General features: G+C 36.5%; 3 protein-coding genes across 5 annotated transcripts; 1 reads left to right on the top strand and 2 right to left on the bottom strand.

Annotated features, from left to right (window-relative positions):
- Window positions 1-21,219: 21,219 nt before the first annotated feature.
- Window positions 21,220-39,375, top strand: LOC127101189 (eIF-2-alpha kinase GCN2). Of its 3 annotated transcripts, none has more exons than XM_051038534.1 (29): window positions 21,221-21,580; window positions 21,699-21,767; window positions 21,905-21,964; window positions 22,479-22,584; window positions 22,727-22,831; window positions 23,087-23,473; window positions 24,280-24,411; window positions 24,495-24,581; window positions 24,687-24,773; window positions 24,850-24,955; window positions 26,396-26,507; window positions 29,292-29,346; window positions 29,632-29,801; window positions 30,162-30,346; window positions 31,177-31,325; window positions 31,417-31,666; window positions 32,677-32,956; window positions 33,058-33,151; window positions 34,999-35,079; window positions 35,566-35,622; window positions 35,980-36,111; window positions 36,192-36,275; window positions 36,415-36,523; window positions 36,610-36,746; window positions 37,602-37,709; window positions 38,161-38,237; window positions 38,444-38,573; window positions 38,655-38,777; window positions 38,943-39,375. In XM_051038534.1, exons 1-29 carry the CDS (start codon window positions 21,444-21,446, stop codon window positions 39,051-39,053), a joined length of 3,720 nt encoding a protein of 1,239 aa, XP_050894491.1. In that variant the 5' UTR covers window positions 21,221-21,443; the 3' UTR covers window positions 39,054-39,375. The 3 variants fall into 3 exon arrangements, 2 of the variants coding, with proteins under 2 accessions (XP_050894491.1, XP_050894490.1); XM_051038533.1 differs by having other exon boundaries at window positions 23,084-23,473; XR_007794585.1 differs by lacking the exons at window positions 38,161-38,237; window positions 38,444-38,573; window positions 38,655-38,777; window positions 38,943-39,375 and adding an exon at window positions 37,020-37,507 and having other exon boundaries at window positions 21,220-21,580; window positions 23,084-23,473.
- Window positions 39,376-61,791: 22,416 nt separating this feature from the next.
- LOC127104416 (uncharacterized) lies at window positions 61,792-63,159 on the bottom strand. The gene has a single exon (XM_051041600.1). The coding sequence runs from the start codon at window positions 63,157-63,159 to the stop codon at window positions 61,792-61,794; it is 1,368 nt and encodes a 455-aa protein (XP_050897557.1).
- A 1,923-nt stretch (window positions 63,160-65,082) lies between these two features.
- Window positions 65,083-66,288, bottom strand: LOC127104415 (uncharacterized). The gene has a single exon (XM_051041599.1). The coding sequence runs from the start codon at window positions 66,286-66,288 to the stop codon at window positions 65,083-65,085; it is 1,206 nt and encodes a 401-aa protein (XP_050897556.1).
- Window positions 66,289-72,089: the final 5,801 nt, after the last annotated feature.

Below are 72,089 nucleotides of genomic sequence, written 5' to 3'. Positions count from 1 at the left end.
AATTAACATTATAAAATCAATATCTAAAATCAATATCTAAAATTAATATCTAAAATTAATATCTAAAACTAATATCTAAAATTAATATCTAAAATCAATTGTAATCAACCTAATTAAAAATAATATTCTAAAATCAAAACTAATTAATCAAAATTTAAAAGAATTAGTCCAACATGCATCTAATTAAATGAAATTAGTGTAAAACATGAATGGCCAAGCTAGCCCAAGAAAAAATAAAAAAACGGAGGGATCAACCTAACTTGGGCCCAAACGCGGCCCCGATCCAGATTGCACCAACGTTATTGAAAATCATACGCAGGGAAGAGGACGGAAAATGAACGACCATTCGATGATGTCTCCCTTTCACAACCAGAACAAAAAATGTGAAATCGTGCGCTACTCCGTTCCAGGAATCAACACGAGCGATAACCATACAACAATCATCCATACACACTCGACTCAATGATTAAACCACATGACCAAACTCGGACTTGGATCGACGACAGTGGAACGGATCTCCAATTCACGACGAGCGTAAATCGGAGTTTTAAGTTGTCGTATCTCATCCATATTAAGCATAAAGTTGTTTGAGCGTATACCTCTGAGAATTTCGACGTGACGGCAACCGCGAGATAATTTTCAGGTTCGCTTCGATTCACGATATCCTTCCAGTTCTTGCTTATGCTCGTCGTTGTTTGCTGAAGCTTGGATTCATCATCGTTTGCTGCTATGTGTTTATGTTAAATTTTTTTTTTTGATAAGCACTTGTATTAAAACGCACAAGGGGTGCAACCCAATACAAAGGGAAAAGTTACAATCCAATAAAACTAGCAGGATTAGCAAACCATAAATCTCTATTAATATCTATACTCCCCTTGGACAAAATAGAAATCCAATCCCACCCAATTGATTTAATAATCAATAAAATCTCTACCACATTCCAAATGGAATGTTTAAATACCAAATTATTTCTAGCATTCCAAATGCTCCAACAAACCAAAGACCAAATAAAAGCGAAAAAAGACGACTTCACTCTTCCATCCAAAGAATTAGATAAAAATAACAGCACATCTTCTCCGGTAACAATAGTATCAATATCCGAAAATCCCAATAGATCATCAAAATCCACTCCAAACCATGAGAACACTTCCTTCCAAATGGTTTTAACTTTACAACACTTAAGAAAAAGGTGACCAACAAATTCCTCTTCTAACTCACATAAGGGACAAAAAGAACCCTCCACACCTAAAATCACGCCTCTATGCCAAAGTTCTTTTCTCGTCGGTAAGGCTCCCAAGATCCATCTCCACCCAAACAACTTGACTTTACACGGAATAATAGCTTTCCATAATCTTTTAAGTTCACAACGTCTAAAATCACTACCAATATGGTTAACCACATTCAATGAGTACAAACGTTTAAAAGCATTCCTAACCGAAAAGCCCTCCACATCTCTCCACCAAATTAATTTATCAACCTCATTCATACACGGTTTTACATCCTTTAGGATCTCTGTTAACTCCTTCCAATCCTCCAATAATTCACCTACTAATAAGGTAGAATCAACACCCACCTTCCAACTCCAACCCTCATTCTCCCATAAACCACAATTAATCACAAGAGCATTAGGAAATGAACAAACCTCAAATAAACGAGGAAAAAGAAGTTTAAGGGAGATATTTCCCAACCAACAATGCTTCCAAGCAAGAAAAGAATTGCCTCTTCCCAATTTATAAGAAATTGAATCACAAAACCAATCATGATCGCCAAAAGGAGTTCCACAAACTAACTGAATATCTCTCCACCATAAAGAGTAATTAGACAAAACCGACTTCGAGACCACATCACAAAGAGATTGAAATCCACTACCATATCTAAATTGAAGTAAATTAAACCATATCGCATGCTTATCATTAAGAAAACGCCAACCCCATTTACTCATCAAAGACAAATTAAACCACTCCACATTCTTAACACCTAAACCTCCTTCCTCCGTTCTAAGACAAATTTTATCCCAACTAACCCAACACATTTTTCTACTTCCACCACCATCCCCCCATAAGAAATTCCTTTGAATTTTGATAATATCCTCCAAAACACACTTAAGAGCCTTAAAGAAAGAAAGTAAAAAGATAGGCAGATTGTTTATCACCGAATTGAGTAAAGTAACCTTACCTCCAAGAGATAGATGTTTCCCTCGCCAACCACTCAATCTCTTCTTCATCTTTGCAAGCATCATAGACCAAAAAAGTCTACGTCTATGGTTACCTCCAATAGGAATACCGAGAAAAGTAAAAGGTATCTTTTCCAAATTACAAGCCAAAAAAGAAGACGTCGATTCCAAAATAAAATCCTCCACATGCACACCATACAACTTACTTTTCTTTAAATTAATACACAACCCCGACACCAATTCAAAACCCCTCAATAAAGTTTTAATACACCATAAGTTTTCCTTAGATCCATCACACACTAAAACCGTATCATCTGCAAATTGGAGCATCTCAAAATGAATATCCTCCGAAACCGCAAAACCTTCGAACAATCCCAACGAAACCGCTTTCCTCATCATTCCCGCAAGACCTTCTCCCACCAAAAGAAATAGAAAAGGAGAAAGAGGGTCTCCTTGACGCAACCCTCTAGATGTTTTAAATTCCAAAGTTGGACTACCATTAACTAAAATTGAAACCGAACTAGAAAAAACCGTACCTTCCAACCACTTCATCCATAACTCACCAAAACCCATTTTTCTAAGCATAAATTTAAGAAAACCCCATGAAACACAATCATAGGCTTTCTCAAAGTCAACCTTCAACACAATACATTTCCTACGCTTCCTTTTCGCAAAATCTAATATCTCATTAAGCACCACCACCCCATCAAATAATTGTCTCCCTTCAATGAAAGCCGTTTGAAAAGGCGACACAAGTTTACCAATCACCAATCTCAACCTAGCCGCAAGAATTTTTGATATTAACCGATATAAGCAACCCACTAAACAAATAGGACGATACTCATCAATGCTTATCGGACAATCAACTTTAGGAATAAGAGCAGGAAATGATGCCGTCGCGGAACGAGGAAGAACACCACGCACATAAAACTCTTGAACAAAATTAACCACATCATCCTTCACAAAATTCCAACACTTTTTCAAAAATCCAAGCGGAAAACCGTCCGGACCCGGACTCTTATCACAATCACTTAACCACACAATCTCTTTAATTTCATCCACTTGGAATGGAGCTTCCAACAAATCTCTATCTTCCACACTAAGAACATTAAAATCAAGCCCATCCAAAGTCGGTCTATCCTCCATCGGTTCCGTAAAACGGCTTTTAAAATGATTAAAGATCTCACTTTTGATATCCTCCACACCTTCCAACCGACCTCTTGACGTAACCAAAGAAACAATATTATTTCTCCTAAATCTCCCTTTCATGACGGAATGAAAGAACTTGGAATTAGAATCCCCAAGACGAATCCAATTACACCTAGCTTTTTGGCGCAAAAAGTTATCGCGTAAAAGCATAGTATTCCACACCTCTTTCGTAGCCACCTCTCTATTACTCCTCAAAGAATCAACAATGCCATCCTCCACTAAATCCGCTACCACCAAATCCAACGAGTTGAGAGCACCCACCGCTTTTTCCACATTCAAGTCAAGCATCCCGAAAACTTCTTTATTCCAACTCTTCAATTTTGATTTCACCGCCAACAATTTTTCTTTCAAAATATAGCTCGCCTTCCCACTCCTACTAGTATTAATCCAAATATCACTCACCAAAGGAATGAAATCATCATGCTTACACCACCCTTTAAAAAACTTAAACGGTTTCGGGCCCCAATCCACAATATTGCAATTTAACCAAATAGGACAATGGTCTGAGATAGACCTATCCCCCGCCACAATCCCTCCCACACCCCACAAGTCAAATAATTTCTCAGAAATGAGAAATCTATCCAACCTACCAAGCACTCCCATCCAAATTGTACCAAGTAAACCTCTTATTAATCATTGGAACATCCACAAGATCCATCGAACTAATAAAATCCTCAAAGTCCTCCGCCTCTTTTATATTAAAATAATTCGATATACCCTTCCTCTCCGCTTTTACCCGGACAGTATTAAAATCACCACCAACACACCACAACCCTTCTAGAAATTTTGATTTAAACTCAACAAGCCTCTCCCAAAATTCCCTCTTCTTCTCAATAAAACAGGAAGAATACACATTCACCAAAAAAAGATTAATACCAGACCACAACACATGAATACCAAGAAACCCTTCCCCAACAAAACTAGCCACCAGAGCAAAAGAATTTTTCTTCCACAATGTTAAGATACCTCCAGATCTACCCACTGCCCATTTAGAACTCCAATCCGCTAAAGAATCATTCCAAAAAGAATCCAAAGGGATAACATCAATAGCATTAATCTTGGTTTCTTGAATAAAACACACATCTGCCTTAGAATCACAAACTAATTTTCTCAAAGAATGCAATTTAGCTTTGCATCCACACCCACGAATATTATACGACGCAATAATCATTTAAAATGATTTGATTTTGCATCCACCATATTAACCACGCATTTATCAGCTAACTCCCTCACTTTAATAGCTTCAATTTGCAACCTTTCAGATCCTCCTCCCGTCAACCCCAAACATTTTGCTCTAAGCCAAATATTATGCGCCATTCCACTATTCACCTCTTCAACATCTACCTGTTCCACACTATCACTTTCCTCCACCGATTCAAAAGAAGAAAGATACTGTCCATCCCCCTCGTTCTTTCCGTGTGCAATTTTAATACTATTCAACTTCAATCTAGAAATAGGAAACTCAGATAGAGTCTCTGACCCGTCGCTATAACTGCCTCTGTTACCACTTCTTAGTACAGAAAAACCTTCCAAACTCTGCCCACCAACCAATAATTTCAACCCCCTTACCGTTCCAGACAGTGTCGCCTCACTGTCCAACATATGACCACCATACCGAGAAGAATCCACACACTGAACCACTTTTTCACAGCTCCCCAAAGCAAACCTCCCACCTGCTACCACATCAACCGAATACGATACAGACTCGCCAATCTCATTTTCTTCCGTATCACCCACAATACCTTTATCTCCAACAACCAAACTACTACTCCCTATAGAAACCCGCACACAAGAACCAACTGTCTCCGAAGAAAACGAAACATTTTGCTCAGTTTCTTTGATTATCGAATCCGCATTAACATTCGAACAGTTCCCAAAACTACTACATACCTTCGACCCCGAAACTAGCGACTTCCCTCCAACCTGTGAAACCATGTGAATATGACGTCGACCATCACCTCCAACAGAATTTATAGCAGTCCCTGACCGTACGCTAGCACTATCATTCGAACAGTTCCCATCACCTCCACTCTTCTTCACAACCGAATCCAACGCTGTTCCTCCATCCCGAGACACAGTTCGACTCTGCAATCGAACTTCACCAGAAAACGCACCAGTCACTGATCGAATAGCAGCAGGCCTGTATCCGAATGGTTGCTCAGAATTTTCTCGCAAAATCAATTCGTCTTCCTCGAACATATGATGAATATCTGAACCCTCAGCACCTGAATCATAATCACCCTCCGACAACTCCTCATTCGAAGAATTAATTGTACCATTATCAACAGATTCAGTAACAACCCTTCCCATCTCTTCCATCACACTAATGTCAAAAACCAATCCATTGATCTTCACTTGAACCATATCATTAAACCACCTTCTGCTTCTAGTTCGAACCAGCAATCTCGCCGAATCCAACACCTTCCGCAAAGCTGTATTGAAATCAGCCCGCACAAACGAACCAAATAAACCCACAAAAACACCAAAAAATTCTTCCGTCCAAGCGTGGCACGGTATACCTATACAACGGACCCACATCAATCGTTCATCATCCACATGCCCTGGTTTCCATCTAGCAATTGACGTAAACCATTTGCTCCACCAATTATGCCCTTCATCAACAAAAACCTCTACCGCACCCTCCTCCACATCTTCAAAGATACACAGATTAGGCCCTAACGGTTTGATGGAAAAGTCAAAATAGCCTTCAGTCTGAATTTTTTTTTGCATCGAATACGCCATCCCCGACATTCGGACCAAACCAACATACGCCTTTAGTAAATTTGGATTATCCCTGTCCAAAACAGTATTGAATTCCAGAGCTTCCGATCTACTAGCAGTAACCTTCACAGCATCAGATTTCATCACTCCCTCAATAACATCAACCCTTTTCACAGCATCAATTTTCTTCACAACCTTAGTAACATCAGTCACCTCTTTACAACCTATCACCTTCCCAGAATCTCCTAACAACTCCTTAGAGCCTCCTTCATTATTCCTCACCACCGCAGCCATAATCACTTCCTTGTTCCCTCCTGTCACCACTTTAGCAAAAGAGTCGGCAAAACGCGAAGAAAACCCATTTCGCTGCTCACCTCCCCCATCACGCGACTTCTCCATCCAACCAGTCCTACTAACTCGATTCTGATTACGATTTGAAGCAATTAATTTCGAGTTCCTGGAGAACCTAGGTATATTGACCTGCAATTTGATATTCTCAACAAAGATATTATCCAATTTGCACGCCAGCCTTCTTGAATCACTTACATTAAAAAACCTCACGAAACCATAACGTTTCCCCCGTATATCTTTCTTCATCAGAATGACAACTTCGTCAACCTCGCCGAACCTGGAAAAAACTTCATGAAGATCTCTAGCCTTGTACGAATCAGGAATTGAAGAAAAGAAGAAAGAAGTGATTTCTCCCCTCCTCCCAAAACCCGTCCTCACATTATCCCAACGTTTGTTAATGAATCCGCCCTTTCTTCGATTAATCGGAATCCATTCTCCCTCTTCCAATTTCTCCCCTGTTGCATCAGCATGAAAAGAAACCCCCAAATTTTTCTTTCCCAACCCTAATTTTTTATTTTCTCTCTCCTCCCGCTCTCTCATTATAAAGCTTCTCAAATTTGTCGCTGTTGTGCGTCGATTTCCTTTTTATGTTTGGATTTGCTTCGTTTTTCTGAGACTTGCATTGTTGTGGGTTGTGTGAAGATTGGTGAGTTTTGTGTGTAATGAAGGATGAATGTTGTGGATTGAAGGTTGTGCAGCGCTGAAGGTTTATGTGTATTCTGAGTTGGATTTGTTGAAGATTGAAGGTTTTGGATTGCAGGTTCAATATGTTGAGGGAGTGAAGGGTTCAATTGTGTTGAATTCTGGGTTTCTTGTTATAATTTTGGTTTGCATGTGTCTTGGAAGATGTATATTGAAGTGGAAGGTTATGGAGGGTTGTTAGAATGGAAGAATGTTAGAGGTGATGAAGATGGGAGCGCGGGGATTTTGTTGTGCAGGTGAGAATGACTCGTCCCAAAAAACCCTTATGAAATGCCAGTTCAGTGGCTTTTATAAAGTTCATCAACATTGGGTTTGTGATTTTAGTTTGTTGTGGAAAAATTATGGATTTGCAGGGCCATGTTTCTTATTGCATTTGTTCATTACGTGCTTGTACCTATATTTTTTTTGCTATTTGGATTTTGCAAATTGGTGTTTGGGCCTTGCTATTTGTTATTTTGGGCTTTGCTATTTTCTTGTTAATCATTTACTCAAAGTTGAATGTTGAGTTCTATTCTAGAAAACAAAAATGAGATGGATGGGCCAAAGCCTTCAATTAAACAACCATGGCCTGTGATTGTATGATGCATGAATAACATTACTTTGGGATGATTACAAGAAGGATGCACCACCTAAATTTGAATTAAAAAACAATACATCTTATTTGGACCTCTAAAATCAATTTGAAAATGATGAAATAACTATGGACATTTATGCTAAATGAAATGATCAAGTATGGTTTCGTATTGAAATTCAAAGAAAGATTCATTACCAAATCCAAATTTGAACACACATCATGAACCTTAAGTCATGCAATGGGTAATACAATGATGAATCTAAAAACAATATATATTGGACCAATGAATCCAAATAATAACAAGACTTGCAAGTCAAGCAAACCAAATGGCTTAGATTTGAAGAAAACTATTTATACTTATGAAACATGCCATGTCCTAATATGAATTGAACCAAATGAAACGCAAGCCCTATGGCGACTTATGAATGAACTAACTGATGATATGAATTATCATAATATGTATCACAATGAATGAATGACCTTGAATGAAATTGGACCATTGCTAGGATGAGTGGATGGAAGTATGGATGTACTAATGAATCATTGCATCAAGAAACATGTAACCAAGAATTAAATGGATGATTTTGAATGAGCATGGATCCATGAGTGAAGTGAGGCATACAACCAAATGGACACCTATACCACAAGATATGTGACAAACCCCCAAAGATCAAGGCATGATCATGCTTGATTAGACGCGTCAAGATAAGTGATTTACCATGCAAGTGAAAGGGTCTACAAAGGTCATAAACCAAGTTAGGGTTTGATTGATTGATCCACCTCAAATTGCTAATGAACCCTAGTTTCCACTAGGTGTAGGCACAAAGCCACAAATTCAAGTCACTTGCCATCTTGTGTTGAAACATGCTTATGCAGATGAAATGAATGCTTATGATGATATGCAAATGATTAGGTTGGTGACCTAACTGAACATTGTGAATGGTAGGGTGAATTTTGGGGTATGACAGTTGCCCCTATTTAATCTTCTCAAACCTAAATGTATGGATAGCAACGGCTTCCGGACAATCAAGGTAGGAGGGGATTAAATACTAGAATATCAGAAAATTTTCCCACTAAGAACAAATGGAACGGAATGTGAAGATAGGTCGCAAAGAGTCTCTTCACTGAGGGTATCGAATGAACAAAGTGGTTTTCATGCAGGGCAGTTATTGGGGATTAGAAAGTTATCTAGTAGCCAGGTAGTTATGAGAGGTTAGATATGCATGACATATGCAATATGCTTAGTAATATGATCAGTTTCTTTTTTCGTTTCCTTTTTTATTCTTTTCTCTTTTCTTCATCATTGCCTCCACTAACGAGTTTAGGCATGTAATCAGTGATCGAGATATTCCCACAGGATTCGGTGAAGGTAAAAGAATAAGGTGTTTGCAAACAACAAGTACCAGTGGGTATAAAGAATTGGAATGAGATCTCCTGCAAAAGGCAGAGATACATCTTGCAAAAGGCAAGTAGCCCAACTAAGAAGTGACTTTCTCGTACAACGGGTGGCAATGGCTCCATAGCAAGAGAAAAGGGAACTTTCATTGGGAATTAATCCAGTTCTTCTTTCATTGCCAGAACTCAGTCATGGTCTTGAAGTGCCTCATCACAGGAAGTAGGCTCAATCAGAGATACTAATCCCAGAGGAGTTTCTTCAAATACTTTGAATGTTGACCTAGTTCTGTCAGGTTCATCCTTGTTTCCCAGAATCAAATCTTCAGAGATGTTTGGGCGATTTCTTGATCTTTTCTGGATAGTTGAGATTTCAGTTGTATCCGGACTCTATTCCTCAGTTTCTTCTGATGCTTTAGTCTTTTCGTCAGAACCTGCAAGAGTTATCTCCAAATCTACAAGTTTCTCAACTAGCTTTGACTTTTCAGACTCAAGCTTATCATCAAATCTAACATGTATTGATTCTTCCACAATTTTGGTTTCTGTGTTGTATACTCTGTATCCTTTAGAGCGTTATGAGTATCCTAACATAATACATTTTTTTGCTTTTGAATCAAACTTGTTCAGATGTTCTTTAATATTAAGAATAAAACATGAGCATCCAAAAGGATGGAAGTAAGAAATGTTGGGTTTTCTTCCCTTACACGGTTCATAGTAAATCTTCTCCATAATAGGTCTTACAGAGATTCTATTATTAATATAACACACTATATTTACTGCTTTAGCCCAAAAGTGCTTAGCCACATTTGTTTCATTGATCATGGTTCTGGCCATTTCTTGGAGTGTCCTATTTTTCCATTCTACAACTCCATTTTGTTGTGGAGTTCTAGGGCAGGAGAAATCATGGGATATTCCATTAGAATCAAACAATTCTTCAAAGAACTTATTTTCGAATTCTCCACCATGATAATTTCTGACTCTGATGATTTTAGAGTCAAATTCGTTTTTCACTTTAGAACAGAAGCTAGTGAATACATAGTGAGACTCACTCTTATGCTTTAGAAATTTTACCCATGTCCAGTGACTAAAATCATCAGCAATGACCAGTCCATACTTCTTTCCATTGATTGACGCTGTCTTAACAGGCCCAAAAATGTCAATGTGAAGAAGTTCCAAAGGCTTAGAGATGGAAACAACATTTTTCTTTTTAAAAGATGTTTTAGAAAATTTTCGTTTCTGACATGCCTCGTATAGAGCATCTGAAGAAAACTTCAGCTTAGGTAGACCTCTGACTAACTCGAGTTTACTTAGCTGAGAGAGTTTTCTCATGATAATGTGGCCCAAGCGTCTATGCCATACCCATTGCTATTCGTGAACAAACATCAAACATTTTACATTTTGATCTTTTAGATCTAAAACATTTATTTTGTAAATGTTGTTTTTCCTCTTGCTGTGAATAGAACTGTTCCATTGTTCTGATTAATTGCTTTACATGTTTTTTTATTGAAGATTATATCATAACCGTTATCACTTAATTGGCTTATTGATAACAAGTTATGCATTAATCCTTCTACATAAAGGACATAAGATATAGAGGGAAGAGATCCATTACCAATAGTTCTGGAGCCTCTGATTCTTCCTTTTTGATTTCCTCTGAAACCTACATAGCCAACATCTTTTAAGTTCCAGGCTTTGGAACATATGCTTTCTTCTTGTCATGTGTCGCGAGCATCCAGAGTCTAGGTACCATGATTGGTGTCTTAACTCTGCTACATAAGATATTTGCAACATAAATAATCTTATCCTTTGGTACCCATAATCTTTTGGGTCCTTTGTGATTAGTTTTCCCAGAGTTTCTTAGAACTTTGGGTTTTCTAGCATTAGTAAAACGCTGTGCTTGTGTATGTGTGTAGTGATAACAAAAAGGAGATTTAGGTTTGTCATTTGTAGAAGATTTATCTTCATTAGGATCATACCATATTCCTCTTTTGTTATTCTGACTAACTCCATAAATCATGGATGTCATTCTGCTTCTTTCTATCCCATTTTTTAGAAACTTTTGAAAAGATTTTTCATATTCATATATCATTATGTTGGAAGTTTGTGAGGCTTGAGATAAAGCTTCTTCAAGTTTTAAACATTGTTTATTTGTGGAGTCTCTTTCTTTTGTCAGAGTTAGATTTTAATCTTTTAATTCTGAAACTGTTATCTCAAGCTTATCACATTCTTCGATGGTTCCTTCAAGAACTCTTTTTAGTGCTTTAAATTTTTGTTTAAGTTTCTGATATGAGTTGAAAGATTCAGAAAGGGATGATTCAAGGTCAAAGTGAGAAAGATCATAAAATACCTCTTCAGGATCAGACTCTCCATCTGATGTGTTTCCAGAAGTGGTAGCCATGAATGCAATATTTGTCTGTTCTTCAGAGTCTGATTCAGAGGAATCAGATCCATTATCGTCCCAGGTGGCCATGAATCCCTTCTTGGCTCTAAATGAGCTTTTCTTGAAACTTTCTCTTCTAGAGCTTTCTTTCTTAAGCTTTGGGCATTCGTTTCTGTAATGACTTGTTTCCTTACATTCATAACATGTTACCTCTTTGTTTGATTTGCCTCTAAAGGTTGATTCTGAGCGATCTCCCTTGAGTCTTGGTCTTCTGAAGTTATTATTCCTTTTTCTCCAGAGTTGTTTTACTCTTCTGGTCAAAATGGATAACTCTTCTTCATCGTCAGAGTCTTCATTTTCAGAGTCGTCATTGTCTTCCTCTTTAGCTTGGAAGGCTTTGTTCCTTTCTGGTTTACGTGTCTCAGATTTGGACTTTAGTGCTACAAATTTGATCTTCTTTTGAGGCTCATCTTCCTCAAGTTCTATCTTGTGACTTCTGAGGGAACTAACGAGTTCCTCAAGGATGATGTTGTTTAGATCCTTAGACGATTTTAATGCGGTGACCATGGGTCTCCACTTCTTTGGTAGGCTTCTGACAATCTTTTTGACATGATCTGCAGTTGTGTAGCCTTTGTACAGAACCTTGAGTCCTGCAATTAAAGTTTGAAATCTAGAAAACATTACCTTTATAGCTTCACCGTCCTCTATCTTGAAGGCTTCGTACTTCTGAAGAGCCAGAGCCTTTGTCTCTTTGACTTGTGAATTTCCCTTGTGAGTTATCCTCAGGGAGTCAAGTATTTCTTTAGCAGTTTCCCTGTTGGTGATCTTTTCATATTCATTGTAGGAAATGGCATTCAACAATATTGTTTTGGCTTTGTGATGGTTTTTGAAGTCGCGCTTCTGATCATTTGTCATCTTGTTTCTGGCAATGGCAACGCCAACATCAGATACAAGAGGTATGTAGCCAATAATAACTATTTCCCAGAGATCAACATCATAACCCAAAAAGAAACTTTCGATTCTGTCTTTCCAGTAATCAAAATTTTCTCCATTAAAGATTGGAGGTTTAACATTGTAACTATCTCTTTCATTGGTGTTGGCCATAATGTTTTTCTCATGTTGGATCTCTCTACACTGTTAAGTGTTTGATTAGAAAATCAATAACAAAGCCGAAGCTCTGATACCAATTGAAGGTAGAGAAAAACAAGAAAGGGGGCTTTGAATTGTTTTACCAATGATAAAAACTTTTTAGAAATGAAACACACGCAGAAACAAATAAATTCAACACTGAATTTTATACTGGTTCGCTTAAAATTCAAAGCTACTCCAATTCACCCAGCCAAGGCGATTTCACCTTCAAAAAGGACTTAATCCACTAATCTTGAAAGATTACACAAACAATCGTCTAAGAGAATAAAGATCTCTTAACCCTCACAAGTTTACAGACTTCACAAGTCACTTGAGGAGATTTTTCAGCAAGCAAATAGAATTACAGAAATGATCAGTGCTTCTAGGTAAGCAGAAATTACACAAGGTAAAATCAAGGAATTGTTCACACGTTAGAGTAGTAACTCGTGTGAGAGAATAAAGAAATGAATATAATATGAGTGTTATATTCTCGTGTGCTTCAGGTGTCTTCTTAAAGAGGTGTTCCATCCTTTATATATGAGTGATGAGAAGACCGTTGAAGGATGTTAATGTCATAATTTTGGGCAATGAAGGATAATTAATGTCATTAATCTTTGTGTTCTTTCCAAAACAATTTTGGGGCGCCATAAAATTCTTCCTGAAATAGATTCTTTCCTTAAGTGAATTCCTTTAAAGCTAAGTATTCTTAATCAGAAGTTTAAAACATCAGAGTCTCTATTCAGCAGGAGTATCTTCAGATAGATGCTTTGTTGCTGATTGTCTTCAGAGCTTCTTTTCATTGATTTCATCGGAGTGCAAGGCTTCAGATTCTAGAGTCATTCTTTCGCTTCAGAGTGTCTGATGTATCTTGTTTAGTTTACGCTTGCGTTGATCAGAGTCAGAGCTTCTGCTTGCGTATCATCTAAGTGGTATCTCAGAACTTATTTCTGTAACTGATGAGTGTCTATCTAACTGTTTTGATTAGAGTCCTGCATGTTAGGGTACCATTTTTTTTCATCCTTTGTTATCATCAAAATCTTAGAGATACATTGTAGAAACTAAATTTTGTTTCATCCTTTGTATTTCCTTACAAAGTTATCATATGAAATGAATGTTGTTTTTAATATAAAGCAATAGAGTTACAATTAAAATTATCTTGTTGTGCTTCTTACAACACTGGAACAGTTAGTACGATTATGACCGGGCTGGTGACATGAACTACATAATCTAACCATTTTGTTCGTCGTATCCATTTCGTTTCGAATACGGGTGCTGTTTGGGCGGTCCTTTTTCTTTCTTCGCATTATTTCATTGTGCCAGAGAATGTCCCCTTGATATGCAGACCAATAATCCTCTTTTGCTACCACTGAAAAGCTAATTTTGTAAACATTGGAAAGGCTTATGATTTTGTAAACGTAGGATAGTAAGTAGGATGGATCTTGTCGAACCTTTAAACATGCCGCCATGACATGGGAGTAGGGCATGCAAAAGGCTTGTAACTTTCCATAATCGCACTCAATAGTGTCCCCTCGGCATGCCTCCATTGTGATCCATCGACTCAACAACACTGTACCAACCTTTAGTATGGTAAAACACCGTGACCACACATGTGTTAGCTTTATAAACTTCTTCTTTAATGAATTTCATTGAAGCGTCACTGAACAACTTCCCAAATTGTAACACTGAACTCCATTTGGAACGTTTGGTCTCAAATAAGGCCCCTAGCCTGAAATAGTTTGCTTGCACTAAAAAGGTTATAGGTAGGTTTCAGATGCCTTTGAAGACAGAGTTCATTGATTCCACAAGATTTATTGTCATGTGGCCCCAACGTTGACCGTTGTCATATGCCCTAGTCCACTTCTCTGATGGAATATTGTCGATCCACCTTATTGCATATGCATTTGACAATCTGATATCTTCGCGGTAGTGTTTGAAAGAAGGTTCTGTTAATGCATACCCTGCTTTGACAACCTTACCAATGACACCTTCATATATACATCACATGCCGCAACTTACCAACCTATCTCATCTATAAATACTACAACACTCAACCTATCTCTTCAATACTCAACATCTTTGCAACACTCAACCTCTCTGTCACACTTAACTTCTCTGCAACACTCAACCTCTCTGTCACACTCAACCTCTCTGCAACACTCAACCTATCTACAACACTCAACCTATTTGCAACACTTAACCTCTCTGCAACAATATGTATCTATTGACTATGGGTGATGAACATCGAGGAGCAATCAATAATATTGCGACATTTGTATGTTATATCTTAATCTACATAGTTTATTACTTATTCTTATTCTTATTCTTATTTTGTACCAAAATGTCTCTATTGTTTATTACTTTTTCTTACTTATTTCTTACTTATGTTTTATTAAGACCCAAAGAGATTTCGATATCATGTACATGAATATGTACCACACGATCCTTTAATAGAACCATATATTTGAGGATGTGGTTTTGGTAATCTACTCAACATAGTCTCATACTCAGTTGACCACAAATTTATTCTTGTTTTGTTAGAGAGATAGAGACTTGAGACCCACATATTTCACCTTTCTTTCTGTGAGTGTACCGTCACACTTAAGGACATATACATGTTGTTAGGTATACATATCGATGGTAAGATCGTAAATGGTAGAGTTAACCAAGATAACCCTATGTGCGATGAATTGTTGGGTGCCCCTTTATGTGTGAAGACACAACTACGGGAGAAACTTCTGGTCAATCTAGGGGTCAAGGTATTAATTTAAAATATCTTAAACAATATTATTCAAGTATAACATTAAACAAATAATCTACCGAGTGTGAAAAGATAATTAAAGCTCGGTGTTATATTATGATTCTATTTGATAATTTTTTATTTCCTGAAAGTACTGGTAATACGGTAAATATTATGTATTTGTCGTTGTTACGAAACATAAATAAGGTAAGCACATATAGTTGGAGTTCAACTGTTTTGTCCCATCTATATAGTTTGTTGTGTAAAAATGCTAAAAAAATACTTGTACGTTTTATTCTTGTGCCTATTTGCTACAAGCATGAGGTTGGTCAAGACTGCCGTCACTCGCCCCGGTCAACGAGAAGCCATTCACATTCCCCTATGCAACAAAGTAAGTTTAAAATTTTACCTTCTAATTTATTAGACTTTATACTCCAACTAACTGTAACTAATATATTATCAATCTTTTCGATCTAGGTGGTCAATTAAAGATGTTCCAAACACGCTGTAGTAGTCTATCATAATCTTTTAGACCACATTGGATCAGACGATGTAATACTATTACACAACTCTACATTTGATTTAAAAAAAATTATCCAATTACATATCCTTTAATCATGTCATATTCTTGTACAGTTTATCTGGAGGCCGTATTTGGAACCTCCAGATTACATTTCCATTACTCCAGTGTACAAGGAACCCCATGTTCTTGATCGTGAACCCCATATAAACCTAACAACTCCCTTTGAGGGACTGGAAGTGTTATGTGAAACACTGGTGGACTTCAACAACATGAAGAGAAATGGAGTAGATCTTACTAAAGAACTCCGTCTACAAGGGTGGGAAAACTACTTCCAAAGGCTTTATGGCCCTGTTTACCCAAATCTCATCAAAGAATTCTGGAGATTTGCTGACGCTGATGACCATTTCATCGTCTCCTACGTATTGGGGGTAAAGATAGTGATTACTGAAAAGTCAATTGCTTCTTTACTGAACATGGAGAAAGATGGAGGAATAAGGATCTACAACATCAACCCTAGGTCAAGGCGTATTGCTCAGGAAATAAATCCAACCATTTTCAAACTCAACACTGAAGGCAATCCTTCAAAGAACAAAGAACTTCATCAGAACCTCAGAGTATGGCTCAAGATCATTCTGGGAACCATTCATCACCGCCCAGCATCAAACTCCTCTGACTACATCAATACAGATCAGAAGTGTATTCTGTATTGCATTCACAAGGGTTTGAAGCTCTGCCTCCCTGCACTACTTTTCAGATATCTCAGAGACTCTGTACGGGAGACCAGAAACAACATGAAGCCCAGAACCTACATCCCTCTGGGAAGACTTCTATCTGATGTTTTCATCGAAAATGGGTTGGTAGATCATCTGGAGAAGAACAAACTGATGGAAGATCTGGCGATAGATACTGGAAGGCCTCTGAACGCCAGAAATCTGAAGAGTATGGGAATCTTGAAGAAGATTCAAGTCAGACCCACGCTGGACACCTCCTGGGACGCCTTGAAAGATCAGAGGAAGCTGCCCCATGGTCTTGCAAGGTTCTACAAGAATGAACCCAGAGAAGCTATCCTCTTCTATATGCAGCGTCTGAAGGATGAAGGAGTCGACATCTCTGACTTCAGACTGGATGATTGTCTAGATTCAGAAGAAGATTTTGTTAGGTTCAAAAGAGGTCCCTCTTCAAAGAAGTCTTCGAAGGCAAAGAGAGCAAGGCTAGGAGAAACTTCTGAAACAAGATCTCCAACGCCTCTGCAAGTAACTACTGGTAAGTCTACTCCCTCTATTCCCTCTGAACATCTTATGGCTTCTTCTAATCCTCTCCCAACACCACCTATATACACATCCTCTGAAACCCCACCTTCTACAACCAGAACCTCACAACCTCTACCCAATTTTAATCTTGCTCATACATCACTACCTCGATCTGAAACTAAAGAAATGAACCAAACCACATCCTCTTCATCATCTTCAGACCCAGAATCACCTCCATACCTTATCCTCTCCTCCGACCCAGAATACTCTGACCCTAACTCTCCAACCCTAGCCCAAATTCAGGCTCAAAACCTCGCTTCACAACAACCAACACATTCTGAAGTAACTTCACCTTCCCCAGGATAAACAACCAACATCCCTTCTGAAGACCAACCTTCTGAAGCTCAACCCTCTGACCTCCACACCTCTGATATCACCCCTCCAAACACCTCCGCTGAACCTGAACCTGAAGCTGAACCTGAACCTGAAGCTGAACCTGAACCTCTAACACTAAACCTCAGCCCTCCAACCTCTTCACCTCATACATCTGAACCTGACCTTTCTATACCTACCCTTGAGGAAGCCATCATGCTGTTCGCAGGGGCTTCAGTTCAGAAGGTCAAGTCTCTGACCAGTAACTCTGGCATCAATGATGATCCCGATTCTGTAAGGACACACTGGAACAGAGTCATTGGCTGGATGACTTATGAGGCTTTTAAACTGAAGCACATCTCTGAGCAAGTCAGAAACGACTTTATCAGAGATGCTGAGGCAAGACTACAGGAGAGACTTGCAAGAGAAGCTGAAGAGGAAGCCAGAAGGTTGGAGGAAGAAAGAGCAAGGGAAGCTGAAATCCTAAGGGCAAAGGAAGCTGAAGCTAAAGCTCTGGCCGATGCTGCTGCTGCTGCCGAAGCTGAAGCACAGGCTGCTGCTGAAGCTGAAGCAAAGGCCGCTGCTGAAGCACAGCAGGCTCTGACTCAGGGGGAGTCCTCATCTGTTGTTCCTATGGTTCTCCAGACGCTGGAAGAACTGAAGAAAGATCAGAAGGAACTCCGTGCCAGAATGGATAAACAAGACAATGTCAACGACAACATTCAGAACATGCTAGCTCAATTGCTTCAGAGAATGCCTCTGCCTCCCAACCCCTAGGCACTTAGGATTTTGTTTGCTTGTTGTTTTTTGCTTTCCTTGTTTCTGACGTTTACTTGTTTTCTTTTTGCCCTTGTCTCTGTTGCCTTTTTATCTGAATACAATGTTTTTCTCTTGAATTTTTTTTTTACTATGTCTTTTTGATTCTGACAAAAAGGGGGAGAAGTCATTAATAGCTCTGATGAAAATACTGTCTAAATACCTTAAGCATTCTGCAACATATTTTTCTTAAAAATAAATTTATCTAACACTAGACTTAAGAAATTGCAGAAGGTATCAAGAAACCTCATTGCTTGGAAGCTCTGGTAAGGACTTCTGAACTCCCTAACCTATCTCAGGGGGAGCTCTTGTCTATCTGATATGATATTGTTTATATTTCTTCTGCTAATTAAGTTTGTTTTATCATCATCAAAAAGGGGGAGATTGTAAGAACAAAAATTGTTCTACAACAGATTCCATGATTTTGATGATAACAAAGGATGAAACCAAAAATGGCACCCTAACGAAAAGTTTCTAAGTGTGTAGGGTTCTAAGGAAAGAAGGAAGATATCTGATGACATCATCAGATACAGAATCATATCAGATACAAGTAATCAGAAGACCAGAAGTAGAAACACGTTCAAGAAAGTCTAACTCTGAGCAAAACAGCAAAATATCAGAAGCATCTGAACAAGAAGTACGCTCTAGAAGTTCTGACTCTGAACAACGGTATGTCAAACTCCAGAAGCTCTCAGCGCTATCTGAAGAAACCATCAGAACTCAAAAGAGATCAACATCAGAAGTTAGATAGTAAGATTCCAAGATTCCAAGAAACATGAAGACTCTGATCATGGACTTCCTAATAAAGAAAGAGTAACGTTAACTTCAAATAAAGGCTTGGAAATGGATTTCCTAATACAGAAAGAGACGTTAACTCCAAATTCAAATGAAAAAGGAACTATATTTGGAAAGAAGTCATTCGAGGAGAAAAAGTAGTGTTGGCAAGAAGCTATATAAGTTATGGCATTAATTCAAATTATTGGCCATCAACTTCAACGACTACTTCACTCCTATATAAAGGACTGCAAATCAACATTTGAAAAAAAAAGAGAATATACTGAAACATCAACACACATAAAAACGTTTTATTCTCTCAATCTTCACAAAGCTTTTGCTTAGAACGTGAAACACTTTGTTCTTACTGTTGTAATATTTGCTTATCTTAGAAGCACTCTAGATTACATAAGTCTTTATCCTTGTTTATTTCCTCAAGTGACTCTGCGCAGTCTGTATACTTGAGAGGACTAAGAGATCTTTCTCTTAGACGTGGTTTGTAATCAATCTTTCAAGATTAGTGGATTAAGTCCTTGTTGAAGGCGAAATCACCTTGGCCGGGTGGACTGGAGTAGCTTTGTGTTATAAGCGAACCAGTATAAATTCCTTGTGTGGTATTTATTTTTAAAAAGTGCTTATTTTCCAAACAATTCAAACCCCCCCTTTCTTGTTTTTCTCACCTTCATTGATCATCAGGTTAACCATGATAATGATGTTGTTTGGACAACAAAAACACCAATTATCCAGTTCAATACTGTGGAGATACACCAGAGTGACCGTGTAAAACTGCAGTTCGGAATGCAACAACAAATTCCAAAACCTCCAACGTGTTTGGGAGGTTGGCATCAACAAAGAGTCGATGGTCAATGAGATTTTTCCGATTGGAGAGACTTCGCAAAAGAGATGTGTCGTCATTGGAGGAATTGATGATAATACATCTTAAACGAACCAGTCATACATGGTGCTAGGCCAACTCAACATTATATGTCATGGTTTAGATCGGTTACAACGCCACCGTTTGTGTCTGAACCAAGGTATTTGATTAATCCACGCCAACGAGCTTTGTCATCAAACACCCAACAACAAATCCCCGTCCAAGAACAATGTCAACCCACCCAAACCCAACGACCAACCTCACACCATCACCCTACTATATACACCTAACCACCAAACACCAAACCTCACAACCAATTCATGCCACACACCAAAACTCAAAACCAGGAATCAAACCCTAACCACCAATAACCATACGCAACCACCACAACAGTCTATAGCCCATATGATTCATACGATTCAGTGTCATGCCATCGTAGCCCCCCACCAATGAACACCCAAACATCCTATCGTCACAACACCCAACCATTATTTGACTTTAGTACACCACAAGAACCATTACTTCGTTTCCCAAACGATTCAATGTTCCAATTCGGGCAACCATACCGTCCACAATCCACCCACCTGCAATGACCCAACTATGACAACATGGGCACCAGACTAAATTACGGAAGAACCATTGACGATAATCCCCCAGGTATTAGGGAGAAATGATGACAAATCTATCAAATACCGCTGAACCTTCCATTGGGCCTTCACACCAGCCACAATTGCATCATGTCAGCACTCAAAGACCCCAAACACCTCAGAGAAATCATGGGAGACCTCGAAGACAGGCTAACGCACCTGACTGTGGAACAAAGAGGCGTTTCAATCGGGCGTGTCATTAATTTTATTGAAAATTTTATGTATCTTAATTTTATATTATAATATTATTTTTTATTTAAGTATTTAATTTAATTAATTATAAATATAAAATAAAAAAAAAACATGTATAATGCATGCACCACATTGCGCCAATGCATGTGGCTTCAGGGCATGCATCTATCCCTATGCTCATTTGCAATGCATGCATGCACCAATGACTATGACGCATCCTTTGATTGACAATTAGATGCGTCGGTCCAAGTGACATATAAATAATGAAATGTAATTATTTTAATAATTAATTTAAAAAATAGATTATTTTAAATTTTAAATTGAAGCGATTATTTTTAAAAAAAACCATTAAATGAGAATGAGAATATTTGACCCAATATTTTTCTTTTTTAAATAATGTAAAAGTAACGTGAGTGAAACTATCAGAACTTAGACACAAATATTTCCCCTTCCTCCAGTAACATGGTGCAGATGTAGGGAGGCGCCACCTTCTCTGACTCTTCTATCTCTCTCACGCATGCTTTTTTTCATTCTCCAATTTATCGTCAAAATCTCGTGAACTCCATTGGTCAATTTAGTCGGTAACTCCTTCGAAACTGTTATCATTTTGATTGAAGGTTTGAAATCAATGGGGCATAGTTCGAATAAGAAGAAGCGAGGAGGTGGAGGAAGAAGAAACAAGTCAAGAACACCTTCCAAAGACCACACTTCTCAATTCGGAAATGATGGTGATAACGAGCAACTCTCGGAAGAGATTACTGCACTGTAACGAACTTACTAACTTTTATTTTCTACTTAACTTGAACACATTGATTCATATGCATTCAGTTCCTTTCATTTTTGATTTTACCGGATTCTTCTGCTGATTTATTACTTTTATTAGATGTTCGATTTTCCAAGAGGATTGTGAAATTATTCCTGGATCGCCTGCTCAAATTGTTATTAAAATCAGGTTTGTTTCTCTTTATAATCATGATTATTTAGTTCATTAGTTAATTAATAGTGATATGGTTATAATGATTGTTGTTGTTGTTGTTGTTGTTTTCATCATCATCAATGTCTTACTTGTGTTTGAGTTTGATTGAGCAGGCCTTACTCCAATGACATGGGTTATGAGGATGTGGATGTTTCTGCTGTTCTTGTTGTTAGGTATGTTATGTGATTCATTCAGTTCCTTTCCAAGAAGCACGTACATCAGATGCGGATAATGATTTTTAAGAAAATGGAAATGGTTGAATGTAGTACTGACACATACAGACACCACCGGAAACAACACCGACACATTGAGATCGGTTATAATTAAAAAATTAATAGAAGGTAATCACATGTGTCAGTGTCGTGTCGTATTGGTGTCAGACACCAGACATGCCTTTGTTCAGAGGTGTCGGTGTTCTGGACACGCTTTTGTTCAGAGGTGTTGGTGTTCTGGACACGCTTTTGTTCAGAGGATGCCTTTGTTCAGAGGTGTCGGTGTTCTGGACACGCTTTTGTTCAGAGGTGTCAGTGTTTTGGACACACTTTTCTTTAGAGATATTGGTGTTCCAGATGTGTTAGGGTCAGCTAAGGTCAGCTGCATGTGTTCCTTTTCATTTTCATTTGTGAAGAAGGGGATTTTTGTTGCTGTGAAGTCAATCATTGTTTTTGCTTTGGCTTTTATGGCTAGGTGCTTGCCTGGGTATCCCTTCAAATGTCCCAAGTTGCAGGTTACTCCTGAAACGGGTTTATCACAAACTGATGCTGATAAACTTTTGGCTCTCCTTGTTGATCAGGTGCTTGCCTGTTCTTTCAGAATTAACTATATTGTTTCGTTGTTAATTGGTAATGTATTCTTTGTCTGAGGGTGGCAAGGGCAAGGGTGATATATTCTCTGTGAGTTAAATGTAGTGATATTTTGTTCTTGCGATTTTTCAGGCCAATTTAAATGCTAGGGAGGGACGAGTAATGATCTTTAATTTAGTTGAGGCTGCTCAAGAATTTCTGTCTAGAATTGAGCCTATTGCCAAACCAACTGAATCTGTGAGCTTACTATTACTTGCATACTATTTTCTGTCAAGCTATTATAACTATTCTCATTCATTCGTTTTATTATTATTATTCACCGAAACCTCTAATCATAATATTAGTGTTGTAGAAAAGAAGTTATTATAGAAATCAGTATTGATGTTCTTTAATTTCTTATATAATTGTTGATGTTTGATCGATCATTTATGCATAAAGTTAATTTGCTTCTTAAACTGATGATGATATGTTTCTATCCTTTGATTGTAGAAGTTTTTACACAAAACTAGAGAAGGCATTGAAGAATTGTGTCCCAAAGATATGGCATCTTCAAATAAGAATAGATCTTTTGTTTATGGTTTCGTTGACCTTTTCAGTGGCTATGGAGAGTCCTGGAATTGGGGATTTGGAATTGATGAAACTGCTGTAAAAAGTTCTTCTATTCCTTCCTCTAAGTTGGATGCCTCCACACTACGAATAGAAACCCGGGAAAAGAAATCCGATTGCAAGGAAAACCTGTTCATATTGCAAGAATTACCTGTCAAATTAGATACTGTAGGAGAAGTTAGTGAAGAGAGTAACAATTGTTTATCTTTGACACGTTCAAGTAGGTCTCTGGTGGGTGAATCTATAGGGGACGACAATGAAGGTGAGAAAGAGGTAATGTAAAGGGCATAATTTACTTGTTGTAAGGGTCTGTGTACAGTTTGTTTGACGCTCCTGACATTAGTCTATTTTGTTTGAGGTATCCTATCTTAAGCACTACTCTTGTTAAATTTATTATTTATAATAGGCCAGAATTATGTTGCTAACGGTTGAAATTGATGATTTTTCAAATGATTTTTGCACTTTTGATATCTTGCTTTCCACATGAATGAAAAAATGGTAATGAGAAATAATGGTCATTGATTTTAAGGAAAGAAAATTGAGCAAATTGAGTGGTTGGTGCATAATGTTCGATGTAAGATTCCTGAAAGGTTTAATACATTGATTTGTTGAGCTTTTTTGTCTGAATTTGTACGTTCGATGTTTGAAATTGCGCAATAAATAAGTTAAAAGCAGAAAAAATGTTAATTTTATTGTAGGATGAAAGTAGTAAATATGTCAGATCCTATGTCATTATTTGTTACAAACATAATAATTGGTCCTGTCCTATAGAAGAAGCCTTACATGATTAGTCTTTTTAAACCCGTACCTACCTGGATTTTTAGGCTCATACTGTTTATCCTAGAGGTCCAGGTCTGTGTAAATGAACTTATTAAAGATACCTCAGATTGATACTTACTAGGAAATTCTTTGAATTGATGTAACAAGCCTCCATTATTATGATGGATGGGAAATCATTCATGTTTCATTGAAATTTAGCAATTCTGTCATACTCTTTTTGACACCATTGTAACTGGTTTGCATCTGTTTGAGACACTCGTTTATGCCAATACCTTTATTTTCTATCATTTCACATGCAGTATTTAATGGTTGACGAGTATACAACAGAGGAAAGCAAAGGTATATCTGACAGCGAGTCTACAGAGTCTCTATCTTCTGTGTCCTTGCCTCATCACCAGGCATCTCAAATAATAGAAAAGGATCTAATAATGGTAAAAAACTCAAAGTTTACTGCTATAAGCTTTTCACTAGAGTTATGTTCAACATTAATTTGGTTTTTTCTCTTTTGCATTAGGTTCACTTACTTCGCCTTTCTTTGGCCTCTCAAGGCACATTGGCCGACTCTTGGCCGCAATTAGTAACAGAGCTGTACAATTCAGGGGTATAAAAAAATTTCTATTTTTACCAAAACTAACATACTTTCACTTTCATTTTCAAATAATTTCTAGTTTTATAGTGATCCTAATGCTTTGAGTTGTTTTCCCAGATTGTTTCTGACTCGACACGTGATATGGCATCAAAGCCGCTTTCTCTTTTCAACAAAACCTTTGATCATATCGTCAAGAAACAACCGGTTGGCAAATATACAGGGACATATATTTTCTTTCTGACCACAACTTTTTATTTATTTGTTTATTTATTTTTTCGAGGCATTATCCAAAATACTTCAATTGGGGATACCTGATCTTGGAGGCTCTAATACCATTCGCCATAGTTCTCGATATTTAAATGATTTTGAGGAGCTACGCCCCCTTGGTAAAGGAACTTCCTGAACTTTTATGTTATATATATATATATATATATATATATATATATATATATATATATATATATATATATATATATATATTCTTTGATGTCATATATTCTTTGATGTCATATATTCTTTGATGTCATATATTCTTGGATGTATACCATAACGATGATAGAGGACTAGAATTTATTTTTGTCAATGATCTTAATTGCCCGACGTTTGTGTTTGCTCAAACATAATGGAAAATAAACGGACATAATGAAATTGTCTAGAAAACAATAAATTAAGAATATATATATATATATATATATATATATATATATATATATATATATATATATATATATATATATTCTTTGGTGCATAGATATCTATCATGTCCAACTTGCCAATTAAATGCTTAAAGGTAGGTCTTGCCAAGCTTTTGGTCAGGATATCCGCAGTTTGCTGACTTGAAGTCACAAAAGGAATACATATGATTCCAGCATCTAACTTCTCTTTCACGAAGGCCTTGAGGATCATAAACTCATGGATTTAAGATGAAGTAGTGTCCCTAATTAGAATGCCACTTAGGGAAATATTTGTTGTTAGAGTCCCACTCTGTCAATATATAGCCTGACATGTGTTTATTAGTGGGACATTCCTCACCCTACAAGTTAGTTTTGTAGGGATGAGTTAGATCGAACCATATTTTTTAATGCCAAAAGTTTGGATTTATGCCAAAAGTGTGTTCATGCTTTGAGGATTTTCCCCCACTTATAATCATTATTATGGCCATATTACTATCCAATGTATGTTTGTCAACACACCACTCACTCAGAGAACTAGATATTTGGAGAGTAGACAATTATGGGTGACTCAACAACACCCTTCACACTTAGGATTGATCTGGAGAGTGGGAAGATAAGAGTGGCTCAATAACAGACCTAGGCTAGGCGGGAAATAAAAATGATATTTGTCCTTAATTTTCTCCTTGCTGTCTAGCTATTGTTGGTGAGTAAAATAAGAAGGTTTTCTAGTAATTTGTTATGTTTTTGTAAATACAGAGTGGAGAAATAGCTTCTCACTTCATTGGGCTTGGAAGTTGTTTATTCAATTATATAGTAAAGGTCTGGTAGATCTAGGTTAGCTAGGAATTATATTGTCATCCAAATTAGCTGTAAATTTGTCGAAGGAATTTTGGGTAGTCCACAGTTTGGGTTGCAATTTGCTGTTTGTTTTTGATAGCAAATAATGCACTCTTTTTCTGTACGCCCCCTGGTACAAGAAAATGTTTCACTTTGTTATAGTTTAGCTCCTGCTTATGCTGTATTTTTATTGGCTATTGATTGAACCTTTCAGTGAGTTATTTTTTTTATTATAAGATGATTAATTAACTGCTTTTTTTTTTCTTTCATATTTCTAATAATTTACGGAAATATTTTACCTGGCAATGTAAATAGGTCATGGTGGTTTTGGTCACGTTGTGCTGTGCAAAAATAAACTCGATGGAAGGCAGTATGCAATGAAGAAAATTCGCCTTAAGGACAAAACCATGACTAACCGAATATTGAGGTGAATTTTAATTATTCAGGAAGGAACTGGCTATAGTATTGGCAAAATTAACTGTTACTTTTGAATGTGTAGCTTTTTTCACTAATGTATATAGTTGAGTGCATGATTATGTAATTATCTCCGGTGCATTACATTTACAGTCATATAATATTGGTTAATATTAGACCATTTACTTGATTCATTTTTTACAATTCTTCAATTTCTTTTGACTAAGTGAGTTGTATTGCTCATCTGCAATTTCTAATCCAACTCCTGCATGCATGCATGCAGTACATGCAGTAATTTATGATTAATTTTGGGATAATGAAACACTTTGAAGCAGTAATCATAACTGTTGTGGAAACTACACTTTCTTCGGAATCCAAGGATTGATTTTGTTCTTTAACATAAGTTTTATTCATCCTTCAGGAAGCATGACATGACTTGCTATCCGACTTTCGCCTTAAGATTTTATCTAGGACCATACTTCTATCCAAATCATTAATCTCGAGATTTTTATTAATAGTTTTTTTTATAGTCTTTATAGGTTTTCCTCTTTCTCTAGTTGTTTAACTTCTCTCTATCTAATCTACTTTTCTTACCACAAAATTTATAGGTCTTATCTCTACATGTCTAAACCATTTAAGTCTATTATCCATCATCTTCTCTTACTATAGATGTTACTGCAATACTCTAATATTTTCATTTTTAATCTTATCCTATCTAGTCTTACCACACATTCAACGCAACATCCTCATCTCTACTACACTTTATTCTTGTGTTGATTTTTAACCGCCAAACATTCTGTCCCGTACAAATCGCAGGTCTTACCGCAGTCCGATAAAATTTTCTCTTCAGCTTGAACGGTACCTTTGCGTCACATAAAACATCTGAAACCTTCTCCATTTCAGCCACCCAGCTTGAATTCGATGGGTTACATCCCCTTCTATTTCTCCATCATTTTGTATTACAGATCCAAGATATTTAAACCGTGTGACTTGAGGGATGATATGGTCTCCAACTTTCACCTCTAGGTTAAAAACGCTTCTTCTTTTGTTGAATTTACATTCCATATACTCCATCTTACTTCTGCTGAGGGGAAAATCATGCGTTTCTAAAGCTTGTCTCCAACCTCTCATTTAAACCCTCCTTTGACTCTCCAAGTAGGACTCGGTATCATCTCAATGCTAGCTCTTGGATGCATTTTGTGAGTACATCCAAAATTAAAGTAAAAAGTTTGAGGCTTAAGGTTGAACCTTGATGCAAACCTATTGTAATGGGGAAATCGTCTGTCTCTCCACCCTGTGTCCGCACACTAGTCGATATCCGTTCATACATATCTTGGATAACTCAAATATATGCAATGCTAACTCCTTTCTTTTCTAGGTCTTTCTACAAAATCTCTCTAAGCACTCTATTATATGCCTTTTCCATGTCAATAAAAATTAAGTACACGTCTTATTGGTCCATCCGATACTCCATCGCACACCGTAGTAGATAGATCGCCTCCGTGGTCGATCTTTCAGGCATAAAACCAAATTGATTCTTGGTGACTTGAGAGTCTCTTTTCTTAATCTCCGTTCAATCACTCTTTTCCATAACTTCATGGTATGATTCATAAGTTTAATCCCGTTATAATTTGCACAATTTTGTATGCCCCCATTGTTTTTATATATTAGAACTAAAGTATTTCTTCTCCATTCATCCGACATGTGCTTTGATCTTATAACTTCATTGAAGACTTTGGTGTCTTTCTTTCTCTTTCCTTAGCAAGTCTATATATAAATTTTTCTCCCTGGTGTTTGAAGATTTGAAGATGTGTCTCTTATTAATCATGTCAATTTCTCAACATTTACATCCATTAATTTGCTGACCCCACTCAGTAGGATTTGGTTTGGTTGGTTGTTGTATCTTCCATTAATTTCTTTACCGCCCACCATTTTTTGGTCACCATAATTTATTCTAGGATTTCAACTTGACAGCTAGGCATAATTTTGCATTTCATCTACTTGTATTAGATTCTTAGGTCGATCTTCAATCTCATTGTTACTTTATAGGTCCAAGATATTGAGAATAGTTACACTAGTTATGTTGATTAATACAAAGTATTTCTTCCTCCAGTTTTATTAGTGCTGAACCTAAATTTCTTAAAAAATCTTTCTGTTCTCCAGCTTATTGAAATCATGCATCAACTAGTATTGCCTTGTAGCTGTATCTTAAATTATATTAAGGGAATCAAGATACAAAGTAGAGCTGTTATATATTGATTACAAAAAAATAAATCTGATATCTAATGTAGATCATAAAGATAGAAAGATAGGAATTGTGATGGAAGATGATTACAAATTTAAATGAGATTTGAAAAAGAAAAAAGTTGTGGATAGATATAATGGTCAAATTTACTTAATTGGTGCTTTCTGTTGCATAAAATTGAAATGACATACGGAAGAGAATTGAAATTTGAAAAAGCAAGTATGGCTTGTAAATAAGTATGAGTATACCTTCTCTTGGCATCTTACAAGAACTTTTTTTCTTGGTCAATTAGATGTTAGGGTATAAATATGATATATTTTATTTATTGTCTCATCCCATGTTTTGATATAATTCATTTTCCTTTATGTTGTCCTCTCCATATCAATTTTTTTTTTCATGTTTTGGAAATTATTAGAGAAAGTAATGTGGTTATCTGATCAATAACAGTTGTGGCCATTTTTTAAATCTTTTCTTACTGTTTACATGTAATTGTATGCTCTTGAATTGCAATAGCTTACTTGTTTATCATCTATCTATGGTGAAAAAATTCAGGGAAGTAGCTACACTTTCTCGTTTACAACATCAACATGTTGTTCGATATTATCAGGTACAAATGTTTATTAATTTTTGCACAAATTTTCGTATTATCGCAACTCATGTGTCTTGTATTAGATTTTTAATTCTTTATGTTTCTTCATTACCTCTGCCCTCTCTATTGTGTTGACCATCCTGTATGATCTTTTGGATTTGTAACTCGTAGTAAAAACTACTTTGATTATATTCAGAGCGGGAGTGAGGGACTCAATTTTCGAAATGCAAATAAAATGTTTTTACCATAATATTATGTGTTCATATGATGGTTTTAAATTCTTAATAGCTGTAAAACTTCCAGGCATGGTTTGAAACTGGAGTGACTGATTCTTATGGTGATCTTGCCGGAGATTCAAGAACTCCAGCGAGCTCTACTTTCAGTTACAAAGGAGCAACCTCCAATGATGCTATTGGGCGTGAGAATCAGCTTGAATCAACATATCTTTATATACAAATGGAGTACTGTCCCTTGTAAGATTTTCAGTTAACTATGCTTTTTATGTGCGAAGTTATATGTACGGGGATCATGAATACCACCATGGACTAAACTATTATATTTAGGATTACTATATTTTTCAACATAGATCATTTGAGAAAGTCTAGCATTAGCTTTTCTCATTTGATATCTCTCTATCTCACACATAATTTCTCTTTTCCACATAAAATTAATTACAATTTTTTAATTCGTGTGATCTTTTGACATCATACGTCTACTGATTCCTTATGTCTTTTGTTTCTTTTTATTCTCGACTCATCTAAACAAAATTTTACAAGTTCACTCATTATTGTTCATTATGCTGTACTTGCTAATTGTCGTTATTGGGTTCAAAGGACTCTTCGGCAGATGTTTGAATCATATAGTCATTTTGACAAAGAACTGGCATGGCATTTGTTTCGCCAAATAGTAGAAGGTTTGGCACACATACATGGGCAAGGAATAATTCATCGGGACTTAACACCAAGTAACATATTCTTTGATGCTCGCAATGATATCAAAATCGGTGACTTTGGTCTTGGTAAGATCTTGAATCCTTTAGTTGCTTGTTTTCATTTTCTTCGTGTTTGTTTCCAATATTTTCTCTATCTAGCTTATTGCAACCACGAACAACTTCAATACTTAAATCGTGTGAGTGGTGATCATGAAACTATTAAAATATATGACAGGCCTAGTAATCTATATAGGCTAGCATGGTGATAGAAAGTGATACCAAACAATAAAATTTAATAGTAATTAAAATGAGTTTCCAAAAAATTCGAGAATCTTGGTTCTCTCCCTTCCAAGAATTCGAGAGCTTGGTCTCTCCCTCCCAAATATAACGTCTTTCTAATTTTCAGCATGCCCCCAGAACATGGTTCTGTTTCCCTTCTTATTTTGCTTAAGTTTTCTAACAGTTTCTAATAATAATAATTGTTACTCTTATAATACTAATAGCTGATCCTAGACTCTGTAACCGCTACAAATAACATTTAATAAGGCTGCTCCTATGCCTGTAACTGATACTTGACAGAATAGAACATCCACATTCTGTTTTGATTCCTAATAATTCTGAAGGTCTAACACATGGTTTCATATTGCATTCTGATTTGCATGTTCAATTTTCATTTATCAATATGATGTATCTTTATAATACGATCGAGGTTAGTGACAAATGCCTGCATGTACACATTTTCCTATGTGAGCAGTAACATTATTACCTCTTGGTGTAGTGTTTCCCTGTTTTTGATTTGTTCTAAAAATCATATTAAACAATGTCATGTTAATGTGTGAGCTTTCTACACTGGAGGGAGTAGTGGTTGTGAATGAAATATCAAATTTTCTTTAGTTATTTTTTTTCTTTTCTTTCAGCCAAGTTCTTGAAGTTGGAGCAGGTGGATCAAGATCCAGCCCATCTTGCTGATACAACTGGAGTTTCCATCGATGGCACTGGACAAGTAGGGACATATTTCTATACAGCTCCTGAAATTGAGCAAGGATGGCCTAAGATTGATGAAAAGGTGTAAAACATTCAACATTATCCTTTTCTAGCTATCTAATATCTTTTCTTCGAGCAAAATTATGTAATTCTTGGATTTACATAACGTGCAGGCTGACATGTACAGCTTAGGAGTAATTTTCTTTGAGCTTTGGCATCCATTTGGGACAGCAATGGAGAGGCACGTTGTTTTATCCGATCTGAAACAAAAAGCAGGGCTTCCACCTGCTTGGGTTGCTGAGTTTCCAGAACAGGAATTCTTGCTGCGGCAGTTAATGTCTATAGGTCCCTCAGATCGCCCATCTGCTACAGAACTTTTGAAGAACGCATTTCCTCCACGAATGGAGTCTGAATTTTTCGATGGCAAGTGATTATGACCTTTGTTTTTCATTCTGCTACTTTTTATTGTAATGAAACTACATAGTAAAAGTTATCCACCAAAAGAATTCACCATCTTATCTCATTAGACGGGGTCAGTTACATGGGCCAAATAATATCAATGCCATTGGACTATCAATAAAAAAAATGGAAAATAGTAGATCAATCACGCTTTTGAGTCTTTGTGCAAACCATAAATTTCCCCCCGCACATTTTGCAATGTTTGAACTCAATGCATTCCCACCAACTTGTGTTGAAATGTAGTTTGGATATTTATGAAATTTAATGTCATTATGCACATACAAGAGTACGACTACATTTACTTTAGAGGTTTTGGTTTCTGATATGGTGAGAATTGCATGTGTTTCTAAATATATACTTGATGTGTGTGTGAGTGTTACACGTGCAGTTGAAATCAATGTATGTGCATGCTATATTAGATATAAAAACCATACATAAATCTTCACCTAGCAATTTAAGATTTTAGGAGAGTTAGTTCATGACATTATAATAAAGCATCTGACCAAGTGGTTAACATTTGATAAGGCCAAATCTTGGGGTTGGGAGTGTATTTTAGATATATAAAAACATTCATGATCGTCGAACACATAAGTTTTTTGTAGTTGGTTCATGATATTGATAGTTTTTTCTTTTCGTGCTAATGACCTCTATAATTTGTTTTAGCAACTGACTCTATGTTTTTAATATAAAGGTAATATATCAATAGTTCATATTATGCTCTCTTGAATGCTTAATTTCTATGAATATGAAACTTTTTTAGTGAGTGGTCACTCCCAAGGAGTATAAAAACAGAAACAATCAGATGATTTTGATAAGTACATTTACTTAATATTGCAAACTGATATTTCATTGTAAAATATGCATTGTAGTACATACTTTTGACACTAAGAATCTTAAGTCCTTATTTAATTAAAAAAATGTTTTTGTAAAGTTTCTTGCATGACCATTAGTGAATATTTGTTCTCAATGTACAGATATGTTGCGAACAATGCTGAAATCAGAAGATAGAAGCATTTATGATAAAGTTTTAAATGCTATCTTTGATGAAGAAATGTTAAGCTCAAAGCACATTCATCAAGTTGGTAGATTAGAGTCGGTTGAAGATAACAATTCGTCCATTCAGCACACAGATTTTGTAACCCAGGTCCGAGATGACGTTTTAGATGTCAGCAAGGATATTTTCAGACAACATTGTGCTAAACACCTAGAAATATCACCGATTCGTTTATTGGATGATTGTCCACAGTTTAATAGGTCAATATCTTTATTTAAATTTTTTTCTAATTTGCAATTTAGTTCTTTATTGACTTGACAACCTAGATAAAAGTTTGCTGGGTTTGATTTTCATTGAGTAGAAATGCAGTTAAACTTCTTACCCATGGAGGAGACATGCTTGAACTTTCTCATGAACTGCGTTTGCCTTTTGTGAATTGGATCATATCTAACCAGGTACGAGACATGACATATTAGATTGATTTATTTTCTTTACAATTTTTCTTCTATTTTTTTTTTAAATATATTCCATTACGTTAGAATTTGAATATAATATGATAAATATTACAATAATTGATATACTATTGATGTAAGAGATACATGGTTATCAGCTCTCTTTTGTTGTATGGTTTGTTGTATAAGTTTTTAATAATGTTCTTAATAAGTGGAGAACAGAAATATGTGCTTTGTAATATTGGGTTTATGGATATAAATAATGCTCTTACTAAGTGGAGAACAGAAATGTGTGCTTTGTAATATTGGGTTTATGGATATAAATAATGCTCTTCAAACATAACTAGTATTACAACATCCGTTAAGATTCACTATAATATTCTTTTTTGAACATTTTAGAATACGGGTTTGGGTTTTAACTCAATCCTACAAAATCAACACTTAAATTTGGGTTTTGGTCTAATTCAACTTAAACACTTTTTCACTAAGCCATATTATCATATCTAATGCAGGCTCTTTAACAGAACAACTCATATTAGATAAGATTTAGATGGCATTACTTAGTCTGAAAGGTTATGAAAAAACATAATGTCTATAAAATCATGCTTGGTTGATGTGCGTTGGTCTTGTATAGTGACAATGACTGTGTTGGTGTTGGTCCTCCGATGGGAATTACTATGTGATTTTTTACATAAATGGTAATCAGTTAAGACATAGAGTTAATATAACGATTTTGTTGTTCTTATTCTTATGAGGGTGTTTGGAATGTAAAAACATGTGATTTCAGTTGATTTATAAATCAAATCTTGTGTCTGGATAACAAGTAACGACATACATTTAGTTTGGAAAACCGATTGTATTACAACATCCTTCGAAATTTACTAAAAAAATTATTTTGCATCATAATATCGTATGTTGAAAATTCATAGTAGATTGGAGGGTCTTGCTTGATCAGTGGAATTATAGAAAACATAATTCCGAAAGAACCATGCTTGGTCTTATTTATATAATGTACCTTTGTTCTTGCATAGCAATCTGCCATAGCAGATTGCGGTGGTGGATTTTTTGACAGCCATCATGGCTAATTTGTGAAGTGTGGCAGTGTCATATGTCGGACTTTAGGCTTTCTGCCATGGTCTGCCATCCGCCATCGATAGCATTGTTTCATAATGACAATGACTATGTTGGGGGTTGGTGGTCCTCCAAAAGCTAAGTGATTTCTTGCTTAAATGGAGATCATTTAAGACTCAGTTAACAAAACGAACTCATTATTCATATGGTGTTTGGAATGTAAAAAAATGTGATTTGAGTTACAAATCAAATTTTGTTTGAATAAAAACCACCAAAGCATTTTCCCACTACAAGGATCACCATAACATATTGTCTTGCTCACATATTTAGGACCAATGATAGATGATTTAGCTCTAAATATTTATTAATGGTTTAGCTATAAGTTTTCACAAACATCTAAACTAATGATAAAGGAAAGAGCTAAATTAAAACCTAAGGTCCCATTCGGTGTGGGTTTTTTTTTGTGTTGAAAATCTCAAAATATAACTAGTTTTGGTTGAGTATTAAATTTCTGTTTCAAGTTTCAGTTTCAGTTTCAGTTTCGATGTTAGTTTTCAAATTTTATTTTTGAATAAGTCACTCTATTTCCCTCACCTCATTATCCAATATAAAAAATATTAACTAAAGTGTATCTACCTAAAAAGTTATCCTTGGCAATTTTGAACTATATTCGATAGGAAAAAAGATGTCCTCGGCAATTTTTGCACTACTTCTCTATTATTTTAGCTGGCTTTTAGAAAGGCTTGAAAAATCTAAGACAAATTATAAACTATGTGTAGAAATCTTCATTCAAAAGATATGAGATATCACACGTTTACAGAAGAGCAGTTGGGCATTCATCACCAAACAGCTACCTTCAGGTAACATTCTATTATTTCTTTCAAAATTTTCAGCGGTTCTCTTTTTTTAACTCAATTTTAAGGAACTGCATAAATAACCTACATTTCTACAGTTTTTGGTGTTTGTTAGTTGTTTTTGGTCAAAGTAGAATATAGAATATCTCTAGTATTTTTTCTTGCATTCCATGACTAATCTGTTTGGACTTTAAGGTTTCTGTAATGGTTTGTGATGCTTTATGTGAAACTTTCAAACAAAACTTATTGGTTATTCAAACTCATTGTTAGAGTTAGTATTAGTTACTTGCTTTCTATTTGTAATATTTGTTGCAACTAATTTAGTGACAGCTGTCAAGTTAGTTACACAAGTCACATATATGAGGTGCGCACTGTATTCATTGATTCTGTGTGAAATACAATATGAAATTCTGATTCTATTCTAACAGAATTTCTCTCTTCTCTATGATATCACCTTGTATCAGCCATTGATATAAAACCATTTTTCCACAGGGAGATTTTGACATTATTGGTGGCACTTCAGTATTGACAGAGGCAGAGGTCATAAAGGTGAAATTTTCTATTGTATTGTTGTAGATTTTAGTTTCTTTTCGCTTTATTTTATCTTCTTATTAAGTTCTTAATGTTATAGATAGTTATCTGTGATAGTATTATACATGACAGTTGTAAAACCACTGCCATAAAAGGAACGTGGTTAATATATTTATATATATATATATATATATATATATATATATTTTTTATATTTTTTCAAATTAAAATACAGGTGACTGAATATTTGCTATTCAACCTTTATTTTGTTCATTTTTTTCTGAAATCTTTTGGTTTGTGTCATATAATATTAATAATAACAATGTTTATCACTTGGTGATACTAAACATAACATATTTACCAATTGTATTATAGGTCACGAAGGACATAATCACTTGTTTTTTCCATGAAGACTCATGCGACATTCATCTAAACCATGCTGACATCCTGGGTGCAATTTGGTCATGGACTGGAGTCAAGGTAGAGCACAGACTTAAAGTAGCAGAGGTATGTTAGCTGTGTAATCAAGAAGCGCACATCACTAAGTTTGTAAGAATATAGTATGACCAATCTTTCATTTTTTGAAGCTTCTTTCAATGATGAGTTCTTTGCGTCCTCAATCCTCAGAAAGGAAATCAAAATGGGTAGTGATAAGGCGGCAGCTTTTGCAGGTGAGAAAAATTATTGAGGAACCTAGTGTGTTTGGCTGCAATAACTATTGTTATAATGGAATGTCATATTTTTTTACGGTAATTACCATGTTCAAAGAAAGTCAAAGTTAATTTATTTGCAATTTTAATGTTTTTCCAGGAACTGGGTTTAGTTGAAGCTATGGTAAATAGGTTGCAGACTGTAGGTTTGAGATTTTGTGGATCTGCAGATCAGGCACTTCCCAGACTAAGGGGAGCTCTACCATCTGGTACATTTTTGTGGTTAGATTGAAGTATACATGTACATATTATAGAAGGAAGTTCGCACTTATTGAAAAATAGTAAACTAATGCAGATAAGCGTACCTTAAAGGCACTTGATGAATTGTCTGAGCTTGTCCGTCTCTTGAGAATTTGGAAGATTGACAAAAATGTATATATAGATGCATTAATGCCGCCAAATGAAAGTTATCATAGAGATTTGTTTTTTCAGGTACCATAAATATGTCATTTGTTTTCTAAAAGTTATTACACCGTTGTGGTGTGGATTTTATGCCTATACTTCGTAAGAAACACTGTTCAGTCCCTATTTATGATTTGTCTTTTGTAAATTTTACTATTTGAAACTTGGAGTAGGAGGTGCTATATATTATTATTATATGAATCACTCACTAGCAAAAATGGTGCTATAAATTTAACTATCTGTTGTCTGTATTTGTCCATCTGTTACTATTCCAAGCTCTTTTCTGCATACCTTTTTCAACAGGATACAAAAAAGTTGGCTGAAAAAGATTGGTATTGAATTATGTCAATACTGGCATGGTCAATATGCTTGTGGACACTTTTTTTGGGCCCGTAGATGAAGTGGCAATAACCACCAGAAACTCACAACTAATGGTTCTGTTAAGAGTCCCACATCGGACAATATATGGCCTGAACATGTGTTTATAAGTGGGGACAATCCTCACTCTACCATCCGGTTTTGTAGGGTTGAGTTAGGCCCAACCACATTTCTTAACATGGTATCAGAGTCCCGTTTAAGATCCGGTGGGCCACCTACTATGGTTTCCGCTATCGGGCCACCCACCATTTATCTCCATGCTCCAGATGTCCAGTCCTGGGCGTGAGGGGGTGTGTTAAGAGTCCCACATCGGACAATATATGGCCTGAACATGTGTTTATAAGTGGGGACAATCCTCACTCTACCATCCGGTTTTGTAGGGTTGAGTTAGGCCCAACCACATTTCTTAACAGGTTCTTTGAATTGCATCATGGAAATAGAATGACTAGAAATATTTATGTTTTGAATCTTTTGATGATTCTAATGAAGTTGAACTTTTCATGGAAGGTATACTTGAGGAAGGAGAACAGTTCTGGATCACTCTCTGAGGGTGTCTTGCTAGCTGTTGGTGGTCGATATGACTATTTGCTTCATCAGTTGAGGAGTAGTGATTATGTAGGTTATGCATTCAAATTTAATTTCTTCTGATTGTCATTAACATGGCTTGTATCTCCTATGCTAGTTTTTCTCTCTGCAGTTCTCTTTCAGAATGTTCAAAATTACGCATTTCTATGTATTTTTAACCATTATATAATTTGATTGTTGCTTGCTTTGATCCCTAACTGTGTTATCAACTAATCATGCTTAAACTCATTGGTATGAGTATGACTAAGTTCTGATTGAATGCGGTGGTTTGTCCCCAGTGCTATCAATACTTTTCGATACCTTTACCCTCAACATATTTGTGTCCATTAACATGGTTGACGATATCAGCATGTTTCTGTTGCATATGCTTCAGTTGTTCAGGATGTTTTCTTCCTGCCTGTAGCAATCTTGGACAACTTAAAGCTTCTTTTGTATGAGAATTTTATGTTGTTTCTAATAGCCTGTCTTTTCTGTTATGCAGAAAGGAAATCCCCCCACCGGTGTGGGAACTAGTCTTGCCCTAGAGACAATAATTCAGAATTGTTCTGTACCCAATCGGTTAGTATCCTTATGCTCATACATTTTTTATTGTTTTTAGTTTATTTTTACACTCTATAATATCCTTAGCATTAAGGTTATTGGCTTTTAGTAGTGCCTATGAGTGGTGCGCGCTTACATGAACACAAATAGCATAAACACTTAATAGAAGCAGGCTTACTTGCTGATGGGTACATATACACATTTGACTTTCTCAACTGTTTCAGAAATGAAGCCAGTATCAATATTCTTGTGTGCTCAAAAGGAGGAGGTATTCTTGTTTGCTCGAGAGGAGGAGGCGGTCTGATGGTGGACCGCATGGAACTAGTTTCTGAATTATGGCAGGAGAACTTTAAGGTTGAAATTTCTAAACAATTTTGATCTGTATAATTTAGGATTATAACCTAAAGTTCTGCTATTCATTTTTCTTGTCATCAGGCCGATTTTGTCCCCATCCCTGATCCAAGTCTTACAGAGCAATATGAGTACGCAAATGAACATGATATCAAATGTCTCGTTATTATTACGGATGCAGGTTTCTCCCTGACTGATTCAGTTAAGGTAATAATATATTTGTGCGTCTGTTAAGAGTCCTACTTTTTTATCTTAAACTTGTATATGTCACAAACAGATTCTTATTAAAAGTGGGACATATGGCCTTCATGGCAGCACAATGCAATCTGATTCTAAGACAATGTTACATTAACTGGTTTAAATTGCCTCCAGGTTCGACATCTTGAACTTAAGAAGGAGAAAAATGTTGAGAGAGAGAACCTAGTCAAGTTTCTATCAGATGCTATGGCAACACAATTTAGAAACCCCTCCATATGGATTTGATGGATGTTCTTTAAAGCTATAAGTTGTTTTGCATTCAAACATGAATAGATGGCTAGACTGATTTATCTACAGGATTTGGGCAAAAAGAATTATATCAACCGGATGGTCTTCAATCCTTCCAAAATATAGAACAGAATGATGTACATCAATTTTGCAGCTTTATTTGCAGTGTTATTTGATTCCCCAGTCTATTTTTTAAAGGATTTTGTTGTACATTAATGTCATGTAAATATGTATATATAGCTTATATATTGTTTTGATTTATTTAGCCGGACAAAGTGATCTTGAAGAGATTTACCCCCACCACTTGTATACGGAGAATTTGAGTATTTACATGTTTGAGTAGTAACCTTTTAACCTTTGTCAGGATGAATTGACCGAAAAAATGGGCTTTTCTATTTGCTGGGAGATTGTTTACGTTGGAATTTCGTAAACAACAGCTAGTCTTTTAATTAAAAGTTACAGACATGATCGACTAGTGAATCCTAGCGTACAATGCTGAAGCTCTTAATTTGTGGTTTTTCTTGGAAACAAGACTTAATTTCGTCTGGGTCAAAATAGTTGTAATAAAATCGTAAATGTGTAATATTGACAGAGATAAAGTGAAATGTTGCAATAAAACAAAGTAAAAGAGAAAATGCTGATAACGTATGGATGAAAGTAATTGGACAACAAAAATAAATTGAATTGAAAGACTTTTGCATTAAAGTAAAGATTGGTGTTTTATGGTTCATACACTCTCTCAATGAAAACTCTTTTGCCTTAGCGTTGGTACTTCGAGTGTAAGTGAGATTTTGTAATGAAATACCTAGAATTTTACCAATGAGATTCCTATATATACTAGTAAAAAATAACTCCTTTCAATGTCCGATCTTTAGCTTTTGCCATGTAGCTTGCATACCTTTTGCCTTGCATTTCCTCCACGTGTCTTTCAGGATGTAATTTTAAAGTAGTTATCCATATTTGAACGTGATATTTGCGCGTTCAAATAATCGCTTCTTCGACGCACTTGCTGTTGTCGAGAACTTTGTTGTCGAAATATTTCCATGACATTTCAAAAAAAATGCTAAGTCCCAAATTCTTCGCCTGAGACTTATAATTGTGTACATGTCATCAAAAGTCAACATGTCTTTATCTTTTGACTTGTTTGTTGAGGTTTTTTTTCTTGTCGAAAATCTGAGCTAACAAATTGTCCCCAAAAAAGGTCTCTTTCGGAGGACTAGGAGATAAGTTTTTTTTGACCTTTTTGACATTGTTCAGCCAATGAACTGACGTCTAATCATCACGATCTTTCCATCAATCGTCACCTCGAAAATAAACATTTTCCACTATCCCATGACTTTCATCATCATGGCTCCGATTTCGTAGGGTGGCGTTGCTACATGCATCAAATCGTTCCGATATTCCCTCAAAGGAAATGACATGCGCCACTTCGTGCCATTTGTCAAGTGTAAAGATTGAGGAGTCTTTTTCTTCTTCACTATAAGTATCACCTCTTTCACTTTCCTTCATTATTTTTCGAACTTCCACTTCCAAGCTTCTTCTTCATCAAACAACATGTATAAACACCATAGATTCACAAGTTCATGAAGCACATAATCACAACATCAAGAACAACATTCGATCATAAGCAACACAACAATCATGGAAAACATAGTAAAAAATTGTTCATGATTTAGGAAATTCTTATCATACTATCATGGATCTTACAAATTTATCTAAGATTCAACAACCCTAATTCCTAACATCCTAAAGTTCTAACTAGAACTCACCTCATGATTGAGGAAGATGGTGAGAACAAGATGAGATGATGATGGTGAAGATGATGATCCTTCGTGTTTTTTCTTCTTTTTCCTTCTAAGCTCTTCTCTCCTTATTTCTTTCTTCCTTTCTCTTCTCTTCTTTCCCTTCTTCTCTTTCGGATATCTTTACCCTCCTTCTTATCCACTACTTCTTTTCTTTTCCACCACATGAATATATACATAATATATAAATATAATATATAATATTAAGTAGTGATAGAGAATATCTTAATTGATATTATGTCTTCCAGTACCAATTGACCAATTATTAATGTTATCAAAATATTCCTACTTATACTTATTAATAATGACCATTCTATTTTAATAAAGATTGACCTCTTCAGAGTCCACTAGTTACTCTATTGGTCTCAACTGATAACACTTAGAGCACATAGGAGCTCATATTGTTACAACTGATAAGAGATATAATACATAGACACTCAGTTAGTCTCATATGACAACTAATTGAGCCTGTAAGGGTATATGGGATATTATATTCTTCCTTCTTAAATTGATATCTGCCCCCGAATTTCCTCCATTCAACAAATAAACACTTCTTGCATCAACATGTTAAGTCAACACTTGACTTAGCTTCGATTTCAAACCTCTCACATATTAATTCTTCCAACTTATTTTCCTTGGTAAACTTCCTTCTTGTGTGAACTCTCGATACTTAATGGTATTAACCATATTCTCATTCCAATATTGGATTAATTTTTAACTTTGTTCCACTTAATTCATCTAATACACCGCTCTGAATCACTCGGTCACCTTCCTTCAGGAATTTATAACTCCCTCTATATACTGAGTCACATAAAACACAACCACAACATCTAATCTTGATTTGGATAATCAACCCTCTGCAAATCTGCATTAGGTAATTTACTGAATCCTTGACTACACACCATACTGACGACTCCTCTCTAAAAAAAACTTCTATAATTGTGACAACTTTATAATCCATCTATTTATATCTTTATCAATTACACTTGACCCAATACTATATACTACAAGCGTTTACACTTAATGCTTTACTTCTCTCACACTTACCCAACAAGATAGTACACTTAGAACGAGATTGTCTTATCTCCATTCTTACGAGTAATTATCTCTCTGATCGCCATAGACTTGATTGAGATCTTTCATCCACCATCTTCCATTGCGCTACTCTGATTCCAACAGTGGAACACCTGGGATTCCTAGGCACTACTGATTAGTTAACAATCTGCATAGAAACACATTTCCTCTCTAGAGTGCCCACCACCCAAAACAGTACTAGGACCTTACCAATGTCCATCAGTAGAAAAACTTTCTTGTTGGCGCACAACAGTTTAGAATAGTACCAACACCCTCCATAAGATAGGAATGCAGGAGTCACACGACCACATGTATAAAAGTGTATGACATTCAGATTCTTCATGAGCTTGAAGTAGCTAATCCAACTTAGTTTGACAATATTTGGTTCTGGTTACTATACTCCATATCAAATACTCTCATAGGGTTTTGATTCATTCAAGATTACTACAGACACAGGATCTCGACCAATAACAAAGTAACACCATCAAGGAAATTCAAATCATCAACGAGTCCCCACTTCCAAAGAACTTAAGCAGTCTAAAACGTAATTGTGAGTGTCCATACATCTCGCAGGGTCACACACAATATTTCACACACATTTGTAAATAACATTGCACTTCCTATCCAAAATAATTCATCTCAATCGTCATGTCCCATCTTCCATAATATTAACTCATGCTCTTACTAAAGGAGAATGACGATCCAAAACGCAACGGAATTTAAAATTTCTCCTTTAATGATCCTTATGAATGGGCATGATCAGTGATAGAATCATTACCTCTTGTGGCGATCACGAACGTTGTACGATGACAACACCTCTACTCAGTCTACACGAACGAATTCCTTCAATCTCAGTGCTAGCTGCTACGAATGAAGGCTTTGAGTGAGAGAGAGAGAGAAACAAAATTGCAAGTGTGACAATGCTTCTACACAAGGGTTCTATTTATAGAACCACTTATGTGGGCTGCAAGCTAAAAAGCCCACTCAAGTGTATATGGCCCATATCTTATAATATGCCAAAATCACTTAAGCGCGTGGTACCTTACCATATTTCGTATTCTACTTAAGTACACCGTACCTTACGATGTTCTATAATTCACTTAAGGGCACCGTACATTACAGTATTCCTGAATTACTCTATCTCTCATCAATCCGTCCTTTGTGTGTGACCCTATAGGTTTTCGCGGCATTGGCAATTATATTAAATCACGTATTTAACATAATAAACAGTGAGCGGTATCTAGCAACACATCACTGCTACCCAAGACACGAAAATGTCATGTGATCTGACAAATCCTTCTGTGATAATAATTATGTGTATAATTATCCTTTTGCCCTTATGTCTATATTGAACACAAGGCATAGACCGTGTCATCCTTGTCCAGTTCAATATTGGGCCCATAGACATTTATCTTGTTACGCAGGATGGACAAATTCCATCTAGGTCACTCATGTCCCTTAGCATGCTTTGTGGAGTACCCATCAACTGTCTTTATGGTCATCCAGTCACGGACAACGTTTGATCAGCAATAAGGCACTCGACTCTACATCTAGGGTCCATAGTGGTTTCAGGTCGAAGGGTGGTATACACCATTATTACCATGAGAATAACTTATGACACTTTGCATAATATTCTATATAGTATTCTCATAGCGGGTCAATCCAGTATAAATATTACTCTTAATATTCATACCTATGTTTGAGACTTGATAACTCCTTATCCATGATCTATGAGATGTGATCATCAGTTTATAAACATAATAGTCTTCATGCTTTAATGTTATCCCACTTCACAATAAAGCTCGACTACGGATACTTTAAGAATAGTGTCCTTATGTTTAATGTGATCTCATGATTAAGTCACACTTGATACATTAAACAGACTATCTATTCCAGGAACTTTATTAAACAAACATAATAAAGAAAAAACCTTTTATTATTAATAAACAATTCGATACAAGTACCAAAAGTATTGGCCTCTAGGGCGTACACCAACACTTACTAATATAACTCATGCTCTTACATGTTTACCTTCAGGAATATCTAATTCCCATTCTATCTTGGAAGTATAACTCATGAATCCTTTCAATAGGGTAGAGTATTATTATATATAATAAGTACTACTTTCCTAGGGTCTACGTTCGACACCATGAATCCAAGAAATCATATATGTCACAACATGATTAACCACTTCTACCTTACTAACACATATGTAAAATACTGAACTGGTCTCCACAAGATCACCACTTAGTAAGTCTCTTCCGAATTCACTTCTTATGGTTCTCATTAGTCATAATAGTGATACACCCAAGACTTACTCACACCGAGTATGGTTCACTAGGTTGTTTCCCCAATGTCAAAGTCCTTTGACATCTATAAGATAGTCAACTATGCAATACACCCTAAGAAATTCCAGTTTTAGAACTATCAATCTGGCTTGCATTAACTTGCAACTCCCTTCTCAACCTTTCACATCCATAACGATACACTAAATGAGATTCAAGAAACACTTAGTTCCAACAAGGTGTGAACTTCATACTCTGTGATCAACCAACCAAACACTATTCACGAAGATAAATAACAACGGGCTTCCAATAAGCCACACTTACTCTTGCAATTCAAAAAATATGTCCTTAAGATGAACCTTAACATTACCACACCCTTATGACTGGAATTCTCCTCCAAACCAATACCTGTTACACACTTCATCATACCGGGGTTACTCGTCTAGATGAATTTCTATAGGAAATCCTCATCGTCTCCTCATGAGTTCATACGATATAGTCTGTTTCACGTTCTACACTTAGTCCTTGTACTCAAGCTTGGCGTGTCTTCCGTTGTTTACCACAAACTCAACTTCTCTAAACACAAGACTCATTGTTCAAAGTAAAGAGTGTGACACTTCACTTCCATCTCAAAACAAGTAATCAATTACATACACTTGTTACCATAATACTACTATCACATATTTCTCTTAATACAAGGTTTAACTTTCTCCATTACACTTCACCCTCTAGAAATCTCCGTATGCAGACGATCATCAACTACACGCCCATATCTTATCCTAAAAAAATCCTTATGACTCCATAGTCTCCTTATTTGAAGTGCATTCTATTACGATAGTTGTAATGTAGAGTTTACACTGCTCCCAAACTCTATGTCTGCTTCTTCTCTAAGGTAAACCCTTTAACTCCAATCATAAAACCCTTATACTATAATTTCCTTGAATCCAAGTTACTTGCCCTATCTATCAATACAAACCTCCTTCAACTCATACCACTAGAGCTTCCATTTCTATATAATGCTTGTTCTCTCTTCGACACGGTCTCTTATAACCGGTCCTTAGGTAACTCAACATTCCATAATGGTCTTTTACTAAAATTGTACTTTTGATGAACCATCCTGAACTCGGTTTCCCTTCTCATACTAAACATACTTGATTTATCTTCTACCTTTCATTAGGTTTATACCTGTTTCACTTGGAATATGGAGTCGTGTCCTCGAGTCTCCTCTTACACTTCACCACCACCTTAGACTCTTATAAATATGTTGAATTTATTTATCTCTCAAGCTCTCAACCACTTGGAAGGTACCATTCTGATCATACTCCCTAAAATCCTCTCGTTCTTCCAGTATGCCCTAATGACCTTAGAAGTTGAAACATCGGTGCACTACCTCACTTCTAGACCTTATAGCATATGAGCAACAAAATCATCCTTCCTCCTTCACTATCTTACTTACAACAATATTCCATCCCAGTGACTCAATATTGTTCTACTAACATATTCACTTATTCCTCAAAATTCTGACAAACTCATCCAATATAAATCCTCAACTTCTTCACTTCGTTAACACTGCAGGATTGCTTGAGCAATACACCTCCCTTTTATTCCATGTTCCCAGAATCACAACTCCTACTAAGACTCCAACTGGGTTAACCGTCTCCCCTTACTTCCAACTCTTGGCTTGAATCCACCCTCAAGCACAAGCCCTACAAAAACTTCGGAGTCCCCGTGGTCGCTCAACCATGATCCTACCTACCACATACATAGTGTCGCATCTCAAAAAATACGATTCCTCGCGATGGTCGGGGAAAAATGGTTCGAACAGAGTCTCCACCGAACTTTATTTATCCCAATCAAGGAATAGGAAAATATTGATAAGACCTTTAAAAATTGAATAATGGTCGTCGTAATTCAGGTTCGGGAGTCGATCACGCAAGGGGAAGGTATTTGCACCCCTCACGTCCATTGTACTCAACGAGAACCTTTTAGTCTAATTTACGATTTAAATGTTAGCTAATATTATGTGTGTTTCTTTGAATGAATAAAAGTTTGGAAAGAGAAATGAAAGAAGACATTGAAAAGGGAAAAGGGAGGTTTTTTTATCAGTGTGCTCGCAAAGATCTCGCAATATCGTGCCTACGTATCCTTATGGTGCAATAAGGAAATCAGAGCATTCGTAGTCCAGGGAACTACAATTTGTTGGTGTCTTTTAATGAACGACTGTTTAGATCGCATTCTAAAGACTAAACGTTGGCTTGTCTACTCTGGCGGAGGCTTAAGCACTAGTTTATTATGCACGTTAGAAAAGATTGAACATTGTTCTTTCTAAAAAGAGTTTTAATCACACGGGGGTGACAAGTTGGATTAATATGTTGAATATTTGGTTTGGTTGGTTTCAATCGCAGGGGGGCGAGAAAAAGATAGATTTGATGTGTTGAGATATTTTGTTGGATGATGATTACTTGGATAGTCGAGTAAGACAACTCGTATCCAAATAGTCAAGGAGAGGAATCGAAGTCTCTAGACCATCTCTCTTTTCATCCTTAATTATAAAAGGATTTTATAATAGTTGAGGTATTTTAAAGCGGATGACGAATACTCGGATAATCGAGTAAGGCAACTCATATCCAAGTATTCGGGAAAGGGAATAGAAGGCTCTAGACCATTTTCTTTTTCATCTGAGTGATTATGAAAATAGGTTTGTGTATGTTTGATTTTTTTAGATAAACGACAAATACTCGAATGACTGAGTAAGACAACTCATATCCAAGTATTAGAGGAGAGGAATCGAAGGCTCTAGACCATCTCCATTTTCATTTAGGTTATTATGAAAATAGGTTTGATTTAATCGAGTTTAGAAGTTCTTAGAGAAATGCCAATTGTTTGACTAACCGGGTAAGGGAATTCATATTCAAACAATCAATGAGAGGAGTTGAAGGATCAAAACCGTCTCTTTTTTCATTTCCAAATGGTAGTTAATCGTTATTAGGTATTAATTAATTTGAATAAAAATACTCGATGTTGGATCGAGGTTTGAAAGTGTGTTTGCGGATAAATTAGATTATACTTAGTGAATCAATCATCTAATCGATTAAATAAAATCGAATAAGTCTCATTGTAAGAAAGCCCAAGAGTAAGTCATGTGAGGTTGATGGTGATGCTAAAAGCGATCGACTTACAAAGATATTTGAAAATGGGCTCGACATTTGAATCAAGAATTATTTGACCTTTCTTTGAAATTGGTTTGAATTGATGATGAAATTGAATTGGTCTAGTTTTAAAATGATGTAAAGATGACATGGTTATGAAATCGAGTTGGTAATTTGAAAACGATTATGCAGTAGTTAGTGGAAGAAATCGATCATCATTTAATTATCAAAATTAATTAATTAAAGTTTAGTTAAATCGATTAATTAAATTAATTAAGATTAATTATCAAAATTATTTAATTAAATCAAATAATCAAGTTAATTAAAATTGATTAATAAAATTAAACTAATTAAGCAAAATTTTAATTAATTAATTACTTTAATTAAAAGAGAAAGAAATAGGTGATAATATTGATTTAATGGATTGAATTGAATCGGTCACAATGTGCTCAAGAACCGGTTTGTACAAAATGACAACATGATTAATGTCATACGCAAGATCATGACACAGTGAAAATATCCTCTCAATATATTGAAACTTGGGTGACATAACGACATAAAATTGCTGAATTCATAGACTCGATCCGATCCAATTTAACGTAATGGAATCAAATAGCAACACCAGTATAATATTTGCAATGTTCCAAGTTTGTTTAGAACATATAAGAGATAACAATAGGTGAAAATAATAATGCACAAAGTAACTAAAAAATGGGCCTCTCTTCTAATCATTCAAATGGCCTAAATGACAATTCTAATCTAAAAATGAATAATAAATAATAATATTCACTATCTCAATAAAATAATAAATCAGTTCGACTTTTCAACCTTCCACTGTACATTCCTTGACAGACGAAGTTCAAACCAAAACGCCACAACAACAACACTTTTATCTCATTATCCCAATGAGTCCAGAAAACACAAATAATTTCAATGAGATGAAAATTTGAAATCTCTTATCAAATCACTATGAAAATATAACAATCAATCCAAGTCTATAATGAATCATCTACAAACAAACATGAATTATAGCTCCCTTGAATTTTTAGTCCGACAATACTGATGATCTTTTGGCTCAGGCAACATTTAAATAGTCTCTCTATATTCAAGCAACATATTTAACATAAATAGTCTCTCTATATCCAAGCAACATGATCGAATGCACAACCTGAAATGTAAATACCGACAACCGATACAACCTAAAACTCAAAATCATAACATAACCGACATTTAAAACAACCTATACAAAGTAAATCGACATTCAAAATGCGGATATGTAACGAATACAACCAAATGAAATTGAAATAAAATTCAAATAGAAACCATAAATGAAATTCAAATGACAAAACAAAACACCAAAATTTAAGCTAGTTGAACGTGTTGATGAATGATGCAAGTTGTTGCCACCTTTGTGCTATTTCATGACCATCAACGTCACGAGAAAATCTGAATTCAACAGTTTCATTGATGGGATTCAACGGACCAGAAACAACAACAACTACTTCGTGAAATCTGGCACCGATACATTTCGTTAAAGTTCATAGAAGAATAATTTTCCACAAACCCTTATTTACTGCCATGGAACAGGACTCTGATTTACATCATAGAAGTTCACTCCTCTCATGCCAAATACCAATATCAAGAGACTCTAACTACAACAATAACATCAAACGATAACAACTTGGTGGAATCTGAGCATGGCATATAAACCACGTCGTGAGGGTTTCGGCCCTGTGCAAGTGCAACATGTGTTGCAGTATAGGACTCCAAATTTTAAAAATTTTATTTTTTTTTCATTAATATTAATAAAAATAAATAAAATGTTATTAAAAAAACTCAATAATTAAAATAAATGTTATGATAAAAACTCAATACATATAAATACCAAGATTGATCAAAACTCAAAGTAATTATAATTAAATTTATTTTTAATTAATACATAATTGTATTTTTGATATATATATTTTAATTATTATAATTGTATTTTTTTAGAAATTTAGGCTCATTTATAAAATTAGAACGGGGCCTCTGATATGATTAGACCGGCCCTGACCGAGAGACGTTATGAGTTGAGAAGGGAGTGACGACTGTGATTTTGTAGTGTTCGATGGTTTCGATGATGATATTGATGTAAGTTAGAAAAAAATGTTGTGAGGGTGAAGGTTATTGGGCGGAGGTTGAAGGAGAGTCCGAAGATGATTTTATGGGGTTTTTGGAGGTCACGGCGACAGTGGAAATGTGGGTTGCGGTCCGGTGTTTGTTGCGGTGATGATGAGTTTATGAGGGGATGGGTGGTGGCTGAAGGAAGAAGAAGGGTTTTTGGGATTTTTGTTGGAGCTTTTTTTTCTTTCAGAAAACTTGAAGAGAGAGGAGAGGATTTTTCGTCCGTCAAAACACGCAGAGAGAGTATTTGTTTTTGGTCCAAGGCCGCGTTTGGATCCTCTTTAGAAGAAAATAATATTTTTTCCCTTTCACCTATCCCCATTGCCAGCTATATGAGGACACGTGATTCCCCGCTAATGGAGGAAAGAATTATTTTATTTTTCTCATTGTTCTAAATTTAACTAATTATTTTAATTTTAATTTTGATTGGATAAATGTAATTGATAAGGATAACTAAATGAGAATCATTGATTAATCTTGATCTAACAATCATGATTAACTCAAAGAAACACAAATTGTTAGATAATTTAAAATGCCTAGAATGCCCCTTCTAGATGATTTAATTGATTTAAACAATTTAAATCAGTTAAATCAAATAAAATTCATGTCTTCTAAAATAAATACGATAAAAATAAAATAAAGATATGGAAAATTCTATTTTAATTTTCTGAATATTTTGACAAAAGAATAAAAATAAAATGACTAAAAATGAATAAAAGTCAGGCGCAAATATGCTAAAAAAACTGAATGCATTAAAATGATCGGCGCGAAATAAACTTCTCAGAAACATACAACTTTTGATTAGATTTCGAAATGAGATTTGACCGGTTAAAAGGCTTAGGCGGATCAAAATGCGACTGAAAAAGTCGTCGAAAAAAAGTAACGAGCACATCAGGTTAAACTGTGTGAATCGTAGATTAATAATACTGATGTCTTCAAGCTTCATTTTGAATCTTTTTACCCGCTGATTTTTCATATATTTGAGAAATGATTCAATCGATCTGTCTGTATGTCTGAGAATTTATTATGGCCAACATTTTAGGTATTATTTATGATGAAATGCATGTCATGCTATATGGCTGATGCAAACTGAAAATAAAAATCGAATTTATGAAAGTTTTAAAAATACCCGGACAAAATTGGGGTATGACACATATCATTAGGTTGATCAGGCCCAATACTATATAACGTGACATTAAGAATCATGTTGGCATAACACACATATGAGGCAGTAATAGATTTAATTATGATGTTTCAAGGTTAGGTCGAGAATCGACCTGCTCTGGTACCAATTGTAACAACCCGTATAATATATATCTAATTTTGAGGGAGATTCACTATAAATGCTCTGCAGGGGGAAAAGCTCATAAAAGACTTTTTAGGGTAACCTCTGCTCGAGGAGCAATGATTGTAAAGAAAAATGTTAGGAATATTATTTTTTAATCATAAAGTTGAAAAAGGATTTGCTGAGAAATAATTCCACGAGCCTATGCAGGGTAATAACTTCATTTGGAAATGAGAAATGTCTAAGATACACATGAATGACCTTGGATCCTGATATTTTATATTTGATTTTTGTATGATATTCCACTTTAGGTGGGAATTCCATGCATGGGATGATGCATGGGATGTATGTGTATGCAATTGCTGGGGATATTTGGCTGTGCATGCGAATGACTTTTGTGTTTTTTTTTTGAAATTCCCGTTTTTGTGGGGAGCGTTATGCATGAGTATGCCGATGATTGATATGACTGTGTTTTTCTTAATTTTTCTGTTTGATAGAGAAAAATTTATGAATGATTTATATGATGCATGCTGGAATGCAAATGGATAATCGGATATGCCCCGGTTAAGACATTTTGCTTTGGGGTATGATGCCAATAGTGTGGATTTTTGTTATTGGGGTGATCAATGAAGATCAGGCTTTGATGCCCCACTAGGTGATTTTGGGAATATATTTGGGTTGCTCCAAGTTACTGAAGGGTTCAGACTTCTCAACACGCGATACTCTATCCATGATTTATCAATGTTTCTGCTGGAAATGCAATGGAGCCTTGCCCCGGTTTAGCTATATTTATGAGTGAGTTAGTGGTTGAAAGGAACATATGTATCTGCAAACAGTCCTACACCTTTATGAAAAACAGGAATGAACTTGGAGACTGAAGGATTCGTCCGCTTACTGTTTCAAAAGCAATTTTACCACTTTATTCAAACATGTATTCTATTACCTCCAATAATTTTATTTAAAAGTGATTTATCAAAAATAAAAGATGCTTTGCAAACAAGCAGATAAAATATAAAAATGATTTGGGCACAACTTTTGTTGAGAAGATTTTTCTCTTTTATTGATTTGACCCTTAAATGGGTGATTGTACATAAAGATGCAATTCCTTAATGAGGTAATCGTTGTGCACAAAAACAAAATGGCAATGAAAATTGAGTTCTTATTGAGTTTCCACACTGCTATGATCTTTATGTCTTTGATAGTTCGAGCACTTTGCTTTTGAAAAGTGAGATAGATTGATTCTTTGTCTTCGAGAATGCGTCAGACGTCTATAAGTACAGCTTTTTGCCTTGGAATTAATCCCTAACTTTTGCCTGGACCGCCCTTTTGGGTTTTCGATCCACCAGGATACCCTTTTTTTTCCTGAATCGCCCTTTCGGGTTTTCGATCCACCGGGATAGCCATTTTTTCCTAAATCGCCCTTTCAGGTTTTCGATTTAGCGGCTTTTATTATTCCACTTTTTTAGGCGAAGTACTTTTTAATAGCATCAGTATTGGTGGGAAGCGACAACTCATCACCATCCATAGTAGCTAGAATCAGAGCGCCTCCGGAAAAGGCTCTAACCACCACAAATGGACCTTCATAATTTGGTGTCCATTTCCCTCTGGAGTCTTTGTGAATAGGCAAGATTTTCTTCAGCACTAAATCTCCCTCTTGAAACACCCTGGGACGAACTTTCTTGTCGAATGCCTTTTTAAGACGCCTCTGATAGAGTCGACCGTGACCTAACGCTTTCAAGCGTTTCTCCTCAATAAGATTGAGCTCGTCGTACCTTGATTGAACCCATTCTGTCTCGTCTAGCTCAGGCTCCATCAAGACTCTCATCGAGGGGATCTCTACCTCTATAGGGAGAACTGCTTCCATACCGTATACCAAGGAATAAGGGGTTTCCCCTATTGAAGTTCGTACCGACGTGCAATAACCATGTAATGCAAAAGGTAACATCTCATGCCAATCCTTGTACGTGACAACCATCTTTTGGATGATTTTATTGATATTCTCATTCGCAGCTTCAACAGCCCCATTCATCTTAGGTCGATAGGGTGATGAGTTGTGATGCTCGATTTTGAATGTCGCGCATAACTCATCCATGGTCTTGTTGTTGAGATTGGACCCATTGTCGGTGATGATCTTGTTAGGAATCCCATATCCACATATGATGTTATTTTTTAAGAAACGGGCGACTACGTGCTTCGTGACATTAACATAAGATGCGGCTTCCACCCATTTGGTAAAGTAATCTATGGCCACCAATATAAATCTGTGTCCATTAGATGCTTTGGGTTCTATCATTCCAATCATGTCGATGCCCCACATAGAGAAAGGCCAAGGTGATGCTATGACATTCAGCGGGGTAGGTGGTACATGTATTTTATCAGCATAGATTTGGCATTTGTGGCATGCTCTGGTGTAATGATAACAGTCGGCTTCCATCGTCAACTAGTAGTAACCTGCCCTTAGGATTTTCTTTGCCATGGCATGCCCATTGGCATGTGTACCGAAAGACCCTTCGTGTATGTCCCTCATAAGCTGATCCACTTCGTTTTTGTCCATACACCTCAACAAAACCATGTCATGGTTTTGCTTGTACAATACCTCTCCATTCAAGAGGAATTTTGATGCCAACCTCCGGAGGGTCCTTTTGTCAAGGCTGGAAGCCTCTGCCGGATATTCCCGCTAGATATTGTTTGATATCAAAGAACCAGGGCTTACCATTTGTCTCTTCTGCTGTCGTCAGGCAATGTGCAGGTTCATCAAAACGCCTAATTTCAATGTGAGGCTGATGGTTTGGCCATATTAATTTGTACATGGAATCCAAAGTTGCTAAGGCATCTGCCATCTGATTCTCTTCTCGAGGAATATGAGAGAAAGTGATTTCGTCGAACTTTGGGAGTAGCTTCAGCACGTAATCCCGGTATGGAATTAGGTTAGCATGTCTTGTTTCCAAATCGCCTCTGATCTGATGTATGATTAGAGCGGAGTCCCCGAATACTTCTAGTATCTTGACCTTCAACTCAATAGCCTTCTAACCCTAGTATGCAAGCTTCATACTCGACCATGTTGTTTGTGCAGGTAAAACAGAGCTTTCCGGTGAACGGTAGATGAAAATTCTTGGGAGACATCAGCACTGCCCCAATTCCATGGCCTATTGCATTTGAGGCACCATCAAACATGAGCGTCCAACCTGCTCTTGGCTCGAGGCTTTCCTCTAGTTCGGAGTCTTTAACATCCTTAACAGCCATGATGTTCTCATATGGGAAGTCAAATTTCAAAGATTGGTAATCCTCCAGTGGTTGGTGAGCAAGATGGTCTGCTAGTATGCTTCCTTTGATCGCTTTTTGCGTAACATATTGGATATCATATTCTGACAACAACATTTGCCATCGGGCAATCCTACCAGTGAGAGCTGGTTTCTCGAATATGTACTTGATGGGATCCATTTTAGATACCAGCCAAGTCGTGTAAGTTAGCATGTACTGCCTGAGACGCTTAGCAGCCCATGCGAGTGCACAACAAGTCTTCTCGAGTAATGAATATCTGGTCTCACAATCATTAAATTTCTTGCTCAGATAATAGATGGCATACTCTTTTCTACCAGTCTCATCTTGTTGTCCTAATACACAACCCATGGATTCTTCGAGCACGGTTAGATACATGACGAGAGGTCTCCCTTCTGCAGGGGGCATCAGAATCGATGGCTCTTACAAGTACTCTTTGATTTTTTCGAAGGCTATTTGGCAGTCATCATTCCACTCCACGCCTTGTGTAAGACCTTAATTTTGACCCTAAGATCCCTCATGGCATCATATCATTGCTCAGTGCATTGCCTCAAGGATCATAGCATGTTTGGCTCCTTAACCCTAGGGTTGAGATTTGTGTGAGTGTTTTGAGACCACCAAGCATGCTTGTATTGTATATTATTTATTTTCTTATTTTGATTACTAACCAAAAACACAAAAATATGTCACTAACTCTTTTTGTTTTGAAGCTCAAGTGATCATGTGCTCCCATGCTCCTAGGAGGCTCCTAAGCTCAATGAAGTGGCTAGATTAAGATGAGAAAAGGCATGACAATGGTCCACTAAGATCCTAATCATCATATATGTCTCCCAAGTATCTTAATTTTCCAATTTGATCAAGATAACCCAAAGGGCTTGAGAATTGTTTCCCAAGGAAACCCTAATTCAATTGTGCTTTGAGTGTGCCTTGCTCATGAAGCAACCTCAACCTATGATCAAATTTAATCAAGGTAAGTTCTTTAATTCATTATTTTATGCATATATGAGCTTATGTGAGACCCCTCAATCACCCATTCATCAAGATTTGAAGTTTGGCCTTGAGAAATTGACCAGTCAAGTCATCTGACTAAACTGAAGATCACTGAGATACAACGTTTGATGTGTTTTTCAAATGAAGATGACCCCAAGAGATAAAATGTTCTTAAGAACCATATGAACAACTTTAATGTTCATCAAAAATCCATTTGAAACTTGGAAGGTCATCATTCATTTCAAAACATTATAGGTCATTTTGACTGAAACCCTAATTTTGGGTCAACTTCCCAAGGACCTAACTTCCTTAATTTTTATGATTTTGAGGTAAGACAAAATGCATTGGAAAGCTTAAGATGTTTAATTCAATTGTTATGTTGTATAAAATTTCATAATCCTAAAATAAACACATGTGATAATACAAAACATTATAGGTCACTTTGGACCTAAGTCATTGAATTTGAAAAATGCCCAACTTCAAGTGCCCATAACTTTTTCATGGAAAATCCAAATGATGCAAAAATTTAAGTCTAAATTGATCATCTTGAAAATATCTAAAACTTTGATGTTGGAGGTTTTTCCATTTGAGGCTTGCATCATTGAAACAGAAGGGCTTGAAGATGCTTGTTTTTGGTAAAAAATTTCAAAAGGGAACCTAGACATGTTTTGTACCCAATACTTCACAGCCAGTTTTCATAAAGTTCCAATTGCCAAATGAATTTTTTCCCAACATGACTTTTGTTCCTTATTTCAAGGGCTTTCCAACCGTTACTCACATTAATTTTTTGGACTTTCCATGTGTGAGTTTCGAAGAGCTTTGTGTTTATGTTCATTTTTACAATTCACATTATAACTTCATGTGCAAGCAAATGCCAAGCCTTGTGCACGTCCAATTCAATTACATCTGAGCTCAGCATGGATTTCCATTCATTTTTGGGCCTTACATGCGCCTGTATAGGCCCATGCAAGGAGTATTCAAACTTCATGCACACGAGCCAAACATTGCCTTGCATCACATTCCAGCTATAAATAGAAGCTCATTCTCATTCAAATGGTAACCACAAGAAGATCTGAAGTGCTGCTGAATTGAAAACCAAACCCTCACTAAAGGAATTTTCAGTTTTCTATTTCAATTTCAAGCTTGAATTTCAACAACATTAGTTGATTTTCAAAGCTCAATTCCTTAACCTTGCATCATCATCGCACTTCCAGAGCAAGATTGGATCAAGAGCTCAGAGGTATAACATCAAACTTTCTTGATCTAGATCTTGCAATATGATGTGAATTCCTTGAGTTTATGCTGTTTTTTTGAAGCCCTCTCACATGAGGCAGACCAGTGGTGGTCTTAATTTTGCAAATCGTACCATTTCAGTTCATGTACCATGATCTTCAAGCTCATGTTTCTCTCTAAATAGGAACTGTGAGGAGGATCCATGGTTACAGGGGTGATGTACATCACCTCATCTTCATTTTGATACCTTTTTTTTTCATTTTCATTAACATTTGATTTCCTGCGCGTGGTGGCCGAATCTGGTAAGATCGCCGGAGAAGATGGTGGTTTCCACCACCATCCCCACGTGGGAGCCTCAGGGCCCTTGGATCACATTGAAACATTTTAATCCTAGCCATTACATGTTTTGACTTATTTTAAATCCATGTGTTGCGCGTTTGACCAAGGCATACCATGTGACCGCGCCTCTGAGCCCTGTGATCATTGCCACATCAATTAATGATATGATCAGTGGCTGCGTATTTTTGTTATTTTCTTATTTTTTGTTAATTCCATTTAATTCCTTTTATTTTCAAAAATTCATAAATATTTTATTTGAAGTCACAAAAATATGAGACCAATGCCAAAAATTTTCTTGAAAAATCTAGTTTCATATTTTGATTTTTAATTATTTTTGTGACTTCATTTAATATTTTTTGTGAATTACTTGATTTTTAATAGTTTTAATTCATTTTAAAATACTTTTTGATATTTGAAAAATCCAAAAATATTTTCTTAACACATATGGATCATGATAAGTCAATGAAAAATAGTCTCATCAATTTCTTAATTGATTTGAGATTTTAATTCATATTGTGTTATTTTTCATTGTTTTTAATTGTTTTTAAATAGTTTCTAATTTTAAAAATTGTTGAGAAAATTTGTCAAAGCTTGTTTGACCATGTTAGACCTATGAGAATTTAATTGGACTTGTTGAAGTTGATTTGAATTGAATTTGAGGTTTGACCATATTTTGTATAGTTTATTTTGCATTTATTTTTAATTCCAAAAATACCAAAAAAATATGTTTGACTTGGTGACTTGTAACCTTCATTTCTCTTTTGTTTAGCATTGGTTAATGATGACTTGGTTCACATTTGATCAATTTAGTTTGATACTTGATTTGTCTTTCTATCCATTTCATCTTCATCTCATTTTCTTTTTATTTTGGCCAATGAGTTAATGTCTTATGGTTAGTCTTGACAAATGAGAGGTTTAACCTTCTTTGATCCAAACCAAACCCAACTTGATCCAAGATCAAGTGAGTTGTTTTGTGTCCAAGATAGGTTGCTTCTTGGTCAAGCAAAAAACCTAAAGTCCATACAAGGCTTTTCTCTTTTCTTTTGGCATGGCAAGTTTTAGGAGCTTGACTTACTAGTCATGATCTCTAACTTGTGTTTATTTTCCTATAGTTTTATTGACCGACCTCAGATAGGTGTGACTACTACATTACTCCACTTATGATTGCTTAACATAGCACTACATTGTCTTATGACAAAACTAACATTAACCATACTAATTACTAACTTTAATTTGAGCATTTAATTTCTTGCCCTTTACTTTAATGCAGTTTATTTCTTGCTCATTTATTCATATTGCTTTTCATTTTGCTCACTTGAGCACATATTTTATGTTTATGTCATTTTCCTTTTGCTCATTTGAGCTCATTATTGTATATAAATATATTGTTGTCTTGTGTTGGTTTTGCTTTTGTTTTGTGTGAACCTAAATGCAAAAAGGAGAAAGGATTTAGAATTAGGATATACCTATGCTTAAAGGAGTTCAAGATCAACTAGGCCTCATGCCTTTAGAATGCTAAACTTGTTGAAGAGCAACTAGGCCTCATGCCTTTAGAATGCTAAATCTCAAAGTTGACTTCAAAGGACTTCCTTTCAAAAACTCATTCTTTGTCCATTTCTCTTATTGTGTTGTGAACTTTTTGATGTTTTCTCTTGTGTGATTGGGATTCCACCTTGAGATTGTGCAAAAGGACCATTGTCATGAGTAGCCAAGTTAAGAGAGATAAGCCAAATGGAGATCCTAGGAGCTTGAATCCAAATTGTTTGATTGCTTGATTGTGTTTGCTAAGTCCAAAGGAATGGAGCATCTTGAATCATCTCTATGATTTCAAGAAAAGGAACTCCAAGGGTTTTATCTCTTATCTTATCTTTGTATGCTTTAGGACTAGCCCTTCTCTTTTTCTCCCCATTCTAACCAAGCCAAAAATCATTTTCTAACTTTGACATTGCTTTCAAACTAGAAACCTAGGCATTATGCCTTTGACTTTTCAAAATCTTTTCATCAATACTCATTGTGAATGAATCTTAATCCAACTTTGACTTCATTTTGTAAATACATCTAACTTGTTAATATAACTCACTTCAAGTTGTTTTGTGGTTCCAATGCCCACCTTATTAAACCTTTTCATAAACATCAGTCATAGGTTTGAGTTATCATAGTGGTTGATGTAAACCTCACCTCATCCTTAGTGATTGGATTATAAGTCTTCCATACTTATTATAGGGTTAATCCCTCACTAGTATGTTGAAGCTCTCCTCACATGGTGGATTGTTGGTTTAGGTCGAGTTTTCTCCCTTTGATAACAAAAGATCTTAAGGCTTTTGATCAAATCAATTCACCAATCATTGAGATTTTTACCCCGAACTACGAGGTTTTGATCCTACCTTTGTGATGGTACGTAGGTAATGGGTTCATCCATTCAAACAACAAAATTGTAAATATAATCTATTCTCTTCTCATCCCTCCAATCTTTTGCACATATTTTCTCAAATACCGGCCTACAACACATGTTTGCAAAAAGAGGTTCCCTTAGAGTACTAAGGATGTTTTGGATGCGTAAAACCTTCCCATTTCATAACCAACCCCTTACCTAGATCTCTGACATTTTTATTAGTTTTTGATTTGATAAAACTTCTTACTTGGCTTTTGTTCGCTTTTTAGCCTTTCCTTTGGACAAATAAAAGTGAGGTGGCGACTCGAATTGTATGTTTACTTTTGGTTTAGTCAATAAACCTAAAGGTGAAGAAAACCCCGCTACACCTTGATTCTTCCTCAGAAGCTTGAATATTGGTTTACATGTTGCAGCAAGGTGAGAGATAAACCTGGCGATGTAATTTAGTCTTCCCAAGAAACCACGAACCTCATTTTCAGTCTTTGGTGCAGGCATGTTCTGAATGGCTCGGACCTTGTCAGGATCTACTTCAATTCCTTTTTGGCTTACAATAAAGCCTAAAAGCTTCCCAGATCGAACCCCAAATGTGCATTTGTTAGGATTAAGTCTCAACCTAAACTTTGTCAAACGAGTAAATAGTTTCCCCAGGTTGGTGATATGTTCTTCTTCTGTCTGGGATTTGGCAATCATGTTATCGACATACACCTTAATCTCTTCATGAATCATATCATGAAAGAGAGTCACCATGACGCGTTGATATGTTGCCCCAACGTTCTTTAATCCAAATGACATTACTTTGTAACAAAAGGTGCCCCAAGGGGTAATGAACGTGGTCTTCTCCATGTCCTCAGGATCCATTTTAATTTGGTTATATCCAGAGAAACCATCCATAAAGGAAAACACGGAGAACTGAGTTGTGTTATCCACAAATACATCAATGTGAGGTAATGGGAAATCGTCTTTGGGACTAGCTCTGGTTAAGTCTCGGTAGTCTACGCACATGCAGACTTTTCCATCTTTCTTCGGTACTAGTATAATGTTAGCAACCCATTGTGGGTACTTGGCGACTTCTAGGAAGCCAACGTCAAACTGCTTTCTCACCTCTTCTCTGATCTTGAGAGCCATATCTGGTCGAGTTCTTCTTAGCTTTTGTTTGACCGCAGGGCATTCTTCTTTAAGGGGAAGCTTGTGGGTTACGATATCAGTGTCTAATCCGGGCATGTCCTGGTATGACCAAGCAAACACGTTGCCATATTCGTAGAGGAGCTCTATCAATCTTGTCTTCACTGTATCTTGAAGTGCAGCGCCTACCCTTACTTCTCTCTTGTCTTCTTCTGTTCCCAGATTGATAACTTCAACGTCTTCTTGGTGTGGTTGGATGACCTTCTCTTCTTATCTGAGTAATCTGGCCAACTCTTCAGGGAATTCGCAATCTTCCCCCACTTCGTCTTCAACTTGGTAGATTGGACAATCAAAGTCATATTGGACCGTAGCAGTGTCGTTATCAATGGTCTCGGTGGTGTTTCTGCATGTTATGATTTATGCAGTTTATTTAGAAAGTGCGTGCATAAAACTTGATGCCATTTTTGTGATAATAAAAAAACAAAAGGAAAGGAACAAAAATTTGGATGCAGTACGTCATTTCATTAATGATAAAAGCTCTTGAAAAAGATAAAGGAGGCCCTACAACACGCCATTGTGCCTTGGGCAGAGCACAGGGTTTTGTCTAAAATAGTAAAATTACTTTTGAAATATATGGGGAACTTCCACAGCCTTCCAGTTCGTCAGCTCTTCATTAGGTGCGACTTGTCACATCCAACTAGACACCCCTCTTCGCGATCTTCTTCACTGATCATTGCCACCTGCTTGTCAAAGATGTGGCCAGCGCTGGTGAACGTTTTCTCTACATAAGGAATCTGTTCTTTGTCAAGTTGGTTACCGGCTCTGTGTGATGATGGGTCATACCCTAGGCCAAACTTGTCTCGTTTCTCTCTCACTTCCACCACCTTGCCCTAGCCTTGAGCATTTTTACTTTTCATAACAGCCTTAGCTCCTTGCCACGAGGCCATGGATGGTCCTGATTTCAGGGTCTCCAGTGTCTGTTGGATGGCCATCATATTTACCACTTCCAAGGATTGGAATGGTGTCTCAATGATCTCGCCATCCACCTCGATATATCGGAAAGATGTCAAGTGGCTAACCAAGATATCTTCCTCTCCCCCAATCACAATCATCTTGTCATTTATAATGAATTTCAGCTTTTGATGCATAGTGGAGGTGACAACGCCTGCAGAGTGAATCCAGGGTCTCCCAAGTAGGCAACTATAACCGGGGTGTATGTCCATGACCTGAAACGTGATGTTGAAAATAGTTGGACCTATCTTGGTTGGTAAGTCAACCTCTCCTATCACTACTCGCCTTGAGCCATAAAATGCCTTTACGATTAGGGTGCTAGGTTTCATACTTATCCCTTCCGTTGACGGCTTTATCAAAGTTGTCTTTGGCATGACATTCAGTGAGGAACCTGTGTCTACTAACACCCTTAACAGTATAGTATCTATGCATTTCAAGGAGATATGGAGGGCCTTGTTATGGTTTTTTCCCTCGATCGGAAATTCATCATCATTAAAACCCAAGAAATTTCCAGTGGTCACACAAGCTATCATATCGTCAAACTGTTCTATTGTTATGTCCTTCGTTATATGAGCGACACTTAATACCTTCAACAGCGAGTTCCTGTATGCTTATGAGTTGAGCAATAGAGATAACATGGAGATCTTTGAAGGTGTTTGATTCAGTTGGTCTACCACCTTATAATTGCTCTTCTTGATTATCCTCAGAAATTCCTCGGCCTCTTCACGAGTAACTGCAGCTTTAGGAGATAGGTGCATGTCTTGCATTTCTTGATTATGGATGGGGATCTGGACAGCGGCTTCCTTCCCTTTGGCTTTTGCAGAAGTATCAGCAGTTCTTGGCGCGAACACTCGGCCACTACGTGTCATTCCTGCTGGCCCCACAATTGAAGTGACATTTGGTTCGTTGATCATCAAAGGTTGATCTTCCTGCCCCTGCTTAAAAGCTCTGGGCTGATATATCCACGGGAATGCCTTCTCATCTTTATATTCGAATGGTGTTGGGAACTCTATCACCAATGGGCTTATAGGTATTTCTACTTTAACCTCATCATAAGGGATGTCCACCACGGCTATCTCTTCCTGGTGCTTGCTCTTGACACGACAATTTATCTGTAACTCGCCTCGATCCAACATTTGTTGTATAAAATTCCTCAACTCTTCATTATTCTCTTCAGCAACTAACTCCTCAGGGATTAGACCACTCTTCAGCAATTGTGCTCCTATCCTGGTGATAGGGGTTTGAATCTCTTCAACCTTACGGATCAATTTTCCTTGATCATTCTCCTCAATGGCACTGACGGAAGCATCCTTGTGCATTGGCATGGGATTGGTGTTCACGTTCGGGCGTCTTGGAGTGAAAGAGACGGCATTTGCTTTGATCAAGTCTTGTACCCAATTTTGAAATGCAAAACAATTCTCCAAGGTATGACCAGGTGCTCCCATGTGAAACTCACAATGGGCATTAGCATCGTATCTGGATGGATATCGAAAAATAACAGGTTTTAACTCCCTTAATGTTAGAAGGCCCTCTTTTTGCAAATATGGGAATATATGGCTATAAGGTACTGGTAGGGGATCAAGCTGCCTTCTTGGAGGTCTTGGCTTAAATTGTCTTGGTGTCGCGGTATTTTGCTGATGATGATGTTGCTGATGTTGTGGTTGATACATTTGTTGTTGCTGCATTGGCTGTTGATAAGGTATGGGTACCACGGCTGCGACTTGACCGTATGAAGCATGTTTCTTCCCTTTATAGTTTCTGGATATGGAATTTTGTTTCACCTTCTCTTTTCTTCGGGAAGCCTCCAGAATATTTTTTCGGTGCACTAGGAGCTGTCCAACTCCTGTAATCTTTCCATCCCTTAACCCCTTCTCTATGCAATCTCCAATTGTGACTAGATGTGAGAAGCCAGATGCTGCACTGCTCACTAATCTATCAAAGAACGGGTCCTTCAAGGTGTCTACAAATATTCTGGTCATTTCCTTTTCAGACAATGGTGGCTCTATCTGAGCAGCCAACTCTCTCCACCGCTGGGCGTATTCTTTAAATGACTCACTCTCCTTCATAGCCATCCCTTGCAACTGCATTTGGTCGGGTGTCATATCTAAGTTATATTTGTACTGACGGAGAAATGCGTTAGCCAAATCCTCCCAGCTTTGAATCCGCCCCTGCTCTAAGCTCATGTACCATCTCAGGGATGCTCCATTCAGACTGTCTTGGAAACAGTGTACAAATAGTTTGTCGTTTTTGATATGAGCAGCCATTTTCCTGAAGTACATTATCAAGTGGCTTCTTGGACAAGTCTGTCCTTTGTATTTCTCGAAATCAGGAGTTTTAAATTTAGCCGGGATGACTAAATTTGATACCAAACGCATGTTCATGGAAGAAGCGCCGAGGATATTGTTTCCTTTTATGGCTTTGATCTTCTTTTCCAGGGCACGAAGCCTATCTGCAGCAGGATCTGGAAGTATCTTAGGCTTCGGTTGATCAGGCATAAAGAATGCATCGTACTGGTCATCTCCAATTTCGGATCCATGATGAGTAGACGTATCAGAAGCTTCTGCACGATCTCCATCTCCTTTGCCTCATACTGGTATCTGAACCATCTCTTCTTGATGGGGACGTAACCCTCGTCTTGGGGGTTCAGACCTGGTGTGCTATCATTCCTTTTTGCCCTAGCTTCTTCCTCCTCAATCCTCTCTCTTTGAGCGATTGCGAGCATTATCTCCAACAGCTGATCCATCTTCTCCTGGATCGTATTGATGTATGTCCTCATGGTAACCTGGTTGGCCTTAACTTGCTCTAATGTCATCTTGTATTTGCTTCGCGTCTCGTATCGGTGTTGATTAGTCAGTGTGGCTGGATAAAGGGTAAAAAGGTTGGGTAAGTTTTTTTTGAATTTTTATGAAGCGTGATGCATAATGAAGATGCGAATGTCATGCGTATTTTATTTTCAGGGAATCATTCGAGTTTCATTAGTTGTTAGTAATTCGAAGAAACAAGAAATACTTAGAATAGCAATAATGGAGTAATTTTAAACATCATTCATTCAAGTACCTAACACAGGGGTCCAAAAAGGCCATAAGTCAAAATACATTTGTTTAAAGGAACAAAATATAAGACATAGGAAAATTAAACAGCTGGCTTTCTGGCTTGAAGCTCTTCTAGTTCCTCCTTGAATCTCTTTAGCAACCCTCTACAGAGTAAACGAAACTGATTATGGCTGGAGGAGTGCTATCTTCCTTCAATTCTTCGACTGCATCTCTCAACTTCCATGGCAATTCTTTAGTCGCCTAATTATAGAACCCCACTAGCCCATCGAGTTTTGCACGAAACTTATCCCTATATCCTTGTAAGAAATCTATGGTCTTCTTAAAGGATTCATAATCTTCAATCACATAGTCTCCCTCTTTCAACCATATGGAGCTGTCTTGGCGTAATGACTCTAGCTGGTTCTTCCAATAGCTGACAGACTCCCTTGCATCTCTTACTTCTCGACACTTTTCTTCCCATACCATAGGTCAAACCCTAGACGCTTCAGTGGCTATATTCTTGAGTCGGCACTCCTGATCTACTTCAACCTTTGCATGACGAACAGAATTGGTGAGTTCTTTTATTTGAGCCCCAAGTGTATCCCTTATCGTCTTGTTTTCCTTCGTGGCTAGATGCCACCAACGCTCATTGTCTTAACATTCTTTCTGAGCTTGTTGTAGTTGACCCTTAAGAGTATCTAAACAATGATCAGCTTGTTCTAATCCCACTTTGATCTTTTTTCTCTTATGCTCCTCTTTGTTGAACTTTTCCACATGTGCTTGAAGCTATGCCTCTTTTCTCTCAAGCTCCCACTTCATATTGTTTTTCTCATTGATAGTTTGTTGGAGTTTTATCTGCAACTCTTCATTCTATTTTTCTAACCTTGCCATGGTGGTTTTGAGTTCCTCCACTTCTTCAATAGGGACATGGGTGAGCTTAGGTTCAGGAAGAGCTATAGGTGTCCGAATGACAAATGACATTTTGATCATCTCCACTCTTTCCTTTACCCACTGAAAATATGGTTCTTTTGTAATCCCATTTGCTCTCCCTAAATCATCTTTCCCTTTTCGATTGAAATTCTTCCAAGCTTCTTTGATTCGTTGGAATAAGCTAGGATTCTCAACCCAAAAGTCAAGTAACAAGAAAGCTTCCAAAGACTTTGCCTCTGGAGGGCCTTCCATTAGGTAGCCAAGTTGTTTGAGTGATAGAACTGGATTAGCATTTACACATCCTTGAGTTCCAATAAGCGGTAGATTTTGGAAATCTCCACAACTGAATATGATGTCTACATTGATGTATTCTTTGGAGTACCAAGAGAGATCCTCAGATTGGAGTGATACCAATCTCTGAGGCCAACTAACATCTGCCTTTTCAACCGAAGCACCTGTCTTCGGAAGATGTTCTAGAATCCACTGATATAATAAAGGATCACAACAAGCAATCAATCCCTTCTTCTTAGTGTACCTATGGCTTATGTAATAGTAAACATCAGCTAATAAAGTAGGTACTGGGTTCCCTGTAAGGAAAACACAAATGGAGGCCATGTCTACAAAACCATCCATATTTGGGAACAGGACGACGCCATAGATGGCCAATGCAATAGCAGAATAACAAGCATCCCAACTTTCTGCTTTCAATAGGGTATGAGCTCTTTCCAAGAGAAAACTTAGTGAAAATCCTTTGGTATTCCCTTTGGTCTCTAAGTTAGCCTCTGCTTCCTTTTCATCCATGTGAAGCGCACTAGCAATGACCTCAATGGGAAAAGATTCATCTATCCCTTCAAATAGTGGCTTGTTCTTCATAGGAATCCTAACAAGATGCTTGAATTCTTCCAACGTTGGTGCTAGCTGGAAGTCTTGGAATGTGAAGCATCTTAAAGGTAGGTCATAAAATTGGGTCAAAGTGATTAAAGTTGTATAGTCTACTCGTTGGTTGAGGAAGCTGAGCAGATTGCCATAATTCTTACCAAAGTTGATTATGTATACCGGGTGCATCTGAGAGACCAAGTCACGTAAGCTCTTTAGATTGGGATCCTTGAACTTGAAAGAGTAAATGTTTCTTTTGCTTGATTCCATGTTTCTTGAATTCCTGCAACTCATGATACTCAGATTCCTTGGAAATAAAATAATATGAATGTTATGCTATGAGTGATATTATGCATGCCACATGTAGGTTAACATACAGGTCGTGAGAGTGGGTATTCTTGGTTACTAGACAAAACCCTTTTGGGAGGATGCTAAAATTAAAAGGTTCCCAAAGTCATCAATCAATATTTAGGAAAGTTATTGTCATGATGAAAACTCATCTGCAAATAAAATCCCCAAACAGAGTCTCGTTTGGGTGAGGCCTTCGTATGGTCCCAAAGAGGAAGACTCCTAGTGGGTCCATACTACACAACTCTCGAGTCCAAGGTTCTAATAAGGTTCTCAGAGTCATAGATCGAGGTTGGGAATACCGCTGTAAGGTAGTAATACGCCCAAGGGATCTCATCTGATTGGGGCTTTCGTATTAACCCAATCAGTCTGGGACTTTTCAGGTAGATACTACATAACCACTAGATATAATGGGTTAAAAGGTCCCTAGAGTCATTGATCCAACTTTAGAATGGGTTAAAAGGTCCCTAGAGTCATTGATCCTAGTTATATGTCTTGACGAAAACTCGTCGGGCAATAATATTTCAAGAGAATCTCCTCTAGGCGGGGTCTTCGTATCTTCCCAACAAGGAAGACTCCTTGTGGGCGCCCACTATGCAACCACCAACTTAATCTTATGGTTTTTCTCAGACTCGGGTGGAGAGCCTATCTCACAAAGTATCACCAACCAGAGAAACCCCAATAATACATAGTCAATGAAACATCATATAAAAATTATGATGACATAATAATAACAGAATAAATAACAAACAGATACACAAAATTAACACACAATACATCAACTGAACTAACTTAGGCTTCACTCTCTTTTGCTTGAAGCTATTCCTCAGCAGAGTCGCCATCTGTCGCATCTCGAAAAATATAATTCCTCGCGATGGTCGCGGAAAAATTAATGTTCGAACATAGTCGCCATCGAACTTTATTTATCTCAATGAAGGGATAGGAAAATATCGATAAAACCTTTAAGAAATAGAATAATGGTCGTCGCAACCATATTCGGGTTCGGGAGTGGATTACGTAAGGGGAAGGTATTAGCACCCCTTACGTCCGTTGTACTCAACGGGAACCTTTTAGTTCTAATTTACGTTTCGAGTGTTAATTTATGTTTGTTTGTTTTATTCGGGTAATTAGAGTATTGAAAAGAGAAATGGATGAGAACCTCAAAAAGGGAAAGGGGAGGTTTTTTTATTAGTGTGCTCGTGAAGATACAACAATCTCTTGCCTACGTATCCTTATAATGCAATAGGGAAATCAGAGCATTTATAGTTCGGGGAACTACAGTTGGTTGGTGTTTTTTAATGAACAACTGTTTAGATCGTGTCCTAAAGGCTAAACGTTGGCTTGTCTACTCTCGCGAAGGCTTAAGCACTAGTTTGTTGTGCGCATTAGAAAGGATTAAATGGTATTCTTTTTTAAAAGAGTTTTGATCACACGAGGGTGACAAGTTGAATTAATATGTTGGGTGTTTTGTTTGATTGGTTATGATCGCACGAGGGCGAGAAAAGATAGGTTTGATGTGTTGAGATATTTTTGGTTGGATGACGATTACTCGGATAGTCGAGTAAGACAACTCGTATCCTAATAATCGGGAAAGGGAATAGAAAACTCTAGACCACTTTCTTTTTCCTCCTTAATTATAAAAGGTTTTGATAATGATTAAGGTGTTTCGATTGGATGACGAATACTCGGATAACCGAGTAAGACAACTCGTATCCTAATAATCGAGAAAGGGAATAGAAGACTCTAGACCGCTTTTTGTTTCATCTGAATATTTATGAAAATAAGGTTGTATAAGGTTGACGTATTTTAGCATGGACGACAAGTACTTGAATGACTGAGTAAAACAACTCATAGCCAAGCATTTGAGGAGAGGAATCGAAGGCTCAAGACCGTCTCCCTTTTCGTATAATTTGTTATGAAAATGATTTGATTAAGTTGTATGTTTGTGAAAAAATGACAATCGTTCGACTGATCGAGTAAGAGAACTCATATTCAAACAATTGGGGAGAGAAGTTGAAAACTCAAAGTCATATCTTTTTCATTTCATTATTATGAAAGTGTTTTGATTTAATCGGGGTTTGGAAGTTTGTAGAGGAACGAAAATTATTTGACTAACCAAGTAAGAGAACTTGTATTCAAATAGTCGTGGAGAAAAAATTGAAGACTCAAAGTTATCTCCCTTTTGGTTTCTTGTTATAAAAGGATTTGATTTGTTTGTGCTTAAATGGATTAGAAATAACGACTATTTGACTAACCGAGTAAGAAAACTCGTATTCAAATAATCGAGGAGAGGAGTTGAAAACTCAAAACCATCCCCCTTTTCATTTTCAAATGAAGTGTTGTTTAAATGTGATTAAGTATTTTAATTTAACTTGTATAAAGAATATTCGATGTCGGATCGAGGTTTTAAAATTTGCATTTTTATGAATGAATTGAATTTATTTAGTGAATAATCCATCTAATCGATTAATTAAAACCGAATAGGTCTCATTGTAAGAAGGCCCAAGAGTAAGCCATGTGAGGTTGGTGGCGATACTTTTACAAGTAATCGACTTACAAAGGTGTTTTGAAAATGGGCTCGACTTTGAATCGAGAAGTATGTGATTTATTTTTGAAATTGGCTCGAATGATTTTAAATCGGTGAAAATGACATAATTTTGTCATAATTGTAACATGTCATCCACACATACTCAAGACTTGGTATAAATAAATAAATGCAAAATAATCATACACATACACTCCACAAAAAAATAAACAATCATCTAAATTAAAAGTGACATTAATAATATAATTAATTAATTAAATATTTAGTAGGTTATTTTGATTAAATAATAAATAATTAAAAAAATGATGGATAGAACCAAATAATTGCATATTTACCATTAAATATTAATAATAATAATAATAATAACAACATAATTGCATATTTATTATTAAGTATTAATAATAATAATAATATAATTATATAACTTTGAAAGGAAGTAAATAAAATAGAAATAAATGAAATGAAAGTAAATAAAATATTTAAATATTGTAAAGTAATTAAATAAATATCATTAGGAAAAAATATAATAAGAGAAAAAAGAACAAATCACAAAAAATGAGTGAAATGGGCTACATCAAGAGGAAGGCCCAATTCTGGGCGTTACTGAATAATAAAAGGGGGTTTGCTAGCAAAAATGGTCTTTGGGCCTAACCTGGGTTGGCCCAAAACAGAATTACCAAAGCCCTGAATGGTTTGGTCAAACATTTACCTTCTAGGGAGAAATCTGGACCGTTGGATCAGCATACTTTGACTTGGTCAAAAGATCAAAGGGAGGCGCATGAGGGTACACCACCATATGGTGGGGGGATCCACACAGGATCCATTAGTTGACTCATAAGTCAACCAAACGTGTGGCACTGGCAGTAGGTGCCATGTGGCGCCCATGCATCCACCACCATCACCATATAAAAACAATTTTTGAGAGAGAAAGGGTCATTCTCTCGTTCCCACTCTCTCTCTTCATTTCGTTTCACAAAGTTGCTCTGCAACTTTTCATCTTTTCCATCACCATCCTCACGGCCAAACCTGCCGGAGAAGACGGTGGCGGTCGGCCAACCGCGGCGGCGCCGCCGTCTCCTCCGGTGACCAACAACCCTAACCCTAAAAATCCAAACATAAACCCTACTTGTTTTTTGCTCCTCTATCCAAATCCAACCTTGGTTTTTTCAAACTCTCCCTCAAATGGCTGGATCGGTACCAAAAGAAAAAGAAAAACCTAAACCCTAATTTGTGACATTCGCTCCTAACCTTGGTTTCTTCAAACTCTCCCTCAAATGGCTGGATCGGTACCAAAAGAAAAAGAAAAACCTAAACCCTAATTTGTGACATTCGCTCCTCTGAAGTTACGATTTGAAGAAATTAGGAAAGGGGTTTTAATCCACGTGAAGAGGCGAAGATGATGGCGTGGAAAGATGAACGAGAATGGAAGACTTACTTTTTTGAAGTCAAACTCCGGCGACGCTCCCCTCCTTTAAGATAAGTCCTTCGTCTCCTTCTATTTTCTGTTTTCCTTTATTTTTGTTTTGAATGTTGTTGTTGCTTGGTTTTACTGTTAGGGTTTTGGATGTTTTGTGAATTATTTTTTTGATTGTTGCTTCGTGGATTTTCCAGAATGTGTGCTTTGTTTGGCTTGAGTTTAACAGCAAAAAAATATTTTTGATTGTTCTCTTGGATTTCAAAAAACGTGTCCTTCTGTTAATTTTGTTGTTGTTATTTATATGTTGATTGTTGGTTTTGAGATAACTTGCTAAGTTATCCTTTTTCCAGATTTTGGGGGATGTTTACTTTGTGGATTTAAGGTTGTTTGATTTGGACATTGGAACGTGTTCTTGAGTGTTCTCCTTGGTTTACTGTGTAAAGAATTAATCTGCTTATTTTATCATTTATTTTCTAGTTTTTAAAGTGCTTATTTGATAAGCTGTTTTAACCCTTGAATTGGTTTTGCAGGTGAAGTGATGTTGATTTGAAAAGGGGGCGCTTGCTTTTGGAATTGGGGGCGCTACAAGAAGAGTTTCTTCAAACTGATGTTATTTTACAGCTTATTTCCAACCTTTTTCAAACTTCTTTCTGATGTAACATATGTCTCTTGGACAATGTATAAGAATTTTGGGGACTGTCTGTAATATGTACAAACTTAATTTGAAACTTCTTTTTTTGGATAGTTATGTAATTATTTTGGATTATTAGGAATTTGGAATTAGTTAGGATATCTTAGACTGTGAAAAATTGGGTTAATCGTGTAACCCCTTGTATTATGCATTGACCCTCTTTTTTTTGATTATTTGTAATTTTGGATTATTTGGAATTTATTTGGAATATCTTGGATTATTAAATTAATTATGCAATTAATCCCTTTTAAAACATTCTAAGCCTTATTCCAATGTCTCATTTGTGTTAGTTATTTAAAATGCTTAAACTCTAATTCCAATTGAAAATGGATTGGGCCAATAATCAAATTGGACTTTCCACTTGGTCACTTCTAATTATGCTTATCATTCACTTAAATGGACAATATGAAATGTGCATCATAAGCAATACAAGAAACAATTCCAAAGTGAGCTTTAAAACATTGTTCATAGTTTTTCAACAATCCACTTTAGCTTAAAATAAATGCATGTTCAAAAATGCAATTTGAATCTAGATATTTATGAAGGATCAAGACTTTGGCCTAAACATGTGGAAGTGAGCTTAACAACAAATAATTATAACAAAATATCCATGACTCTTAATGCTTACTAATAATCAAATGGATTTTGGATTAGTAATGTAAAAAGATTCAAAACACACTTTGCAATATTAATCATGGACATGTCTATGTGAATGGGCCTTTTGAAACAAAGAAATCTCATGGATAAACCAAAATGGGCCTTGTTAACCAAAAATGCACATACCACCCCATGCTTCAGTAAAAGACAAATGCATCAAATATCTTCTTAAGGATCTCAATAGATGAAAATGTCATTGAAAACTTGATGTCACCAAGGACTGAGAAACCCTAAAATAGAACCTATGTCTTATGATAAAATTCATGTCTCTTAACATTGGGTGGGGAATGCTGGTGAAAGATTTTTCCTTACCCGGACAAAATTGGGGTATGACAGGTAAATCATAGGTAAAGTACTCAACATAAAGAAGGAAATTACTAGTTACTGGGTAATAAACTCTTGGGGACCAAAAG

The sequence above is a fragment of the Lathyrus oleraceus genome, chromosome 7 (genome assembly GCF_024323335.1).
Source record: "Lathyrus oleraceus cultivar Zhongwan6 chromosome 7, CAAS_Psat_ZW6_1.0, whole genome shotgun sequence".
Taxonomy (NCBI): domain Eukaryota; kingdom Viridiplantae; phylum Streptophyta; class Magnoliopsida; order Fabales; family Fabaceae; genus Lathyrus; species Lathyrus oleraceus.
Note: the sequence above shows the minus strand (reverse complement) of the source record. Positions and strands in the feature narration are given on the sequence as shown.

Excerpts from the sequence above, each read along its gene's own strand:
- LOC127104416 (XM_051041600.1), bottom strand. The coding sequence starts at position 63,159 with ATGACCAGAATATTTGTAGACACCTTGAAGGACCCGTTCTTTGATAGA.
- LOC127101189 (XM_051038533.1), top strand. The coding sequence starts at position 21,444 with ATGGGGCATAGTTCGAATAAGAAGAAGCGAGGAGGTGGAGGAAGAAGA. Across the intron at positions 31,326-31,416 it reads GGCCTAAGATTGATGAAAAG|GCTGACATGTACAGCTTAGG; the intron begins GTGTAAAACATT and ends CATAACGTGCAG. Across the intron at positions 31,667-32,676 it reads GGAGTCTGAATTTTTCGATG|ATATGTTGCGAACAATGCTG; the intron begins GCAAGTGATTAT and ends CTCAATGTACAG.
- LOC127104415 (XM_051041599.1), bottom strand. The coding sequence starts at position 66,288 with ATGGAATCAAGCAAAAGAAACATTTACTCTTTCAAGTTCAAGGATCCC.